The 72,089-nt window shown below is 37.6% G+C and overlaps 1 protein-coding gene, 1 pseudogene and 1 gene segment (V, D, J or C); 1 reads left to right on the forward strand and 2 right to left on the reverse strand.

The window, feature by feature from the left end:
- Positions 1-4,844: 4,844 nt before the first annotated feature.
- Positions 4,845-9,116, reverse strand: LOC120528804 (annotated as a pseudogene).
- A 22,655-nt stretch (positions 9,117-31,771) lies between these two features.
- Positions 31,772-40,433, reverse strand: LOC120528661. The gene is made up of 2 exons (XM_039752821.1): positions 40,399-40,433; positions 31,772-33,244 (listed from the first exon to the last, which is right to left on the reverse strand). Exon 2 carries the CDS (start codon positions 33,224-33,226, stop codon positions 31,985-31,987), a length of 1,242 nt encoding a protein of 413 aa, XP_039608755.1. The 5' UTR covers positions 33,227-33,244; positions 40,399-40,433; the 3' UTR covers positions 31,772-31,984.
- An 18,539-nt stretch (positions 40,434-58,972) lies between these two features.
- LOC120528662 lies at positions 58,973-59,628 on the forward strand. The segment is given in 2 exon segments: positions 58,973-59,066; positions 59,185-59,628. Coding segments are annotated over 2 exon segments (384 nt in total).
- The last annotated feature ends 12,461 nt before the right edge of the window (positions 59,629-72,089 follow it).

The following is a 72,089-nucleotide window of genomic DNA, read 5'->3' on the forward strand; positions in this document are numbered from 1 at the left end:
TAAGTTACGTTAAGGCTGCTGATTAATCACCATAAACGCGTTAAAACTTTATGGGATTAACTTTTTAAACGCAACCCCTAACTGCGTTATTTAGGATCCCTGCCCACTTACTGTCCTCTGTAGTGTTGGGGCAACGTTAAAAGTTACGTTACATTAGGGGTGCCCAAGATGTCGATCGCGGTCGACCGGTAGATCGGAAAGGTAGTGCAGATAGATTGCGTTGCATTCAACAAAATTTTTTTTTTTTAAACGTTAATCTATCATATATCCTCCCTATGGCATTTGCCACTTGATTGACATACAGGGCAGCCAGTCTGTGATTTCTTTTCTTCTAACACACTGGTCATCCCGCATGCATGATCAAACTACTGCAAAACTCCGGCTGTGATCTAGTTAGCCTTCCAATTTGTATAGTTAAAAGAAGGGATTTTTAAAAAAAATTGTTTGTGGAGGGTTTGGGCTGGATGTGGAATTGGAAGAGGATTTTTTTTCTCACAATGTCACAATCGAAGTGCGTTTGTCTGATCTGTCAATCTATCATTGCTATTCCAAAAAAAGGAAAATGTGGAAAGGCACTTTCGAACTGTTTATAAAAACTATGAAACTGACTTCCTTCCGAAAAGCGATGTGAGAAAGGGAAAGGAGAGGGAACCAAAATCGCAGTTAATCGGACAGCCGTCATTTTTCACTCGGCCGAATTCAAAAGCAAAGGCAGCATCACCAAAGCATCGTTCCGGGTGAGTCACTCGATCATTAAGCATAAGAAGTCCTTCCAAGAGCTACCTCCTTGACTGCATTATTCGGCTCCACCTATTTATGCGAGTGAGCCTTTTCCCACATGAAGATTATTAAATCCAAATACTGTAGTGACCATAAATGTATTGAATTGTTATTGTGCCATAAAGGTTATTCAGTTATGCAAGGTATGACAACATATATTTTATGCATAAAGTATACTCAGTATATATATATCATTTTTAATGTAGGAGATCATTTCGACCTGGTCATTTTAAAGGAGTTTGCAAGCCGAAAAAATGTGGGCACCCCTGCGCTACATAGTCAAATTAATTTTTAAAGTAGCGAGTAACTTAATGCGATACTTATTTTGTTGAAGGAAAATATTAATGTTACTTAAGCCGCGCAAAAATGATAATAATAATTACTGTTTTTATTATTAGGATTAGTATGGCTTTATTTCCTATAAGTACTGCCCTATTCTCAAAGTCGTTGCCTTCTGAGGCTGCCACATAGTGCCCGCGGTTCTTCAGGTCGTTTGGTGAGCTGCATTATAAATAAATGGAATTCTGTTTGTTAACATCTTGCTCAGGAATAATGGAGTTCATGAAAATAGATTTATTTTTATTATAAGTATGGTTTTTGTATCTCTTACTTTAAGAAAAAAAATGCAAAAAAAGCACGGTTTGTAATGCATTCAATTTTATAAGTAACTATATAACATATGTGGTTACTTTTTTTTTTTAAGTAATGAGGAATGTGACTAAGTTAATTTTAAAAGTAACATACCCCAACACTGGTCCCTTGTAAACATTTTTTTTTTCTTTATCTTGATATCATCTCTTGATCTATAAGTGTAAATAAACTGGTATGTCTAAGCAAATGGCAGAATTAATATGAAGTTTAACCCAGTTATTTATATAGGTCTCAGTTCTGGATGGAGTTATTTGCAGACCTCAGAGATGCAGGACACTTTAATGGAAGTCATGAACATCAGTGCTTGCTAAGATTTTGCTTCAAGGATGTCATACAGAAGGACCTGGATGAATGCATGATTCTGTGGAACAGTAACCGGATTCGCCCTTCTACAACCGCGTCATGTCCTGGATTAATGGATTATGTAACGGATTATCATTTCCCAGAAACTTTTTGTTTTCTTTGTAGCTTAAATGTAAATAAATGCTATTACTCCGATCCATTTCTCAATCTAGATTTGGCTGCAGAGACTGTTGATTTAGGATTGAATGTACAGAACTGGATACTTTCCTGAATCAAATCAGCCAATGCAATCATGTGGTGACCTGAACATGCAGGAGTACTTGGACTGTTATGGAGCACAGTCACCTACAGAAGCCAGAGAACTGGGAGCCTGCATCAGAACTGTACATACGCCTTAAAGAAATTGCTCAGTTATAATTCTGTGTACTACAGATGTAATAATGTACACATTAATGAAACAGTGTCTCAAACGTGTGAAGAGTAACTTGTGCTGTCCATGAATTTTAATTTTACTGGAAAACTTCCACATCTGCCCTAAATTATTGTAAACTAGCAGAATACCTGCGCAGGAGAAGTAGTGTGTTAAAGAAGTTATGAAAAGAAAAGGAAAAATTTTAAAAATAACGTCTCATATCTATCTATCTATATATATATATATATATATATATATATATATATATATATATATATATAGCAAAATACCCGCTTGGCAGTGAAGAAGTAAAAAGAAAAGGAAACATTTTAATAATAACGTAACATGATTGACAATGTAATTGTTTTGTCACTGTCATGAGTGTTGCTGGCATATATACATACAGTACATGTGTACATATATACACACACACATATACTATGGGGTGCCAAACAGGCAAATACATTGATTTTGTGAATATATAAAGTCGGCGTCAGAATATATAAAGTCAAAACTTGAATATATAAAGTCAGCGTCGGTATACATAAAGTCAAAACTTTTTTCTGAATATATAAAGTCAGCTGAATATATAAAGTCAAAACTTGAATGTATAAAGTCATGGCTGGAATATATAAAGTGAAAACTTGAATATATAAAGTCAGCGCCAGAATATAAAAGCGCTGACTTTATATATTCGACGCTGACTTTATATATTTAAGTTTTGACTTTATATATTCCAGCTTACTTTATATATTCAGAAATATTCCAACGCCCTTTATATACTCAGGTTTTGACTTTATATGTTTGGGAATGACTTTATATATTCAAGTTTTGACTTTATATATTCAGAAACAACTTTTGACTTTATACATACCGACGCTGACTTTATATATTCAAGTTTTGACTTTATTTACTCCGACACTGACTTTATATAATCAAGGTTTGACTTTATATATTCGGGAATGACTTTATATATAAAACTTTTGACTTTATACAGTTAAATTTAGTCATCATTGCATAACTTTTTCTTTACCATAGAAATTTAAAGACTAAATTCAACTTCCATTCCTAACAAAGATATTTCTGGCGACTAAACAGAACCTACTTATAGCCAAATTCGAGCTAATGAGCTGTCGCCTGCCTGCCTGAATAAGTCACCCTCGCTTCGCTCTTAGTTTTTTACCCTTCATTTAATCTTGTCTAGTGGCGTAAAAATTATAAAATGGAAGGAGGATTACACTGAGTATGGCTTTACCAAAACAATTAATTGATGGCAAATCGATTATTCATAAAGCTTCAATTGGTGATCTGTTTTTCTGTGTTAACCTCGTATTTTTTCATACTTCTTCTTAAACCAAGGGTGTGCGAGGGTAAAATGAAACGGGAAGCGCTGATCAATGTAATCGGTGTACCAGGAAATCATGCATTGACAGAAGCTCTCCTTTGCTTGTATTGCAAAGTGTGATTAAATGCGTGATTTTTTAACGCGTTACGGAGCACATGCATCAAAGCTTCTCAGCTGTGCTTGTGCTAAGAAAAGAAAACATTTTAAAAATAACGTAACACGATTGTCAATGTAACCTTTTGTAAGTAGTGCCTGGAGGATTCAGTGTGGAGAAACTGTAGAGACAGTGTGTGTATTAACTTGTGGATTTTTCTGTGAGTATTTGGTGGCAGCGCACAAAGTCGCTTCGTGAACACTGCATGCGTAGCTGCGGAGCTCAGAGCGAAATGAGGTGAATGGGAGGGAGATGATGACGTGACTCCCCACCCGCCTTAACTGTCAATCCCCCACAAACACAGTCTCTCGGAATTTGCATAAGCACAGCCCTTCACGTGCAATTTTAACTTAGTTACAAAGTGATCAAAACTCTCGTTTATATCCTGCATCCTCTCATTAAACTTGTATCCCGATACCCGTGGGCATGACAAACGCCAGCGGCAGCCTGTCTATGAACTTAATTTAAACTTTAGGTTTACACCTTGCTTTGTTTCCGAAGTAGCAGCACTCATGAATATGGTTGTATGTGTCACTCGCTCGCTTCTTATTGTTTTGCTGCCTTCTCAATTATATAATGCATGTTTTCTTCAGTGCTTTTGGAGGTCTTCCTGGTTTTCTACGACCGCGCTGACAGTTCACGGATTACGTGGGAGGCGTGATGATGTCACACGAAACTCCGCCCCCACGGCTTTCGAGCTCAACTCCATTACAGTAAATGGAGAAAAATAGCTTCCAGTTATGCCCATTACGTGTAGAACTTTTGTAAGGAAGCTGTAAGGAATGAGCCTGCCAAATTTCAGCCTTCTACCTACACGGGAACTTGGAGAATTAGTGATGAGTCAGTGAGTGAGTGAGTGAGTCAGTCAGTCAGTGAGGGCTTTGCCTTTTATTAGTAAGTGTGAAATTAAATAAAGTGGAGTACAAGTAAGGCAAAGTATAAAATATTTATTACACTATTTAAGTATCAAAAATAAATGTTTAATTTTAAGTACTCTTGATTTGGCTTTATTACCAGGAAATCTCTCTTTCAGAGCTCAGGATTTGATAAAACAGTCCAAATGTAACATAATATAAACAAGAACACATTAAAACATCTTCAGTTGTAGCTTAAATAAACAATAATCAAACATGTGGTTTCTTCAAAATCTCAAATATACAAATGCAGCAGTTATATTACAAAATGAAATAATAATAGTGCTAAAGTGTGTCCACCAGTGCAGATGGATGCGAGTTCTCAAGCTGTAGTGATTTATCCACATCTAGTGGACCCAATCACACCTGATTTAAAAACAGCTAAATCCTGGAGAATTCTGACCTTCTGTAAGGAAACAGAATTGTTCATGCACATCTTGGCATATTGTTAAGTATTATTTTTAACTACTTGTAAAATAAATTATTATGCAATCTATTTTGCAAACCTTCACAATCAAGGAGATAGTCAGCCCAGTAGCCTAATGTTTGTCCTTCTCTGAGTCTCCTGTTGCTCCCTGATGGACTTAGGTCAGGTTTGAAAAGTCCCTCAAGTTCAAGAGCAGTGACCTTCTTTTCTGAGTGGCACAGGACAGGGATCATCAAAGAAGGATGCTGCTGCAGTGCAGTCAAAAACTGAAGAGCTGAAAGACCATTTTTAAATCTAAAAAGTACAAAATACATTGTTACACTGCTATAAAGTGCTAATCACATAGTGTATGTGTATGGACAGTATATTAAAAACATGATTACTCCAGTAATTTTCAGCATCTAAGTTTTTAAGATTTTTCTGCTTCTGACAGAGTTAAAAATGTGTTTTAGTGTATTCAGTCATATTACAGAAACTTAATGTTGCTTTTGCATTTTTCCTTTAAACATGAGTCAATGAGGTATGTTCTTAAAGCCTTTCTGAGTTTCTGGTTTTAGATCACTTATTTTAGATGGTTTGAAGGCTCAAACAGCATGCCTGCCCCCATGTACTACTGTTGAAATGAGACGGGAATCGACTAAAACATTTTTGACCCTGACTCATCACCAGAAGCCCTTTTTGAAATAATATATGTTGAAATTTATTGGAACTGTCCTTCACTAATAATGCAGTAGTTGTAACTTGCTTGCTAACAACTGAATTGCAGACTGACATCATGTTTGCTTTGAACATGGCAATGTAACTTACAAAAATTGTAAGACTAGGATATGATGGTACCTGATAATTACGGTAGATAATATACCATCGGAGGTAGTCTGATACAATTGTTCTCTTTTCTTCAAGAGTAGCCACATATCTCAGACAACCAGCTGTCTGTAACATTGTGCTATGTTTTAAAGTACATTCTCGCAAAGCTTCGACAGAAGCAGCACGGTCAATCTAAAACACACAAAAAAATGGCATATACAGTATATACAATTTCTGTTCCATTACTTATCTAATTTAACCCTATATCTTGTACAATCCCAGAACAATAAATGCATTACTCTGTGTATGTTATCAAGGAAGTAATGATTTTCTCAAAGCATTGCAGAACCTAATAAATAAACCCTGTCCTACTATAGCATTATGCTTTTCCTACCTCTCACAAAGCTTTCTTTATTTCTTCTTCAGTCACATCATTCACTGTTGCTTTGAATGAAGGCTGGCCTGCAAGATACAGTACAAGATCTTCCGAGAGGAAATGTGGACCTGGGCTTCCATGCACAACTGATACCGCAATCATCTTTCCTGCCAAGAAGTACTCATCCTCCCTGAGAGCTATGAATGAAAATCATTAATATTTTAGAATTTTGGGTGATTTACAATTCGAACCACAATTCCAAATTGCTTTTAATGTTATTTCTACTGTTCCACACATATTTAGCAACTACTTTTGGAAACATACAAATATGTTTCATAATGCATTAAAATCAAGACAACCCTAAGCATGTTGTTGCTAAATATCTCTGGAACAGTTCAAGTAACAAAGTGTATCAGTGATGTGATATATAATTACAAGTCACAGATCTTAACACTATGTAGACATACCATTTGCATTGTAGACCAAGTAACGTTGTCCTGTTGGTCCATCAAAAATTGGTCGGCCTTTAAGATGGTTCATTAGTAGAGTTAGAAACTCTCGTCTTGGACCACCTGTATCAATTCCATCCTCAAAAACACCAGCATCATCAGTAAATCTGACCAGCCAGCATATCATAGGTTTCTGAATATGTTGCACGCTTGAAGCCTCGGACTGCTCCAACCCAGACATTTGACCTTGCAATGTTGAACCGGCTAACTCTTCCATGATCAATATGATGCGACAGCTTTGCAATGATATCAGGTAGTGTAATGTTTACCTCCTCTCTAGAATTACACAAGACTGAGTTACATTTGTGAAATGCCAGACAGTACACAGTTTTCTATTTTTTGCACAACATTGATGTGCAGTAAAGAGCTTCTTTCACATATTATCACAGAAGTAATTCAATCTTTTACCATTAAGTGCACAGAGAAAACCTATTGCTATTGTCAATAACTGCCAGCTTACATGGTGGTGTCTAATAAGTTCCCCAAATTTACAGGAACTGGCTCTTAATCCTCTTCTTCAACACATGGTGCATAAAGGTTTGTATATTTACTATAAAGAAATTACCATTCCTATGTTAAAAAACAACTACACCCATTTTACACTAAAACATTCTTCTTAAGTAATTTCCAACCTAAGTAAATCCCTGAAGTATTTTTTCTAAGTTAACCATTCTACAGATATTTTAGAATCAACTTGCCAGTTTATTTTTCATCTAATCTAAAAACGTCTACCAAGGGAATAGTGACATTTTGTCAATTTTTTTTGCTTACCTGTAGTAGGCGGACTTAGTCACATTGTATTCAGGTAGATCCAGAGTATCCTCAGTATCAGATATTACTATCTGAAAATAAAGTGACATGGGGAACTTAAATGTCCAACACAACATAAAATAAAACTGAATGAAAAAAATATTATGAGGTAACATTTGGTTCAATACTTACCTGTCCAGCTTGAATCATTGATGAATGTCTGGATGCATCTCTGAAACATGTTAAAATTGCTACTTTAGTACAACAAAGTATCATGGAGTTAAAAAAGAAATTTAAAATTAAAGTAAGTTATAATAATCTAGATAATTCTGCTAAATTTCACAATATTCTTACATTATTTACAGCTTCATATATTTAGAGCAAAAACTGTGGTCTCAACATATACTCAAGGGTCTGTCCCAAACACGTGATTTGATCATATTACCAGTTTACAGATTACTTACATTTCCAAATTGGTACTTACACTACATCTTCTAGTTTGTGTTTGGGTGTACTTTGGTTACAGTCTTCAAAAACATGAGGGAAAAAGCATAAAATTCTGAACAATATACAGCCTATATTATTCTTCTCTTACTACATAAATACTTATCAATGAAATGTTGCCTGCTGAAACATGGCAAGTTGTTAGTATTTCTGACAGATAAACCGGCTGAACAATAATCAAAATGATTCACATGTGTTACACCAAATGCCATTTAAAATGTAAATCCTACTGTTTGTCCAAGTACAATGCAGGAATGTATTTTCAAACTCAATTACAGACGTTACTAAGTAGCTAGCCTCTGTTGAACCAAAATATTGGCAAGCATTATGCACAGAACAGCTCTGGTTAAGATAATTAATACGGCCATTCAGTATATTGCTTTCCTAAATTATTTGTTTCATGTTAACTCACCACAGTGTCAGCCTGATTGAATTCAATTGTGCTCCTACTTGTAACAAAAATTTCAGAATCTGAGTCTGATTCTGAGCTAACATCCACTGCAGTTAAAGGAAACAAAATCAACACATTATTATGCATTATTAAGTACAGTATGTCACAGCACTTTGAAATATGTAAAAGTGCTAAATCATCAGATCCACTAACCTCTTCTAAAGTCTTTTTCAAGGCATATAAAAAAAGAGATCCTGCAATATGCCTTTCCTATTTCCTTTTTATATTCTGCCAATATGAATGGCCTTTCTGTCCCAGGCACATTGACCACCTCTGAGCAATCTGGATACAAAAGTATATATGGCCCTTCATCCATGTCCTTGTTAAATGTTCTCATTTTCTGGACAGCTAGTTTCAGCAGATCAGGCGCTGCTACCAGAGGGTCGGTAAATAACGGGAGTGTTTTCCCTCTTACTAATTTTAAATCACTTCCATTTGGCACCATCAATCCTATGTTTATCTGGATAAATAAAAATAAGCAGAATGAGTTTTCTGTAAATTATATATTTATAAGTTTGTTGCACAGAAAGTTAAACACCAAATGGGTCCACTGATTAAACAATAACTGACCCTGCAACCATTGTCTTGTATACATGACACAAACAGTTAAGCCACCTAACCTGAACTTGTCTCTGTTCTTGTTTTAGTCGTCTCTTTGACCCACAGCTAAAGGACTGTCTTTCTTTTGATTTGAAGTTTCTGTAGTCCATGAACTGTTTATATGATGGGCACGGTTGTTTTTCTGGAATGAACAGAATTGAATATCAACACATTATGGACAGAATAATTGTAATCATTTATGAACCATAAAATGTATTGATGTGTATTTAGTTCAGTTACTTCCACAATATTGTTTAGTATAATTACTCGTAATATGTGACCTTTAGTTTATGACCACTACAGGTAACACTGCTTGTTAAAAGATGAGATACAAAGGTGTGCTTCTATAAGTTTTTTTAACCAAAAAAAACACATACATCATGAATCTCTTTACATTTTCTTAAACTGCATAAATATACAGTACACTAGGAAAATCCAATCCTTTACCTGTTGTAAAAGCTATTTGTTAGTTAGTCAGATTATAATAAGTTGGTATTAGTATTTTGTTAGTTATGTTAAAATGTTTGTGTATATATTAGTGCATAGTCAATGGGAGGTTCTATTATAATCCCTACAAGCTAAATTGTAAATGGAATATTCTAATTATTTCTTGTCATTCTGACTACACACTATTTCATTTTATGATCTGCCTTGCAGTTGGTAAGGCATGGAGGGCAAACAGCTTCAAACCGTACTGACATATTAAAGTGAAGTCTATGTAAGTTTGCAATAGAAACGTAACAAGTATAGAAAGTAACTAATTTTTAACCAGAGAAAACTAAGACTGTAATTAGACCAAGAAGACACCTTCTTTCTGTGTTTGCCTTTTATTCTGCGTGTGTAATAACTTTTCTAAAATGTGATTTTTTCTTTTTCAAATTTTAAATAAACATTGTTGAAACAAACTTTATTGGACTGAGAAATTTCTTTTTGTACATGTTTGACTCATGCTGGATCCTACCTTGCCAACTGATGCTCAACCTTTGGAACCGAAAAGACGCAGCTATATCTGTACTTTGAAATGTGCTGACAATTGCTGAATGTTAAAAATAATATGAGACCAAATCATGTTTTATTTTATTAGGTTACAACCGTTACGAAAGTTAACAGTCCCAGTGGATGTTGCAGAAGTAATTAAAAAAAAGTAAATGACTGCATTAAGTACAACACACATATATACTGTATATCCCAACTTGCACAGAAGTTGTTTATTTGAACGGAATTCTGAATGACTCGTACTACATCAACTGAGCAATAATAATAATAATAATAATAAAAGCCTAGGATAGCTGGCTCTAGATAGCGTTAAGAGTCCACTTACCGGTACTTTGGTTAACATTGCCAGGTGGTTTAGACGTCGGCTGTGCATCTGGGTCTTCCGTGCGGGGAGCCTCTTTTAGGAAGTCTAAACATTTCCCACAAGAATAACAAAAGCGGGCTAACTGGCTAAAATGGTTTCCACAAAATGGACAAAACATTGTCGCTTGATTTATTGTCACAAACTCTGTTCAATGTTCCCTCGCAAAACAGTCTGAATGACACAAAAGGTCAGCAACAAGCACTTCCTGTGTATTGTATCTACCCTTTCCGTTTGATTTGCCGCTTGTAAATTTGTCTCGGGAGTTGTAAATTGTTCTCACTATTGTAAAATTGTTTTCTGAAATGTTAATTTGAATTTCCTTTGTAAATTTGTCTTAATGGTTATAAATTTGTTTTGTGAAATGTAAATTTGTTTTGCCCTTCTCGGCCACCGTAGGTTGGTGTAAATTCATTAACTTGTGCTGATTTTCAAGTCTACAGTATTTATTTGCCTCCAAGTAATAAAATTTTAACGTTAGGTAGTTCCATGCCACCTTCTGATATAGGTATTTGTAGAGTCACAATTTATTGCACAGACAGGTCAAATATGAGATAAACAAGGTTATCATGGGGTTTCTTGAAGATTTGTTGATGTATATAGGAATACCATTAAAATAGAAACTTAGGAAGAATGTTCATCATGAAAGTATGAATTCTCCTCAAAAAGGTGAGATGGAGGGTAGACTATTTGTTAACATCTTGTTTAATTTATTCCATGCTGTTACCAAAATTGTGTTAAAAAAGATCTTAATATTTACTTGTGTCTTTTAACCATAGATATTTGAACTGTTTTGATAGAATGATGTGCTGGAGAGTTCACTGGGAAAAGAATACTGTTATTCAAATAAATTTTGAGCCCAGATATCTTTTAAAATTTTGCAAACGCATTAAGGAATAATAGTACTCACCCACAAAATCTAACAGAGCAGAGGTCGTATTATCTTTAAATACAGAAAAGGCAATTGATAGCGTTGAATGGAACTATCCACCACATTGCTCAAATTCACTTCTGGCTTAAATATATTCTAATGGATAAAACTACTTAATACCTGCTCAGAAGCCAGTTTGTATTAACAGCATGAATTCAGACTACATGTCCCCTCTGTTACCACTGCTTTATATAATAGCGATTGAGCCATTGACTACTCATTTTGTAAATACATCAGAGATAAAGGGAATGATCAGAGGACAGAAGAAGACAGAAAATATCACTACACACAGATAATATGGTAATTTATTTATCCGACCCACAAATATCTAATATGATTGAAAAATACAGTATATACTTAAGAAATTTTCTCAGCAATTGTTTGGTAAAGTCAAAGGGGTTGGCTATAAAGGATGCCCGCTTCCTGGCTCTTTCCTTCTGCCTTCCCCTATGCCACTCAGCTCTGTACCAAGAAATCAGCTTTCTCCACAAGATGTTCCCTAGCTCAACCAATGGTTGGTATTTCTCCTTGCTGGCCTCACTGTACTGCTTCTTAAGGGACCTTACCTCCTGCCCGATTTTGTGAATCTTTCCAGCTATCTGGTTCATCACATATGGAGTCGTGGCTGTTTTATTATCAGCTATGCCAATTCTGTCCACTGCACAGCTAGCAATGAATGCTGTCATTGTCTATAGTCTTTGATCCATATCTTCCTTTGCTGTTCCTACTAGCACTCTGCCCACATCCTCATTGAACTGCTGCCAGACTGCCATCTCACAGGTCTGCAGCCACTTAGTCCTTCACCAAAGATCTGCATGGAGGCTCTGGTGGTTTTTCCTGGCAGTTTCTCCCTTCCCTAGCCAATCCAGTCTTGGTTTATCAAGCCATGGCTTCTGCTCAGGTGGTATTTATGTCTCCTCATTGGCCTCCTCTGCTGATCCAGAGACATCTTGAAGCCCCTTCTCCTGTTTTACAATTTAAAAAAGAACACCCTTGGGCATGTCGCATCTCAAAATGCCTTAATGTTTCTCGAGTCTGGGGGGCTTGTAACCAAAACTAATTAGGATATTATAAGCCACACATTTAGATTAAATTGACTGAGCTCAACAATGTTTCAATAAATAAAACACAATGTTTTTTAAAACATTTCATGCCTACAACACACAAACAGACCGTCAGGGCATGTTGCCTTCAGATGGCAATATCATAATTCTCAAGTTTTAATTGCAAAACATCACATATTAAATCATCTAATTAAACATATCCGATGCAAATAGTTTAATGAGCATTTTGATTGTCAGTATTTAGCTGTTAGGTAGCTAAACATTGAATATTTGCTTACTGGTTTAATTCCTGGTTTCAAAAATATAATATAAAAATTCCAAAAGGACATCAGCTGCATGTCACACATATTATCTCTATCAGTATACTGGCCAGGGCCCTATCTATGCTCATTTCAGTATCGGGAAATGTGTTTTTTTTCCTTTCTACCTTAAACCTGCAATACCTCCTTTTCAAAGTTCAATAAAATTTATTTTTAGCAAAGGTGTATGATTTGCTTTTTGCACTTTACCAGTATTCTACAACTCACATGGACTGACGTACTGTTGTCAGCAGATGAAGAAATCCCAGAAATGCTCACAGAAATACCTTTGTAAGTACTGTAATAACATTTTCAAAACTGTGCAAGACAACCATGTGCACAGTATGATAATTCAAGATTGTGAAACTGCATGCATTGCTGCAGTATGGTAGCGCAGTGAATAACAGAACTTTTCTATAACTGCAAAGTCCTGATTCTAAAGCTAAAGTCTTAAACTCTACCTGTTTTGAGTTTGTAGATTCTCTGCATATGTTTTCCTCCAGGTACTCACTCTTTCCACATCTCAAACATATATTGTTTAGAATAATGTGTGACCTCCATATAGGGTCATTATTTTCATATTTAAGGTGACCTAAAATGACTGGAAGTAGGTATATGAAAAGGATGGACTGGTGCACATTATGACTTCACTAGAAATTTGTTCCTGCCCTCTGTATAGTATTATTTGCACAGTTTGTATTTGTTTTCATGCTGTGTTTTGTTTGGCATTTATTACCTTTTTTGATTGAATCTTTTATTTGTAATTATTAGCTAATAATTTGTTTTTTATTGTTCAATTATTCTTTTGCATTTATTTTCTTCAGTTTTAAAAGTAGTTTCAGGGTGGACAATAATCATTTAGGTGTGCTGCTGTCTCGGCAGCCACCCGTGGACCTATTTAAGACCTCTGCAATGCCCTTAATCTAATGCCCAGAGCAATGGGTTTTCCCTTCTGTCTGTCTCTCATTCACACAACAGCCCACACACACACACCTTCTGTATAAAATCCAAATTGTAGTGAATCACAGAAATATTTAGCTTTGTGTTTATTTGCTAAGCATATAATTTCTATTTTGCTTACATTTCCGGTTTTGGGAGCTATTCTATACCTACTTACACAGTTTAAATTAGGTTTATTTTGGTAGAGTAATAGGAGTTTTAGAACATGGCTTTGCGAGTTTCCCATTTCCCCATCCTTGAAATGAAATTAGTTATTTTAAGTTTAGCTCCCTTTTCTCCTCAAGGTTGTAGGGCAACTTTACTTTTTCTGCAACAATTTTACAGAACTAAGATGTTAGCTTTGTGATTAACCGCCCAACTTTCAGGACAAGTGGGTTGCTTTAGTCTGGCATATGCCTTTGACCTACTGTATCTGCCTTTGGTGACCTTACCAACAGACTTTGTCCTGCCAGCATAGCTCTAGAAGTCACTAGGTCATGCAAGCTCCACCAGTTATGACAAGCAGGTAACTCACTGGGAAGATAAATATTTCTGCTTCAGGGAAATCATTTTCTTTTTTAACTACTTATTTCTTTTTTATATTCTTCTATAGTTTCAAAATTACTGGATGTAGTAAGTACTAATTAAAACTCACTTGCATTGTTAAAGGATAAGTTCAGTATTTTTAAAGTTATTCTCTTCACAATCATGGTATATATTAATTTAACACATGAAACTGTGTTCTAATGCAAAATATTTTGTATGAATTAAAAAAAAAAACTTTCCTGTTATTAAGCTTATTATGGTACTGGGGTTCAAATGTAAGAAACAAAGAAAGAAAGAAACCAAAAGCTTTCAACTTACTGAATATGTCTGTGTCTTGAGATTGTACACATATTGCAGAACAACACAGCAATGTCATTTTAAGAAAGAAAGATAAAACAAAAAGCAATACGTGAGATTCAGTCATTTCAATAGGAGACTAGCTGTATGCTTCACCTCACTACTTGTCTTCCTCCATGGCAATCTTCCAACCCCAATGTCGATATCCAGATGTGAATTCTGTAGACAATAGTCAGTGAAAAAACAGACACATAATCACTCATACATACCATAACAAACCATGATTTGAAAACAGGGTATGCATGTAATTTATTTCAAAGGACATATAGGATTAAACTTTATTGGCAATTAACAAGTATTACTGACACATTTCCAGAATTCAGTGTTAAAATAGGTAATCTTGAACAGTTAAACACACTGATACCAAACAATGCATATAAACAATGGGTGATCTATAAGTCCCTTGCAGACCCTGGTGCTTTGAGACAGAAATGACAGCTCTGCACTACCACTCTACCTTTGCTAAAACATCTGTGCTAAAAGTAGTTCTAAATGTCTACTTATAATGTCTGTTCAGTTCTAGACCATTGACTGCACACTACACATGTGCTTATTCTTTCCCTCACTATTTTCCACTAGACTACTGAGTCACACAAATGCACAATGTTACCAAATACAGGTGATATCTTTTCAAAAAAACATAATAATCCTTGTGAAATAATGCAATACATTTCTTTGAGTGACAGAAATAAGCGTTCTTACAATTCAGTATGTGAGTCACCATTAGGAGAGTGTCCATGGAAAATGTCAAAACTCCACCCAAGATGGCTTCTCTCCACATGCAATGTATCCTTTCTTCAAGAAAATAGTACCAAGTACAGTATTTGTGATCAAATCTGTTACTTCCAGTTTCTTTTCTTTGTCACAGGTATGCTTCAGAAACATGGATGGCATGCTATCTTAAATCAAAATATCTTAGATATTTTATTTTTAGGTAATTTTTAAAGTCTTTTGTTTTTGCATTTGAATTCCCAGTACCCTTCACTTGCTAAGTATTTTTTAATTTATGAAAAATGCTTTACTTTATAACAACATCTTATATGGAAAATTGATACATAACTGGGGCCTCATGCATAAACGGTGCGTACACACAGAAATGTTGCGTAAGAACGTTTCCACGTTCAAATCGCGACGTATAAAACCTACACTTAACGTAAAGCCACGCACTTTTCCACGGTACCTCATACCCTGTCATACGCAAGTTTTCCACTCGGTTTTGCAGACTGGCGGCACCCAGCGTCAAAGCAGTGCTACTGTTCCTGTGTGGTTAACCTTTATTTCTTAGAACCACATTTCTGACGCGGCTTTATAAATACACTGAAACTAACCGCATATTGTTTATTAGTGTAATGCATCTGATTGAATATAATGGCCCAGGGAATAGCCATAGTATTCCAAATACCATAACTGCTTTAGCGTTGTTACTCTCACTGCACCATCTTCTTCTTCTTCTTTTTCTTCTTTCAGCTGCTCCCTTTAAGGGTTGCCACAGCGGATCATCTTTTTCCATATTACTCTCACTGCACCACTCTGAGTATTTCTATCACTGTATCTGAGTTGGGAATCACAGCAGCAGCTGATCGGAAAGAGAATTATCGGTATACAGCATCAAGCACACGCTGCCAAAGCCACGGCAAAACGGTTCAAAGCCTTTCCTGTATGGACCTCGCGGTTCAGAAACAGTTTCATCCCAAGAACTATAAACGCACTCAATCAATTGCTCCTTGTAGACCTGTTTGTACTTATAAGTACAATCACCTCACTGTAAACTTGCACTACAGTTATAATATTACACAACCTGAGTCACTTTATAAAGCGCATATTTACATATGATAACGATATCATTTTTAAGATGAAATGCAGCAAAATATGTTGATTATATTATACAGATAAAACTTTAACTTCATTTAAATAATCTGTATTGTTAATAATTAAACATGTGAGGACACGGTGCCGCAGCACTAGCAAGTTCACATATTGTTCCAGCCTCGCGCTGTATATTTACTGAGGCTGAGGCTATTTATCCTTCACTGGAAGGATAGACGGAGAGAATAATTAAACACGTACTATGAAGATATTTCAATGTTCCTTAAAAGTTTTGAAGAATCATCGTTGTAAGCTTACAGACGGCTTAACGTCTATTACAAAGCTGATTGTGTGGCGATTAGGTATTTTGGGAAAGAAAAGTAATGACAGGAATTGGAGGTTAGTACGTTTGAAAGAGACAGTACTGCTACAATAAATTATTTTCTAACATCTTGTGTGAGACATGAACAATCACTGCGCCATCGTGTTCTCATGTTTAATAACATGCTTTCATTCCAGTCATCATGAAAATGATATCACGTATACATCTCAGTATTTTAATTATTCAGAGAGCTGTAATATCACAAATGTAATGGATTCTGTGTCCTGTCGGAGAAAGAGAAAGAACGGAAGCACGTAGTGATTGACACACAGAGCACATTGAAGATCAAATACAAAACAAAGCATTTATCGTGCTACTTTAGTTACAATGGGATTTGAGAAACTAGTAAATTAAATGAATTTAAGATGAAGTTTATGATGTTCTACTTTAATGACAAAATAAACTACGTGATTAAAGTGGAAATTTCGAGATTAAAGTTGACATTTCATGCTTTTTTCCCACTGTGTGCCTATTTTTTTGTCTGTAACCTAATAAGCTCAGGCAGTGGGCTACAACTCGTCTTTTCACGGCGACTTTGATATGTGACTTCTTTTTTATTTTGGCACTGTGCGACTTTGTGAACTTGAGCTTTCAAGTTTCTCCGACACGCTATGTCACTTGATCAACTTCCTTTTGTTGTTTATTCCTTTGTTTAAATCAACAAACAGTATGTTTTTCCTTTGCCTTCACTTGGTATTCTCTGAAATTCTTATATTTTCCCCCGTGCTTTTCCCATTGTCTTTTCACAGAACGCTGAGCTTAAGGGCTATTTATATTGATTTGCATATTCAAAGAGGCGTAATTCTGGGAGGAGTTTGGGCGGGACAGCACGTACGTGCACGAGCGTTACTTTTCACGCTGACCGGGATTTATGTAGCGGAAGAACGCGGAAGTTGGAATACGCACAGATTCCTGCATCTGGATTTTTCTGTGAGTAAGCATATTTCGGCTTTTGTGCTTATGTAATGTTATAGTGCGATTTCTATGCACGGCATTATGCATGAGGCCCCTGGACTGTGAAGTAATAACGTTGTCTTGAAAAATACAAAACAGATTTGGCTATTTATTACAGAGCCCTATTCAGGATTAATTTTTGCATTGGACCTAATACTGCAAGGATGGATAATGTGCCCCCCCATGAACCTGAACTGTATTAATAAAATTTTAAAAATTAAAAAAAATAATGAGTGAATCCTACTCTCCACCACACTACTTGGTAATGTATTCAACATGTCTATGCTTCTTTGCATGAAGAAAAAACTCCCTAACAGTTGTGCAAAATCTGTTTTTAACAAGATGCCAACCATGTCTCCATGATCTCTATGAAATCCCAGTCTTCTTATTGAAAAGAATTAAACCTATGCTGGAATCCTTACACAACTATGCTCACTTTGTTAACAACACATTAGCTTTAAGTGAATACTGAAGTAACAAGTGTAATACAAACACTCATTCTAACAATGCATACACAAGCCAAACAAAAAATATAGAAAAAAGACAAATGTCAAGCCATTTAAACCGTTCTGATATGATAGCACTGGCAATCAGAGATGCCCATAGAAAGCTGTACTGCTTTTGCTAAGTGCGCCATTGTCTTGTGCTACTCTCTGAAGTCCATAGTACTCTATTGTTCTTGAATGTAATGAGTTCATATTATTATAGAGACTCTTCATACCTCATTGTGTTATTCCTGCATTTCATTGTCCTTTGGGTTTGAGTTGTTGCATAGTTTAGAACGCTACAGTAGCTTACATTATCTACCACTGAGGCAGTATCATTCCCTATTAAGGGTGTTACAATCTGGACTGATACCACAGGAGTACCTGCAAGATCATAAAGGGTCAACAAAATATCCCAATGTGGATTTTGTGTCTCTAAAGTGCACAACATTTTTTCCTGTGTTTTAAAATTTCAGTTTGGGCTTTTGTAGTGAGTGTGCGTACATAATACAGGAGAGATACTATTGGTGACGGTCTAAAACCTTTGCTGACTCTCTGTCAGGTCAGGTCAGGTCGGGTTGGGGTGAACTGTACCATATTACTCCAATCTGAAAGTATTTCAGGTAGGTTGCCAGCAATGTCTGAGGTCAGTAAAAAAGTATCCTTCAAGTGCAATTGCATGGGAAACAATAGCTTTCAAGTGTCCTCCACAAATAAAGCTATTTGATATAAAACTATTGGATCATTGTCAAAGTACTCCACATTCAGGTTGCTAATATTGTCTTATTATACCACACTGTGGATATAAAATAAGCAAACACATAGTGGCCGAAGTCGTGAGTCTGGCAGCCTCCTTTATTGCATCATGCCATTTCATTTAGGTGGACTTATATTATAGAGCTAAATGTCTGTGGCCAATCCCTCTCCAAATCATCCTTAAACGAATTGGTTTTACAAAAAGCCCTACATTTTAATCCCAGACACTAAACATGTTCATTTCTTGGCTTCCCAATGTATTCATTTTAGCTTAGTGTGTCTTATGTTCTATCAAAATTGCTTGGAACTTCTTATCTGCAGTGTATACTGTAATGATTATGTTACATATCCACAAATCTTCAGTGCCATGTCTGTAATGAATATATGAGTGATAAGGTGCTATATGTGAGGTGAATATCATGTCTGGTTTTGGCTGCACAGCCATTATCAGTAAGAGCATTTGCGAGGGATGTGTGACACTACAAGGGTAAGTTGGACCCCTCAAGGATGAAGTCTTGGTGCCACAGCCCAACCTGCCAAGTTGTTTTGCCTGCCTAAGTGAAAGTCATCCCTGATGGAGGATCGCAGGAATCGTGGGAAAGAGGGGTCCTTTCATCGGATTAGTGCTATTTCAGCTGTGGAATGGCCAAATGGGGGAGGCAACTTGATGAATGAGGTCTTCAGGACTCTAAACAAATCCAAATCAAATTATGTGGCATCATCTACTGTTAAATTCTAATCCGTACTTCTAAAATGTTTATTTTTATACTGTATTGAGGATTACTTGTGTTCTGTTCTGTGTATTGTATTGTATTGTATTCACCCCCTTCTTTTTGACACCCACTGCACACCCAACCTACCTGGAAAGGTGTCTCTATTTGAACTGCCTTTCAAGAGGGTTTTTTTCATTTTTTTCCCTACAAGGGTTTTTTTTTGGGGGAATTTTTTCTTGTCTTTTAGAAAGTCAAGGCTGGGGGGGCTGTCAAGAGGCAGGGCCTTTTAAAGCTTATTGCAGCACTTCTTGTGTGATTTTGGGCTATACAAAAAATAAATTGCATTGTATTGTAAGTCTTCCTAAACTGGCACAAGATGCATAAGTACCTGCACATAACTTGATACTGTGCACTGTAAGGCATTCTTAGAAAAAGCAGTTTTACTAAAGTCTGCAACCATAGGTAAAGCATATAAAGCATATACAGTAAGTTAAAGGTATAAAGCTACTAAGGCCAGCTTATGGTATATAGAGACACAAAAATTGGCAAGATGTGTTTTCCAAGGTAAAACATTATGAACAGCAATTGTGTATAGCAACATTCAGAGATCACATGTAACACATACATACACACACACACACACACACACACACACACACACATACACACAATAATATGGTCAACTACATAACACTATGCACATTGGAATTGTATCAGATATTCTCCAGAGACTGATACAAACTCACGATGAGGTAAAAAAAAAATCACATTTTGCAATGTGAACTTCTCTATTGCACAACACAACTGTGCCAACATCTTTCATTACACCATGATGTTCAGCAATGCATTGTGTTTGCTGCCTTAAGATAACAGAGTCTATAGGAACAATAAGAAATACAATTGAATAAAATATCAGGCTGAAATTACCAACACATTCCTAAAAATACCATATCATACAAACCCACTTAAAAGCACAGCACCACCACCACACTGACAATATGACCAGCAGATACCAGAAGCAGCAGTACTCATTATTCTCATTATTGCCATGACACAAGGTAACAACAACCCCTCCACAACTGCATCATCATACTGTGCTACAGATCCACACCAAGTACTGGTGTCCATTGTAGTCTGGACTGAACTGAACGGGGGGGAGCCTCATGTTGACAGAAGTCCATTGAAAATATCAGCTATAACTGCAAGTTTAATATATTTGAAATGAAAAAATAAGTTCATATACATTTTATGAACTTGTAATACATGAAATACATTATATTTTCATGGAGCACTGAACTACCCTGGGGTCCTAGGTACTTGTCTACCCTTGCCTAATGGTTAAATCCACCCCGCTTTTGATTTGGTGGCATTGTCTGACATGAATGCCAAAATGTGGAATTCAGATTTTTCCTTTTATTTAAATAATTTAGAGGAATCACACACATTCATTTTCATAATCTTTCCTTTGGGTCCTTATTTCATTATGTCACGCGTGTATAGCTCTCCCTTTATGCTGTGTGGGAGGAAGTAAAACGTAGAGCATCAAAATATAGTTATTTAGCTGGTATCACTGTGAGTGGGACCCAAAACCAAATACTCTGAGTATCACCACTTCTTTGTTTCCACTTCAGCCACTGCTGGAGTAGCGACGACTTAATGTCCAGCATTATCTCCTCACCCATATACAGTGGATTCAGAAAGTATCCAAACCCCTTCACTTTCTTCACATTTTATTTTGTTGTAGATTTAATTTTAAATGGTAAATTTGCCATTTTGCCCATCAATCTACACTTTAATAACCTATAGTGAGAAACTAAAAACACATTTTCAGAAAGGTTTGCAAAGTTATTAAAATCAAAAACAAATCTCTCATCTACACATTTAAAATTATTCAAAACTCCAAATTCTGGTCAGATCGATCCTTCATGCTTTAATTATCTTTGAGATGTGTCTAGACTGAATTCCGCCTAAGTAAACTGAATTTAGTGGACACTGTTTAGAAAAGCGCACACCTGTCTGTGTGTACAATTCATACTGCATGTCAGGACTAAAAACAAGCCATGAAGTCCAAGGAGTTATCTGCAGACCTCCACGATTAAAAAGTGCTGAGACATAGATCAGGACAAAGGTGCAAAACCAAATTAAAGCTGACAATACCATTTATAAATCATTCACACATGGAAGCAAAAAGTATGCATGCTCTTAAGCTGGCTCACTCTCACTTAACATCCAACTGTGATAACTTGAGCTTGTGAGCAAATCCAAGAAAAAAAATCATTGCATAATATTTTTACAACTAAACAGAGGTGCTCTTATTTTAATTGATGCTACAAAGGGAGTCAGAGCAAATACAACAGGATAACTAAAGTATATTATTTTCTTTAGACTTTAATGGAGTGCTTTTATCAGTATGTAACAGTATGCAGTGCATGCGTTGACAAGAGAAGCTCAATGATTATCCAGTGCATATAATGGCTAGAACCACTGAAAGGCGCCACAGATCTGATAGTAAAAATGTTGGCCTCAAGTCTTTTTCATTTCTCCAATTGTTAACATTTAATATTACAAAAAAATGCACAGTGGCCCAAAACTTGAAATGAGAAATTAAGAAGAACATATACAGTATCTAAATAGTGCAATTCCAGGGACTGAGCTTCCTAAAAAATAGAAATTATTGCTGGTGTCACTACCATAAATAAATACAGTAACATGGATTGCTCATCATTTGTAGCAAGCTGATTAACTTATGAACTTTAAATTAAATGACAAACTTGTTCAGGTGTTTTAATGAGTGCTAATTAAAATAGATAACGTCCCAAGAGCACGTTTTCTAGCTGTTCTAAGCCATGTCAAGTAAAAAACCAAGTGGATCAAAAAACCCAAGCTAAACCCAGCACCCTACTAGATGCATGAAACAAAAACAGAATAGTTGGCCCAAGGTGAAGCACACCAACAGCACTCGCCTGTAACACCTGGGCATCTATGAACTTAAACACATAATATGACAGATACATTGAAGATGTTTTGGCACTAAACATTAAGTACTATAAATATGTTATATAAATTTGTCTCGACCGATTAAGAATGTATCCTTCACGTTTAGTAGCTTGATATGTAATTAAATCATAGGTGTTAATAATAATTTGGATGATTTTAGGGAAAAGCCTTAATATTTTAAAGAAAGTTGCTTCTTCATTTGAGTTGAAGGGGAACTTACATTTTATCCCAAAATTGCTTAGCTTAGAGAACGGGGCAACACCTAGGCTACAGACCTGTGATCTTCACGTGCAGGCTGCTTTCTATTTCACCTGTTATTTTTCAGTAGCTGCTTCCAAAAATTCTGTGATCAGAACATATTTCAGATAATATTAAAAACTGTTATACAACAAAACCAAAATAGCTGATAGCCAGCCAATAGACATCATAATTAGACTGGAATTAAAGTCAGATCTTCCATCATTGGAATCTACATTAATATCTTAAATTATTGAAGTTTAGAATGCTGCAAACAGCTCTGCACATCCCCCTTATTCTTAAAAATCGGTACCAGCACACTTCTTCTCCACGCCTCAGGAATCCTCTCACTTTCCAATATTCCATTAAACAATCCATGGCTATCTCTCCTAAACACCTCCGTGCTTCCACAGGTAAGTCATCTGGACCAACGGCCTTTCAATTCTTCGTCCTCTTCACAGCTGTCCTTACTTCCTCCTTGCTAATCCGTTGCACTTCCTGATTTACTGTCTCCACATCATCCAACCTTCTCTCTCTCTCTCATTCTCTCCATTCATCACCCTCTCAAAGTACTCTTTCCATCTTCTCCACACACCCTCCTCGCTTGTGAGTATGTTTTCATCTTTACCCTTTATAACTCAAACCTGCTGCACATCTTTCCCAGCTCAGTGCCTCTGTCTAGTCAATCGGTACAGGTCCTTTGCTCCCTCATTAGTGTCCAATCTCACATACAACTTATCAGACGCCTTTTCTTTAGCCTTTGCCACCTCTCTCTTCACCTTACTCCTTATCTCCTTGTATTCTTGTTTACTTTCTGCATCTCTCTGACTATCCCACTTCTTGTTCACCATCCTCTTCCTCTGCATACTCTCCTGTACTTTCCCATTCCACCACCAGGTTTCCTTTTCCTCCCTCTGTCCAGAAGTATCACAAAGCACCCTTCTTGCTGTCACTCTTACTACTTCTGCTGTAGTTGCCCAGCTGTCTGGTAACTCTTCACTGTCACCCAGTGCCTGTCTTACCTCCTTCCTAAACTCAACCTTGCAGTCTTCCTTTTTCAGGTTCCACCATTTGATCCTTAGCTCTGCCCTCACTCTCCTCCTCTTCTTGATCTCCAACTTCATCCTACAGACCACCATCCGATGCTGCCTAAATACACTTTCCCATGCCACCACTTTGCAGTCTTCAATCTCCTTCAGATTGACTCTTGTGCATAGGATATAAGCTACCTGTGTGCATTTTCCTCTACTCTTGTACATCACCCCATGTTCCTCCCTCTTCTTAAAATACATATTCACCACAGTCATGTCTATCCTTTTCGCAAAATCCACTATTATCTGACCTTCTTCATTCCACTCCTTGACACCATACCTACCCATCACCTCCTCATCTCTTCTGTTCCCTTCACCAACATGTCCATTGAAATCTGCTCCAATCACCACTTTCTGTCCTTAGGGTACACTGTCCATCACTTCATCCAACTCACTCCAGAAATCTTCTTTCTCATTCATGCACAACCAACTTGCAGGGCATATGCACTAACAACATTCATCATCACCCTCCAATTTCCAGCTTCATAATCATTACTCTGTCTGACACTCTTTTCACCTCCAAAACACTCATACTGTTCCTTCAGAATAACTCCTACCCCATTTCTCCTCCCATTAACCCCTTGTAGATAACTGTAACAAAATCGCTTCAAACTGCTTCTGGCCTGAATGCAGCTGAAGTGGCATATGTATCCCGCCAATGCTGGTCCATGCTATATTCGATACGTTCCAAGGATTGTAGTGGAAGCACTTGTCATGCCATCTGGCAGTCATAGTGGAAACTACGTCTGCCTGATGGAAGCGAAGTGTTGGCGTGGCCGTGCATGTGGATTTTGGCTGCTAATTTCGAGGAATTGTCCAAATTTGAGGAAAGTTGTGCTAAGATAAAAATACGTACCAGCTTACTGTTTGCTTGTGTGCTATATTCAAATTAACAATCTCCACTTAATTTAGCATCTGCTTGACAGTAAAAACATAAATAATTTCTTTTTTTATATAATTGTAAAGAAATTTAGGCAACAAGGGGTTAACAGCATGACAGAACAATCTGAATCCACCTCCGATCCACCTGGCCTTACTCCCCTTCCATTTAGTTTCTTGCACACACAATATTTTAAACTTCCTTCTCTCCATCATATCTGTTAACTCTCTCTCCCCTTACCAGTCATACTGCCAACATTCAAAGTTTGTACACTTAATTCCACTTGCTTTACCTTCCTCCTCTCCTCCTGCCTCTGAACATGTTTCCCCCTCCTCTTCTCCTTCTTCGGCCAACAGTAGCCAAATTTCTGCCAGCACCCTGTTGACTAACAGTACTAGTGGCAGCTGTTGTTAACCCGGGTCTTGACCATTCCGGTATGGAAATTGGTATTGATGTTCACATATTGATCTGGCAAAATTTTACACCGGATACCCTTCCTGACATAACCCTCCCCAAGGTTACGTGAGCATGAGCAGGAACACTCAAGAATAAAACTGAATAAAAAATATATTCAAGTGACAAGTGACAAGATACCCAGATGGCATGATTCACCAGTGTTTGTGTGTCAGCTTTTATCCCTCCACATCAGAGAATTTTCAGTTACATTGTCTCAAAACACCACTCACATCCACAGTTTTCCCAGTCCCAGTCTCGTTCATGCAAAAGATCTGACACTGTTTTTAAATAAAGAGATGGTATAACAAAACAAGTTTGTTATACCACATCTTTATTTAAAAACTAACAGTGTCAGATTTGGGGTGTGTGTATAAATAATAATAAAACTGAAAAAAAAAAAACGCTAACTTTTACAGATACCATAAATTTACATTAGCTGTTACAGATTCAATCAAATGTATGTATTTATTATACTGTATAATAGTAATAAAAATAACAGCTCACTACTCAAAATGGTATAACGCGGGAATCAAACCCACAATCTCTTGATTAGGAGACAGCGGTTGTTACCGCTGTACCAACCAAACAGACATATCTACCTTGTACCCTAAGCCAGTTTCTTTGTCTTCGGCTGATTGACACATTTGCAAAACAAAGATGCTGATGAAGAGGTTTGGAGGAGTTTAAGGTAGCCCAGCATTACAACTTTTTCTGTATTGCGAACTACTTGCTTATGGATTTGTTTTCGCTATCTTGGTAGACTTCTCTCCATGTTCATAGTAATGATGTCGCAATTTAAAGATAAGTTGTTCTGTTTATTTTGTTGTTTTTTCTTATAAAATGTTTTCTTTGCTCTGTCAAAAGCAAATAATCCTCCAAAGGGATAAATAGAAATTGACCTTAAAATTTACATTTTTTGGACTACAGAGCCCAAACAAGATGCATTTCTATTTGTGGATTTAACAATTCAAAGAACACAATTCTCCTTTCCAAGCCAGCCAGCCATCCATTTTTAACCCTGATTCAAGGTGAGGTTCTAGATCATGGTTAGCCAGTGCCTATCCCAGGCAGCGTTTAGTGCTAGTTGTGGACCAGACCAAACAATGTTTTTTTAATGGTTTTTTTAATTAATTGTAGCAGTGAGCTAAAAGAGTGGATGGATGAGAACAACTTACCTTTGAATAAAGAAAAAACAGAAATCTTATTTATTGGGGGCAACCACAACTGCATTATGTCATTTGTTAACTCAGTGTGCATCATCATTACTTTTACTGAATCGGTACACACATTACACATTATCTTTGACTCTAGCATGTCACTTAAAAAGCACATTACAAAACTATACAAAACATGTTTTTTCCATCTTAAACCTGTTGGAAAATTAAGGCATTTTCTAAATATACAGCATACTGATAAATTAATTCATGCATTCATTTTTATTAGGATTGACTATTGCAATGCGATATTCACTGGCTGCTCAAATCATTCTTTATACAGCTTTCAGTCTATTCAAAATGCTGCTGCAAGATTCATTACAAGAACAAGTAAATAAAATCATATACTGTATTTACTGTAACTAGGCTTAAGGGATTTTAGTGCTTTAAATGGACAAGACCCTGCTTACTTTTCTGAACTTGTGTTTAACAGTAGACCCTCAATTTAACAGACTAATTGGAGGAATGTATGTCTGTCATTGCCAAAAGTAAATAAAATTGAATGTGTTTTAATCGTATTAATAATTAAATTACAATATACAGGATGTATGTGTAAGTATGAATAATATATTACAGTAAGGTAAAGTTAGTATTGTACTCGTATACCTGTTGTCACATTTGTGCACCTTGGGGATAGCTTAAAGTTTTTGGTGGTGGTAATTCCTTGCTAGTCCATCAGGTGGCATTGTATTCTAACATCTCTTTTCTTCCTCCCTCTACAAACTGAATGATTGACAGTCTAACCACCATTGATGTCATGTCCAGTATCATTCCTACCTTTTTCTGTTTGGCTGGCATTTAACCTGAAGTGTTGCCATGTCAGACTCGTGTCCTTAGGGACATTCTTTTGCTGAAATGCCTCATTTATTTTGTTGTCTTTACATTATATGGGGTCACAATGTCGCCTTAAATCTTTATCTTTATTTTGTCCTCTTTTACATTGTCATCTGGCATGTCTTTCAATGGTACAGAAATAGGGGCACACAAGCAAAATGCTCACTTTGTCACAAAATACATCTTTCATTTAAAATTTATTTTCAGGTATATAGTTTTATTCAAACATATGTTTTACAATCAGCTGCAATATTTCACAATTAAGTACAATCTTTGTGCAGCACTCCAATTTCATTCCTTTATCCCCCGAGTACTTAAGGATCAACAAGTATCAAGTATTAATCGGAAAATAAAAGTCCCAATTATGTAAAAGACTCAAACAACCAAAACATAAATAATTAAATAGAACAAACTGCAAAGACAGTCTGATGTTGATGGTACTTGCCACTAATCACTCCCTGTCCATTACAGCTCCCCACCTCAATGTTTTAGTACCCTGAGCTCAACACCAAATGGGGTGCATAGCTTAACTGGAAAAAGCTTATTTATTTCTTTGTCATTTTCACATACTCTATTTGTAGTGGAAAATGTTTCGTTCAGGTCAGAAATGTATTGTCCTTTAAATTCTAACTCTATTAAATTGAAGTCAGTTAAATCAAATGTCTTCTGTACTTGTAAGCCAGAGCATGCATTAGGCCCCTAAGATACCAGCCTACTTAAGATTCCAAGAATTAGTAGTAGTAGGAAGTCAGGCTTTTAGTTACAGGATACCAAAGTTGTGAAACATTCTGGCTGAAGAATCACTACTTTAGTCTGGCGTACCCTGACTAGAGCTGCTGATTAACTGTCCATACTGCATCTCTCTCTGTTTGTTTTCATTTGTAAAAAAACATAAGCATTAATGAACCATCACTAACCTCCCTCTATTCTATTTCTCTTCTTGATATGGTGTGTCACTTGGTGCCACTTCTCTACTGACAAGCTGTGTTCCTGCCCATGAAAAGTCACCTGCGATACTGACAGCCTTAAAATCATAGGAAACAAAGATTCTGTCATCAGAGTGAATGGCCCAACACAGAGTCTATTATAGAATGACCAGGAGGACTCTGAGCCTGTCTGACTTTGTTTTTGAGTTTCTCTCTTACAATTGACCGTGAATCCCCCAGAGTTTTATTCTCTCCAGGGATATTGCTTACTGGATTTATGTTTTCCATTTTTCATTGTCAACTGGTTATGTTATTTAGTTTCAAACTAATTTCAAAATCAAATCAAAATGTATTTATAAAGCACAATTTTAAACACCATAAGTGTAAACCAATGTGCTATACAATAAAATCAAAAAATATAAATAATAAATCAGTAAACAAACAAAAGGACAAATATTATATAAATACTAAAACAAATAAGTTAAAGGAACTGATTAGAGGATAAACAATTTACAGAAAAACAATGAATATGAAAAAATAATAAATTATTAATAAAATTGATACCAGAGTTACTCATATGCATCCATCCATCCATCAATTATCCAACCCTCTATATCCTAACTACTGGGTCACGGGGGTCTGCTGGAGCCAATACCATCCAACACAGGGCGCAAGGCAGGAAACAAACCCCAGGCAGGGTGCCAGCCCACCAAAGTATTCGCATACAGTCAAAAGCAATTCAAAACATGTGAGTTTTAAGTCTTGATTTAAACATTTGAGTTGATGATGCTGACCTTATTTCAATTGGCAGAACATTCCATAACGTTGGTGCTAGGATTATAAAGGCACGATCACCCCTTGTCTTCATCTTAGACCTTCGGCACGATCAACAATGAACATGGGGAGTGGACTGGTGTATATGGGACCAGCAACTCAGACAGATAGGATGGGGCAGCACCATTTAGTGAATTTGTGTCTGTATGTACTCATTGTGTAATTAGTAAATGTTTAATTTGCATTTTATTTGAGAACTTGTCACAGAACTGTGCATGTGCACTCAGCAAAAAGTGCTTTATAAAAATAAACTGAATTGGATTGATTTGGGGCAGCACGGTGGCACAGTGGGTAGCGCTGCTGCCTGCGTGGAGTTTGCATGTTCTCCCCGTGTCTGCGTTGGTTTCCTCCGGGTGCTCTGGTTTCCTCCTGCAGTCCAAAGACATGCAGGTTAGGTTCATTGGCGATTTGAAATTGTCCCTAGTGTGTGGGTGTGTGTGTGTGTGCCTTGCGGAGGGCTGGCGCCCTGTCCAGGGTTTGTTTCCTGCCTTGCACCCTGTGTTGGCTGGGATTGGCTGCAGCAGACCCCCGTGACCCTGTAGTTGGGATTCAGTGGGTTGGATAATGGATGGATGGATGGATTGATTTGAAGCTGAAGAATCAAGAACAAACTCACATGGATACTAGGAAAATGGGAATACTGAACACGGACACCAGAGAGGCTGGGAATTGGATCTGGCTCCCTGGAGTTGTGAGGCATTGGCATCAACCACTGTCCCAATTGAAAATGGGTCAGGAGGCACGTGAATGCTAAAGAGATGGCCACATCTTCGGCGTCAAAAATGTTAACATGAAAAGATATAAAGTTGTTAGAATATATCATTCATACAAAAAGAAGCCTCCACAAACACTGATGCTGCCACCACCACGCTTCAGGGAGATACAGGGTGTTTTTGATAATGTGCATTGTTCAAACATCAGGCATTTTGTCTAGTGGCTAAACCTCACTTTTTTTTTCTCTCATTAAACCTAAGATCTGCAGTGGGCTGGCGCCCTGCCTGGGATTTGTTCCTGCCTTGCGCCCTGTGTTGGCTGGGATTGGCTCCAGCAGACCCCCGTGACCCTGTGTTAGTATATAGCGGGTTGGATAATGGATGAATGGATGGATAGACCTAAGATCTTCATCCAGCAGATTTCAGTTCCCCATGTTTCTCCAGATATCCTGTGTGTTTTGTCTCTTTGCCACTCTCCCATAAAGCTGTAATTGGTGAAGCACCTGGCCAACAGTTGCTGTCTTCACAGTCTCTCCAGTTTTATCCGCTGTACCTTGTAACTATTTCAGAGTTCACATAAGTCTCTTGATGGCCTCCCTTACTTGTCTTCTTCTTGCCCGTTCACTCAGTTTTTGTAGATGGCCTGGTATGAGCAGATTTCCAGCTTTGTGATACTCTTTTGTTTTATTAGTGACTGATTTCACTGGATATAGTACACTAATCTGGAAATTTTCTTGTCTTCATCCCCTTACTTGTCCTTTTCAATCACATTTTCACTGAGTTACTTGGAGTGTTCTTTTGTCTTCATTGTGTAAGATGGCTTATGATACTGCCTCATCACAAGATGGACCTTCCACATATTGTACAGTCTCCAGCAATCTCCAGACAGATGGTCTCTGTTGAACTAATAATGGAACTTCTAAAACCAATTGGCTACACTAATGGTGAGTTTGGTGTGTCCTATTAAAGGGGGTGATCAACTATAAAATGTTTTATATTTGTAACTCATTTAGATCACTTTGCAGAGGTCTGATTTCACTTTGACATTTAAGAGTCATTTTTGGTTGTCCAATGTCAAAATAAGTCAAATTAAATCTGAGGTGCTTCAATGTTGTATAACAAAACATGACTAATTTATGTTAACATAAAAGATGGGATGCAAGACAGAATGAACAAATACACAGGCTGCTCTTACTTTGTTTAGAAGGTTTATAAAATTTCTCAGTTAGGTTTTTAATTTGTAGTTTTAGAAAGATATCTCTTTCAGCTTGTCCTTGTTATATTACAGGACAACACATGCTTCAAGATCAAGTGAAGATATTTATGATGGAACTCTGCCTTTCCTTGTAGTTCTTTGTTTGTGTTTGCAATGTGGAGGTGTCTTCCTCAGCTTAATTTGTATGTTGGACTTTTTTTTGATTCCCCTGCAATTTCATATGGAAAAGCACAATGCTTTCTGGCTCAAAATGTTGAAGGTTTACATTCCCTGCTTGATATAAGGCTTCTTCCCAAAGATTGTGTACACTCTTTGGACCAGAGCGTGGACTTGGTTGATATTAGAGATAGTTACCCCACTCCATGATGTTCTTGGGCATTTTTAAATGTCTAGATTCAAGGGTTCTAAGGGGAGTAGAATACAGGTGCATAGACAATGCCTTGAATTTCTAAAGAAGAGATGCTTGCAACTAGTTTATATTTATCCCTGTGAGAATAAATATGTGCCTTGCAATTTACTAGTGACTGGAGTAGAGTTTGATCTTGATGGGAATGTTGTTGGCCCTCACGACTCTTCAATGGTTGTGGATACACTTTTATAGTTACCATTCTGAGCTTCATCTCCTACCACCATCCAAAGAATGTTGTCCAGAGAATTCAGTAAGTGAATGGATGAACAGAAAACAAAAGCTCAATATGTGATGGAAGGAGGTAGGAACATTACACATTTCTTTCAAGTTTAATATTCAAAGTACATTTGCTATAAATATGTTATCAAGTATGATCATTTCATGTAGGTGTAAAGAAGCTTTATTCTAATGAAAATGCAGGAGCAGTACAAAAAAGGTAAAAGTAACTTTTCAGTACCTTTACAATGCAGTGCTATATGCATACAACTAATTTCTGTAAGAATGAACACACATTGATAAATTTCAAGCACAATTTGAACAGAGAAGCTAAAGAATGATAAAGAATATGTAAGAGTAAACTTCCATGTTTCAACTGATAACGTTGTTTACTGTACCTCCATTAGTTTAACTGGGGCTTGCCTAAGAATGCTTTCAGAAAATGCTCTGCGGAAATATTTCTCAGGAATATTTTTCCCTATAGGAATTAGAATCTCGGAAATGGTAGTGCCCTGTTTAGGAACACTTTTAAAATTGACTCTAATCTGGAGGTTGTAGTAATGCACTTCACTGACAACAGATTCATGAAGATCAATGCTCAGGTTGCCTTCTTTGATTAAGTTAGTGCGGTTTTGACTTTGTAAGAGACCGTTATGCCAACGAGCAATCAAATTGATAGCAGTTTCCAGGTAGGGTGTGCCATCCAATAATTCAGTAGCAGCCTGCATCTCAAATCTAATATGTCTTGTGTTCAACCCATTACCAGTTGTACAGATAAGTTCTGTGTTCAATAAAAAATTACTTGCTGTAGTATAGACACACTCCCCCTCTACTACTGGCCCACAAGAGTTCCAACTTGTTTCAGTCCTGCACCAATAGTAGCTCTCACCATTCAGTCCACATTTGTGATCTTCGCTGCATTGTTTTTTTCTGAAGGTGACATCTGGACTTGGAGAGCAGTAGTCCCACCCTTTCAAAGTGTGACACCAATAATAACCACTATGATATGTAGAACATTCATCCTGACATACAAGTTTGTAGGAAGAGCTTACATATACTAAATCTCTTTCATGCACCTTTCCACAAATCTCCCAGTTACCATTTTCTAAATAACACTCAGTGCTTTTCTTAGATTTGTCACTGTATTCACAGGGATGTCCATAGTAACATTTGTTTCCATAAATGCTCAGACCTGGTTTAGGTGAGCAGTAGTCCCAACCTTTCCTTGTGTTACACCAATAATAAGATGTTGATCCATGTTTATCACATTTATTCTGACAGGGAATATGGTACGTTGCAGTCAAATGCTCCAAGAACTCTTTCACTTCTCCACAATAACCCCATTCATTCCATTGACCTTCGACATAACACCAGTAGTAATCTTTGTCATACTTATTACATGGTTTATCCTGCCTGCATTTCCTTCCTTGATAGTCAACTCCTTCCTGAGGAGAGCAATACATGGAAGCATAATGACCATCTTGCTGAACACCTGTGCAAACGTAATGAGTGTTGCTTAGTTTACAAGCACTAACACAATGGGATCCCAGAGAGGTATAATGGGACTTAGTCAGAACATTGTGCAGTTGAGCGATCAGAAGTAAACTGATGGCCAGTACGTGCCACATCATGAGACAGCTGATGTTCCTCTGAAATGAAAGCAAAAGTGAAATATTACTTTATACAGGTTTCCACAAAACCTATTCTGAGAAGACTAATCATTATTAAGTTAAAGAGCATTTTGTTTGAAATGTCTTCTCAAAGAGGAATTCAATCCAATGTAAATGTGTCTTTAAAGTGTACATGGCTTATTTACACTGCTTTCTTCAATATGAGTTGCAATAGGAAAGCCAGTCCCTTTCCTTTTCATTCAAATGTACCAAAATCACAGTAGTTGGTAAGTTCTAAAACCTTCTCAAAATACATGTAAGTGACATTTACAAACAAGTCATTTGACTTGTATGTTCATAGATGAATAGGTTAGAAATAGAGAGGTTGTCTTTCCTATCATTCAATTTCTGATTTGTAAAAATGAACCCAGTTATTGAAACCTAATTAAATAATGTACATACCATTTCTTTAATGACTGTTACGGAATTATTTTTGTAAACTTTTCTACTGTATCATTGGAACACCACAACTGGGGAATTTTGTTTGATGAGAGGAAACTGATCACCATGGTGGGTCAGATGAGATATTTAATGCTATTAGTCTGAAAAAATGAATTAACCGGACAAAATGGATTTCTGTGATCTGGCTTATAGGTTTAGGCATATTATCCTTTTTTTGGGTACAAGAGTTCCTGTGTTCAAATCCTGACATCTTTTAGCAGCCCTGTACAACCCCAGCATTTTGGGTTTGAATCCAGTGCCCTGTTGTTGCTCATGTTTTGTTTGCATGGGGTCTCCATTTTTCCTCGCAGGTTCTGAAGCACATGCTAGCAAGACATGAGTGGAAACTCGAAACTGAACCTGAGTTTTGGTGTTGGTGCAGGAGTTTATGATGAGATCGACTAAGGTCTGGTTAAGGACTGTTTCCTGCCTTGTATCTAGTGCATTTGGAATATGCCACCATAACCCTGAGGTAGACAAGTCTACTTTTAGAATATTATGTTATGTTATATTTCAGCACACTTTTATCTTCTTCTTTTCCTTTGAAAAGAAATTGCTCCATCATTCCCAGGAAAAGAGCTGTAATTGTAACTGAGATAACCTGTCCTTAACCTCATTGGCATTAACACTAAGTGTTTTTCAAGTTACACTGTTATGGTTCAATCTAAAGTGTTAAGACTGAATAATGCTTGGGATGTTGTTGCCATCTAGTGGTTAAAATAACATCATGCTGCAAAAAACTCTATTTCTATGTGTTTCTCCACTTCATGGTAACTTATCAATATTCATGAGTGGAACGGGAGCCTCCAGGCAAAATACAGAATGGTTTGTATACAAGAACCTAATATGCCAGTTTAAAAACAAACTGTTAATGGAACCATTTGTTGATTCGAGTGATAGTGATGACAATGTGAACAGGTCATCAGACGGCGATAGTGGAACTGATGCATTTAGCACTGTATGACTGACCCACTGCAATCCTCCAGGTGACTTCAGTTGTGCAGAGCTACAGTATGGTGCTCTATCTTTGTGTCAAAAAGGTAGAATGATTATGTTCAAGTGCAAGGACGAGAAAGGTTTTGGCAAATACGTGGCACTTACCCTGTGGTCTGACTATGGACCCCAGTGCAGTGACAGGGACACACAGTGACTGCGCTGCAAAAATGGTGCCATCCTTTTGATTGAGATGTAAACTGAGATACTGACCCTCTGTGGTCATAAATATCCCTGAGCAACTTTTGTAAAAAGTAGTGTTTTTCCCAATATATAAGCCAAATTGTCCACCATGGTCTGGTCATCCTGACCCCATAATCATTCCCAGTCCCTACATGTGAGCTATCTCTTTCACCATTTAATATCTAATGTGTGGTGAGTGTACTGGCATAATGGCTGCCATTGTATCATCCAGTTGGATGGTGCACATTGGTGGTGGTTGATGTGGCTCCCCACTCTTTATGTAAAGCGCTTTGAATAGTCAGAAAAGTGCTATATAAATTTAATTCCTTATTCTTCTTGTATAGTAGTGGGTAGCAAAAAAATCTCATTACATCTATTCCAGTGTGGGACCTGGGGCCTCATGCATAACGCCGTGCGTAGAATTCACAATAGTGCATAGTGTACGGACACAAGCAGAAATGTGCGTATGCACAAAAAAATTCACATGCATTAATCTGTGCATTCGCTAACTTCCACATTCTTCCGCTACATAAATCCCAGTCTACAGGAAAAGTAACACACCTGCTGCCACTCCCCAACTCCTCCCACAATTACGCCTCTTTGAATATGAAAACCAATATAAATAGCTCAGTGTTCTGTGAAAAGGCAATGGAAAAAAGCACGGGGGAAAATAGAAGAATTTCAGCAAATACCAAGTGTATGCAAGGAACAACATACTATTTATTGGTTTAAACAGTGGTATACACAACAAAAGGAAGTTGATCGAGTGACATACAGTGTCAGAGAAACTCAAAAGCTCAATTTCACAGTTGCACAGTGCCCCAAAATAAAAAAGAAGTTGTCAGATATCAAAGTCACTGTGAAAAGGCAAGTCGGAGCCCACCATCTGAGTGTCATAGGAAAGCTTATTAGGGTACAGAGAAAAGAAAAAAAATAGGGACACAGTATGAAAAAGGCACTTTAATCACATATTTTATTTTTTCATTAACAGAACATCATAAACTTCATCTTAAAGTCATTTAATTTACTAGTTTCTCAAATAATATCGTAACTAAAGTATCACGTTAAATGCTTTGTTTTGTATGTGTCCTTCTATGTGCTCTATGTGTGCTTCTTAAACGGGCTTTCTCTTCCTTCAACAGGACACAGAATCCATTACAATCATGATATTACAGCTCTCTGAATAATTTAAATACTGAGATGTATACTTGATATCATTTTCATGATGATAGGAATTAAAGAATGATATCAAACATGTGAACACAGTGGCGTAGTGATAGTAACAAGCTGGCGCCCTGTCTAGAGATTGTTCCTGCATCATGCAAGATGCTTGCTGTGCCATGTGCGACCTTCGTTGAAATAAATTCTTACAGTAGTACTGTCTCTCTCAAACGTACTAACCCCCAATTCCTGTCCTTCCTTTTCTTTCTCCAAGTACCCAATCTCCACACAATCAGCTCAGTAATAGATGTTAAGCCATCTGTAAGCTTATAACTCCGATTCTTCAAATCTTATAAGAAACATTGAAATATCTTCATAGTATGTGTTTAATTATTCCATCCATCTATCCATCCAGTGTCACGCCAGCCCCAGCAAGAATACAGCGCGAAGCAGGAACATTCCGTGAAGGGGGCACCAGCTCCTTGCTAGTGCTGTGACACCTGTCCTCACATGTTTAATTATTAAAAATATAGATTAATCAAATTATGTTAACATTTTATCTGTATAATGTAATAAACATATTTTGCTGCACTTCATCTTAAAAATTATATCGTCGTCATATGTAAATATGCGCTAAAGAGGTGCAGGTTGTGGAATATTATAACTGTATCGCAAGTTTACAGTGAGGTACAAACAGTTCTACAAGGAGCACTTGATGGACTGATTGAGTGCATTTAGAGTTCTTGGTATGAAACTGTTTCTGAACCGCGAGGTCAGTACAGGAAAGGCTCTGAAGCGTCTGCCGTGTGAGAGCAGTTCAAATAGGCAGCATGGCCGAGGCAGCGTGTGCTTGATGATGTATACTGATGATTCTTTTTCTGGTCAGCTGCTGTAGAGCTGTGATTCCACACTCAGATACAGTGATATAAATACTCCGAGTGGTGCAGTGAGAGTAATATGGAAAAAGATGATCCGCTGTGGCAACCCCTAACGGGAGCAGCTGAAAGAAGAAGAAGATGCAGTGAGAGTAACAACGTTAAAACAGCTATGGTATTTGGAATAGTTTGGAATAGTATTGTTGCAGTTTAATTATAATCAGATGCCTTAAACTAATAAACAATATGCAGTTAATTTCAGTGTATACGATGTGGATCTAAACAAGAAAGGGAAACCACACTGGAACAAAAGCACTGCTTTGACGCTGGGTGCTGCCAGTTTGCAAAACTGAGTGGAGAACTTGTGTATGCCAAGGATTGAGCTAGCGTGAAAATGTGTGTGGCTTAACGCCAAGTTTAGTTTTTATATATCGCGATTTGAGCATGGAAACGGGAGTATGCACCGTTTATACATGAGGCCTCTGGTGGTAAGAACTGTAGAAAAACTCTACTATTTTATTCACAAAGATCAAATGAGAAGTCCTTTCCGCCGTGTAAAGGAGGCACCATGCACATTAAGCACCTAATATGTACACATACACACTGATATCAGGCTTCCTGGCATAAATAATTTCTTACAGACCACTTTATATTTTCTTTAGCCTAAGTTTTACATGCCAAATTGCCAATGGCACTATTTAATAAAAAAATAATAACTTTTAACTATTAATTTGTTAATATGTAAATATGAATGGTGCAGTGTCGAGGTGTTAGTGCTGCAGTCTCTCAGTAAGAAGACCGGGGTTATCACCCCAGGTTCTTCCTGGCTGAAGTTTGTATGTTCTCTCCAAGTCTATGAAGGTTTCCTCCAGGTGCTAAGGTTCCCTCCCTCAGTCCCACAGGTTAAGAGGAACGTCTTGTGGGATTGTGGTGGGAGTTTGATTGTGTTTACCCTATGATGGGCTGATGCCCTGTCCAGTGATCATTTTTGCCTTGCAGCTTCTGCTTGCTGGGATAGGCCCCATTACCCAACTCAGGATTAAGTTGGTTTTAAAAATGGTATGGAATATTTAAAGGCACTATATAAAGCCCAAACCTGGGGCCTTATGTATAAACGGGGCGTATGCACAAAAATGTTACATACCCATTTCCACACTCACATAGCAATGTATAAAAACTAATCTTGGAGTAGGGCCTCACACATTCTCACACCAGCTCGAACCATTGCATATACAAGTTTTCAGCTCAGTTTTGTAAACTGGCGGCACCCAGCATCAATGCACACAGTCTATTTGAACTTATCCCTTAAGGCAAACGCTTCAGAGCCTTTCCTGGACCTCATGGTTCAAAAGCAATTTTATCACAAGAGCTCTTAGTGCACTCAATCATTCCATCAAGTGCTCCTGGTAGAACTGTTTGTACTTATAAGTACAATTATCTCACTGTAAACTTGCACTACAGTTGTAATATTAACTAAGCCACTTCATGAAACATTGCACTATACGTACATATATATTGTGCTTATGTTTTTGTATATTTCTCATTTTTTTATCATATTATTATTATTATTACAGCTATGTTATCATTTTATAGGAAAATATGTTTATGGAGGATTGGCATATTGAATCTCATTGTACCTTACAATAACAATAAAGGAATTCAATTAAATAGAAGAGAGCATGTATTTACAGATGATGACAACTGGCTTCTAAGTCGATTTAGATTTCCAAATGCCATCTTCTTGGTGCTCTTGATATCATTTTAAGAAGAAATGCAGTAAAGTATGTATATTACATTATACAGATAAACTTTTAACTTCATTTAAATAATTTATACTATTAATAATTAAACTTCAGTGCGCAGTGGCACAGCGGTACAGATGAGCTGGTACTCTGTTCAAGGATTGTTCCTGCCTCATGCTTTATTCTTGCTGGGACTGGCTCGACCCTGGATGGACAGAATAATTAAACACGTACTATGAATATATTTCAGTGTTCCTTAAAAGTTTTGAAGAAATGGCATTCTAAGCTTACAGATGGCTTGACATTTATTGCAGAGGTTGTGTGGCGATTGGTTATTTGGAGAAAGAAAAGGAAGGACAGGAATTGGGTGTTAATACGTTTCAAAGAGACAGTACTGCTGCCATAAATTATTTCATTGAGAGTCGCACAGCAAGCATGTCACGGGAGGCAGGAACAATCACTGGATCGTGCCCCCATGTTTAACAAATGCTTTATTTCCTATCACCATGAAAATGATATCAAGTATGCATCTTAGTATTTAAATTGATTAGGGAGCTGTAATATCATGAATGTAATGCATTCTTTGTCCTGTGGGCGTAAGAGAAAGCCCTTCATAGTGATTCATAAACAGAGTACATAGAAGAACTCAGAATACAAAGCATTTAACGTGCTACTTTAGTTATGACGGGATTTGAGAAGCTAGTAAATGAAACGATTTTAAGATGAAGTTTATGACGTTCTAGTTTAATGACAAAAAAAAAACTACGTGATTAAACTGGTAATTTCAAAATTAAAGTTAACATTTTGACCTTTATATCCACTGTGTTCCCATTTCTTTTTCTTTTCTTTGTACCCTAATACACTTCTACATGATACTCAGACAGTGGGCTATGACTTACCTTTTCACAATGACTTTGATATCTGACCACTTCTTTTTTATTGTAGGCAGTGTCTGACATTCTATGTCACTCGATCACCTTCCTTTTGTTGTTTGTACCACTGCGTAAACCAACAAATAGTACATTTTTCCTTGCCTTCACTTTGTGTTCTCTGAAATTCTTCTTTCCCTGTGATTTTGCCATTATCTTTTCACAGAATACAAAACATAAGGGGCTATTTATATTGATTTGCATATTCAGAGCGGTGTAATTCTGGAAGGAGCCGGGGAGGGGCGGAAGGCACGTTCAGTTGTGTTACATTTCACTCTGACTGGGATTTATGGAGCAGCAGAACGTGGAAGTTTGCGTACGCACAGATTTTAGTGTGAATTTTAAGCATGGAGTTATACATGAGGCCCCAGGTGTTTACATATGCAGTATACTTTCAGTTTCATTTTAAAATCCTAGATAAAATGTGTGTATTTGTGTTTTCAACATTTTTATCAAGTATGTGAGTTCCATCTGTTTTTTTTTTGGGTCATCAAACATTAATGAGTTCATCTGATGAATCAATTATAATATTTACCAGCTCTATTAAAACAATTATAATTGCAATTATTATAATTAATGATCACTAATGTTATAGCACTTAAAAAATAACAAATGTGATAAATATTTAAAATCTATGCAATCATTTATGCTGTTGCTCTACATTTAATGCTGATGACTAAAGAGATTACAAAATTACTAATAACAAATCTATAGAAAACAGAATATTGCCTGCATCACACTTTTTCTGATATGTCTAATTTCATATTGGTATACGGATGTATTTATATATTGAGAATAATCATCTTTACCTGAATGCCGTCCTGTTATTGCCAGAGTTATAAAGATGGATGTCAAAGCACCAACTGCCTGCTTCATTGTCCTTTTTATAGCTGCAAGTCGCAAATGTCGTAACACTTTCTGGCTACTTTACTCATCCTAACAATTTATTCTGAGTCACTTCATTTTGGGTTCCCCACCTAAAGTCTACACATCATCTTGAAAGCTACCCCTTTGGTGAAACAAGGGTAGGTCATTTGAGTTTTGAAATTTAAAAGAATTATTTTGAGAGAGTAATTAATATACATGGAGCAAGACTTCAAAAGAAAAGATTTGTCCTTTTTAACATTCAATGGCCACATAAAAAAACTAAAAGATAAATGCATGCTCTTGCCAAAATGTTTCAAGGGAACATTACACTTCACCCGACATGATAGAAAATATCTGTATAACATTTAAACTACTTATTACTTTCTCTGTAAAAGCCATTCAAGCAACTACTTTATCTGAGATATTGTAATCCTCTTGAAAATCAGAACTCAGGAGGTGACTAAATTAAATTTTACTAATGGAGCTAACTTTGTAAGTGGCCAAAGTTTACCTTCTCTTCTTGTTAAAATATGTGAATATTCTATTCAAGTTTCTAGGATTTGTGGGGTATAATGTAGTAGTATCTGTACTAGTAGTAGCATTATCACGTGAGAAACACAGAGAGACAACCTAGGAGGTACGTGTACAGCAAAAAAAAACACTCCTAGAGCATATCATCCCTGTGCCAAGCACATACCTTTGCTTGGACCCCATCATCCGGTGTTCTTTTCTCCCAGACTACCTTGTCATTCCCTGAATCAACTTAGTTGCCGATGACAACATCATGCGCCTGACTCCTTGCTGTTTTCCTGATCTGCCTTCCTGATCTGTTAGGCAAGGTTTGAAGCCATCCCTCACAAATATATAAACTCTTTGTAAGCTGAAAACACTCACCTGGGAGAAGTGAGGAAGGGAAGTGTCATATTATTGGAGCTGCAAAGTGTTTGTGGCAATAAATCTACAGTATATATTAGCATTAGGAATTGTGCTGTTGTGTCTGAGGTTTGGGGTGCTGCAATACCTCCTAGTGGTTCACAATATATGTAAAGGATGAATTTCAATTACATAAAAGTAAAATAAAATTTATTCTGCATCTACATGTTTTGAATGTTACTTCATATTTCATTTATACAAGTTTGAATCGTTTGCCACAATTTCTTAAATTAAAAGTGGAATATTTCATGGTTACCCTGAATTTCATTAATATTACTCTAAAATGACTTTCAGCAGAATAAACTTACACACAGATTTTATAATCTAACTTTCACCTTCCTTTGATGTATAGCAAAAGGCCTATTCACCAGATGTCCTACATTTTCTTAAAGAGTCACATTTAGTACTCTTTATCATGAATAAGGGCAAAGCTCCTGGCATTGATGGACATTAAACCTATTTCAGAGCATTTACTATTACCTTTAATTTAAATGCTTCACTCATTCATTTCTTGCTGTCTTTTCCATCTTACTCTGAGTGTCACACTTAATACTCCACTACTAAAACGCACCCTGTACACTATATTGTGTCAGAATTGTAGACCCTTCTCTCTCATGAATGCAGACATAAAGTTTTTTGTAACAGTTTTAGTGCTTCATCTTCACAAGGTTATTAATAAAACTGTCAGCCCAAATCAAAATAACATTATTACACTGCAAAAAAATGCATATGCACAAATTAGACAAAACAATCTTTAAATGGGAATTGTTTTGCTTTTATTTAGTAAACATTAAATAGACTAAATAATCATAAATACAAATAAGAAAAACAAGATTTAATGTCACGATGTAAATCCTTTTCACTTGCTTAGTTTTTGTTTTTTGCAGTGGTTCTAGCATATCCTCATATGATTTATACAGGTCCCCATTGGTGCTTGCCTTTTTTGTCTCTTCCTATTCAAATTACATCAATCAAAATTAATGTTTTACCCCACTTGAGCCTCTCTCCAATCATATTACTGATGTAATGTGAAGGTCCAACTCTTTACATTATCCGGGTAGGCAACTATAGTTAAAAAGTATGTGGACACCTGATCACATGTGTTTCTTGGACAACCAATTATAGAAGTATGACCATTGAAACTGAGTTATCTGAGGCTATAACAGCCTTCAGTGTTCTGGGAAGACTTTCCAAAATGTTTTGGAAAGTGTATATACTGTAGGTATTTGTACTCATTTATCCAAAAGAGCATTTTTGACACTCGGTACTGATGTTGGAAGAAATTACCTGGCTTGCAATAGGCATTCCAATTCATCCCAGACATGTTCAGTAGATTTGGGGCCAGGGTTCTGTGCAGGCCAGTCAAGTTCCTCCATGTCTTTATGGACCTGACGGAGTATTGCTGGAACTGAAAAGAGTCCTCCACAAAATGTTACCACAACATTTTAAGTGCACAGTCAACTTTAATGTCTGTTTATGCTGTAGTATTAACAGTGCCCTTCTCTGAACATAAAAGCCTAGCCAAAACATTTAAAAACAAACCCACATCATTATCCATCTTCCACTAAAATTTACAGTAGGCATTATTCAGTCTAGAAGGTAGTGTTCTATTGGCATCAACCAAACCCAGGTTGGTCCAATAGACTTCCAGATAGTGAAGCGTGATTAATCACCCCAGAGAACATGTCTATACTGCTTCTGAGTCCAATGGCATCATGCTTTACACCACTTCAGGTGTCACTTGGCATTACACATACTGCTTGGGCATCGAAAACCCATTTTCTGAAGCTCCTAACACACAGTTCTAGAGCTGATGTTATTTCCAGAGGTAGTAGCGTTGAGCCCTGTTGTGAGTGTAGCAACAGAGAATTGAAGATTTTTACGAGCTTTGAGCTTCAGCACTCTTTGGCCCAACTCTCTGAGTCTACCATTTCATGGCTGAGCTATTTTTGCTATTCAATGTTTGCACTTCTCAATTATAGCACATATAGTTAACTGGGGTAAATATAGCACAGCAGAAATTTCCAGACAAAGGTACCATCCTAAAGACAGTGCCATGTTTAAAGTCACAGAGCTCTTTAAGTGTGACCCATTCTACTTCCAATGTCTGTCAATAGAAATTGCACGGCTATGTGCTAATCTGATGCACCTGTTAATAATAAGTGTGGTTGAAACACCTGAAAACAGTTTTTTGGGAAAGGCTCAAATACTTTTGGTCATATAATGTTTACTACTCTTGCAAAATATTGTTAACTTTTCTTCGCCCAACTTAGAATTAGATCATTGGGGTTTTGCCAATTGTCCTGTGCTAGCTGTTATAAATGTGGGTATTAGATCATACTTTATACCATTCCCACTCTACATATTTTGTACAACTATTTTTTGTGTGTTTATGCATGGCCACAGCCATATTGTTTAGAACTGCTATGCCCTTTTCCCTCTGGTCACTCCCTGCCTATACAGGATGGCAGTTTGATATATTCTCTATGCAGCTTTCTGGATTATAAAAACAAGGAATCACTTCTTTACACAAAGAAACTTCTGAGACATGGAGTAGAAAGCAGGAACTTTGACAACTTCTAAGTGGTATCTAGATGAGATATTGGGAAAGTGTACATAGCTATCAGCTATACAGACAAGCAACAAATGGACTGAATGGTTTCCTGTCATTTGTCAGATTTCTAATGTTATTAGGTTCTAATAATCTTTTCAGTAAATTTGAGTATTACAAAACCTTTTTTAGGGAGACCTGAACTTTTTGCATGGTTCTTTTGAGAATGAGTTTGGTTTACATGCTGGTTTTGGCCGTATGGTTTATCTTTTTGCTCAAAACCAGCTAGTTATTTAAACAACATATTTTTCTCATCTCCTGGGGCCTCATGTTTAAATGGTGTGCACACACAAAAATGTTGCGTACGCCTGCTTCCATTTTCACATTATAGATGCATAAAAACTAAACTTTGCGTGAATTAGAATTAGAATTAGAATTAGAACAATCTAGACGAGAACAGGCCATTCAGCCCAACAAAGCTCGCCAGTCCTATCCACTTGCTTCCTCCAAGAAAACATCAAGTCGAGTTTTGAAAGTCCCTAACGTCTTACTGTCTACCACACTACTTGGTAGCTTATTCCAAGTGTCTATCGTTCTTTGTGTAAAGAAAAACTTCCTAATGTTTGTGCGAAATTTACCCTTAACAAGTTTCCAACTGTGTCCCCGTGTTCTTGATGAGCTCATTTTAAAATACAAGTCTCGATCCACTGGACTAATTCCCTTCATAATTTTAAACACTTCAATCATGTCACCTCTTAATCTTCTTTTGCTTAAACTGTAAAGGCTCAGCTCTTTTAATCTTTCCTCATAATTCAACCCCTGTAGACCTGGAATCAGCCTAGTCGCTCTTCTCTGGACCTTTTCTAGTGCTGCTATGTCCTTTTTGTAGCCTGGAGACCAAAACTGCACACAGTACTCAAGATGAGGCCTCACCAGTGCATTATAAAGGTTGAGCATAACCTCCTTGGACTTGTACTCCACAGATCGTGCTATATAACCTAACATTCTGTTAGCCTTCTTAATGGCTTCTGAACACTGTTTGGAAGTTGATAGCTTGGAGTCCACTATGACTCCTAAATCCTTCTCATAAGGTGTACTCTCGATTTTCGACCCCATTGTGTATTCAAACCTAATATTTTTACTTCCTATGTGTAATACTTTACATTTACTGACATTAAATTTCATCTGCCACAAATCTGCCCAAGCCTGTATGCTATCCAAGTCCTTCTGTAATGATATAACGGATTCCAAATTATCTGCTAATCCACCTATCTTGGTATCATCTGCAAACTTAACCAGCTTGTTACTTATATTCCTATCTAAATCATTTATATATATTAAAAATAGCAGCGCCCTAGCACTGACCCCTGTGGAACACCACTCTTAACATCGCCAGTTCTGATGAGGTTCCTCGCACCATCACCCTCTGCTTCCTGTGTCTGAGCCAATTCTGCACCCATCTAAAAACATCACCCTGAATTCCCACTTCTTTTAACTTGATGCCCAACCTCTCATGTGGCACCTTATCAAATGCTTTCTGAAAGTCCAGATAAATAATATCATAAGCTCCACTTTGATCGTATCCTTTTGTTGCCTCCTCATAGAATTCCAACATGTTAGTAAAACACGACCTCCCTCTTCTGAACCCATGCTGACTGTTCAGAATAACTCCTGTCCTTGTCATGTGTTGCTCAATCTTATCCTTAATAATTCCTTCCATTAATTTTCCTGTGATGCTTGTTAAGCTTACTGGCCTATAGTTGCTTGGATCTGCCCTGTCACCCTTTTTATATAATGGGATGATATTTGCCATTTTCCAGTCCTTTGGAATCTCTCCAGTGCACAGTGACTTCCTAAAAATATGTGTCAAGGGTTTATATATGTACTCACTAGCCTCCTTAAGAACACGAGGATAAATATTATCTGGGCCTGGTGATTTGTTTGATTTCATCTTATTTAATCTGAGCAGCACTTCTCCCTCTACAATTTCCAAATCCCTCAGTACCTCCTTAGTAGTTGTTTACCTCTGGCAGGTTATCCACTTGCTCACTTGTAAACACCTCAGAAAAATGTAAGTTTAGGGCATCTGCTATTTCATTGTCTGTATCTTTTAATTCCCTTTTACTATTCCTGATGAACTTGACCTCCTCCTTAACTGTTCTTTTACTACTAAAATACTGAAAGAATCTCTTGGGGTCTTCTTTCGCCTTATCTGCTATATTCCTCTCCAACTGTCTTTTAGCCTCTCTGATATCCTTCTTAATGGTTGCCCTCATTTCTCATACGCGCTACGGTTCTCTTTGCAGTCATTAGTCTTATATGCCTTATACAGCAGTTTTTTCCTTTGCAACTTCTTTTTTAAATCTTTATTAATCCATCGTGGAGTTTTTTAGTTTCCTATTACTTCCAAATTTAGGTATGTATCTGTCCTGCATTACATGTAAAACATTTTTAAACCTGTTCCACTGCTCCTCGACTGTCTCCACATTTAAAAGCTTATCCCAGTCTATCCTACTTAGACTTTGTCGCATCTGCTCAAAATTAGCCCTACTAAAGTTCAACTTAACAATTTTAGTCTTTGCATCTGTACTCTTACAAAATACTGAGAATTGTATTACATTATGGTCACTTGACCCTAGTGGTTCAATCACCTCTACACCCTCAATTCTATCCTGATTATTACAGAATACTAAATCCAGATAGGCTTCACCCCTTGTTAGTGCTTTAACATGCTGTGTTAAAAACAGTCGCGATTACTTCTAAAACTCCTGCTCTTGTGCTCCTCCATCTGTAAGGTTATCCCAGTTAATATTTGGATAATTAAAGTCCCCATGACTATAATATCCCCTGTAAACTTGCCTTTTGATATTACTAAAAGATGTGTGTTGAAATTACTGTCTGAATTGGGTGGTCTATAACACACTCCTAAAATGAGACCCTTTTCCCTAATATTTTCCAGGCGAAGCCACATGTCCTCACTAAGATGGGGCTCATCATCCAACTGAAGATGACTTACATTTAATTCCTGTTTGGCATAAACAGCAACCCCACCTCCTTTTCTGTTCTGTCTATCCTTCCTAAAAATGTGTATCCCTCTATGTTACACTCATCCCCATCTTTGTTATTTAGCCAGGTTTCCGTTATTGCTATAATATCATAATTGTGCTCTGCTACATACAACTCCAACTCACTTACCTTATTTTTGATACTTCTAGCATTAAGGCATATTTTTAATGTGTTAATCCTTCTATCTTTACGTGTTTGCTTAAAATTTACATTACTATGCATTCTTATTTCTACACCATTGTTTGTTCTTCCATGTATAGATCTAAACATGGCCTGTCCTAAACTCCCTGCCCCCCCATTCCCTAGTTTAAACAATCCTCGACTAGCCTACACATAGGCCTCCCCAATACATTGGTGCCCCTCCGGTTCAGATGTAACCCGTCACGGCGGAACAGGTCCCATCTGTTCCAAAAGGAGTCCCAATGCCCCATAAACCTATACCCTTCTACCCTGCACCAAGATTTGAGCCACGCGTTAAGCCTTCTAATCTCCTCAATCTTACCTGGACTGGCGCGTGGCACAGGCAGAACTTCGGAGAAGACTACCTTGTCAGTTCTGCTCCTCAAGCCATGCACATTTTATATGCCAGCCTCACAGCAAAGCATTCGCACATTTTCTGCTCGGTTTTGCAAATTGGCAGCACCCAGTGTCAAAACAGTGCGACTGTTTCTTTGTCATTTACCTTTCTTTTTTAGATTTGCATCCATGACATGGATTTTATCAAATACAATGAAACTAATTGCATATTGTTTACAAATATAAGACACTTGATTTTAATCATTCTGTAACAATAAAATGGTGCATAGAATGACCAGACTATTCCAACTACTATAGCTGCTTTAGCATTGTTAGTAGACATCACAATGGAAGAATTAAAAGAGAGCATGCATTTAGAGATGATGATGACTGGCTTCAAAATCGATTTAGATTTCCAAGAGCTATCCCCTTGGACCTGTGCGCTGTTAGAAAAGTAGGATACTTGATGTCATTTTTATGATGAAATGCATTAATGTATATTACATTTTACAGATAAATTGTTAACTTCATTTAAATACTGTATACTGTTAATAATTAAACATGTCAGGACAAGGTGGTGCAGTAGTAGCGATGAGCTGGGACCCCATCCAGGGACTGTACCTGCCTTGCGCTTTGGACTTGCTGGGACTGCCATGACCCAGGATGGTTGAAATAATTTAACATGTATAACAAAGATTTTTCAATGTTCCTTGAATGTTTTGAAGAATCAGCATTCTAAGCCTATAGCTGGTTTTACATTTATTACAGACGCTTATGGTGTGGCAATTGGTTATCTGGAGAAAGGAACTGAGAAAAGAATTGAGGGTTGGTACGTTTGACAGAAATGGTGCTGCTGCTGCAATAAATTATTCCATCCAACTAGGAACAATAGGACAGATACAACATTGGAAAACCTTTAAGTGAGACATCTTAAATGTAAAAAATGAATAGACCTCCTCAGGCTAAGATTCATCTAGCAAGAGAGGAGAACAATGTATGGTCAAGATCTTTGGATAAGATAACTGTCCAACAAAATCTTTTGAAGTTTCTGACAAATTTTTCAATACAATGTGGGTCTGTAGACAGGTTGTCTGTGTCAGTCCGAGAGATGCAAACAATCCTCATATCTGGCCATAAAACTCTTGTCTCTATTTAAACCATGTTGTAATGTGTTAAAATTTAGCATGAGTTTAATTTTCCATTGTTTTATCTCTTGCTGTGATCTGAAGTTGCCCATAGGCACTATGACTTTAACTCTTTTAGGGCTGATGTTGACTTTTGTCAAAATTCAGGAGTAGAGGACGATAATCAGCTATAAACTGCAACAAAACTCACCCTTATGTTTTAGTTTGACTCTCTTTGCTAGAAGGAAAGTTACATAGCCTTGATGATTGAATCTCGATTACCTACACATGCACGAGTAGCGAAGAGTATACAACCTCTAAAATGGCACCGACATCTGGCGAGAGACCAAAGCGAATGTGCAAAGCAAAATACTCCATGGACGTTTTACAAAATTTTGTTGAATAGGACTCTGACCTGTTGGACTCAGAGTTTGATGCAAGTGATCTGGAGATGGATATCAAAAATGAAAGTGAGGTACCAGCATCATCTCGATCGGTCCCCAGCTGATCGTGGTGCTGAACACTTTTGTGTAGCTGATGCACCTACAGCAGTGTTTTCCTGGGAGGACCACCACTTATGATGACAAGAGGTAAAAACCATATTGCGCCAGACTGCAACCGTCACCACCACGCACCTGCTGTGTGAAGACAGCCAGGCAGCCGGCTCACTGTGCATTCCTGTTGACCAACGAGGTGCCCCCACGCAGCCACTGCCGCCAGAGATGCTGAACATGCACCAACAGCAGCCACAGCACATAGCAGCTGACGTTTTATCTTGACTTATGTGTGAGACCATTGCTTTGTGTGCTTTCCAGAAAACTGAGTTTTTTGGAAAAAATTTTCAGCCCTCAAAGAGTTAAAGTCACTCTCACAGAGTCCATGGCTGTTGAAGTGGGCTGCTACAGGAATAGCTGTGTTGCCATGCTTGATGTGGAACCTGTGTAAATTCATTCTTTAGTGGAGTGTTTGTTCAGTTTCTCCCGCATAGAGTACAGTGTCAGGACATTTCTTAGAGAGAATTAGGTAGACAACATTAGATGATCTGCAGGAAAATTATTCCTTTATGCAATGTTCAAGTCAGCAGTGTGGTATAACTACACACTCGGTATTATAAAAGTGAGCACTCATTTTACATATTTTATGTGGGCAGGGAGATGTGTCATTTTCTGTTGGTTCACTTAGGGAACTTCGGACAATTAGTTGTTGCAGGTTTGGTGGTTATCTGTATGCCAGGAAGGAAGGTTCAGGAAATACATTTTTCAGTGTTTCATTATTGTTTAGCATTGGCTGAAGTTCTTTTATAATTTTTCAAAGTGCTTTAAGATGTGGGTTGTTGGTGACAACAAGGGGGTTGCGGTTCTTGTCTTTGTTTTTATATTGCAGAAGGTTGTCTCTGGGTATGGCAGTAGCTCTTCCTACTTAGTGTCTGTTGTTTTGGTGGTATAGCCTTGTCTGAAGAAATCTTGTCTGAGCAGTTGTTTATCCCAGTCTGTCGGGTCTGATCAAATATGGTTGTGTCGTATTGCTTGGCTGAAAATAATTGAGCTCCTTATATGCTTGGGGTAGAAGCTATCACTTCTCAGGTGGGTCCGTTTGTCTGACGGTTTGTGAAATACAGAAGTTACAAGGGTGTTGTCTTTCAGTTGAATGGTGGTGTCAAGGAAGCTGACTTCTGTTTTTGAGTAATTCAGCTTCAGCTTTATGTTGGGGTGAAAAGAATTATATTCATTATTAAAATAGAGGAGGTCCTTCTCACTGGCAGTCCAGATTAGGAAGATGTCATCCATGTAACGGAGATACAACATTGGTTTTAAGATGCACATTGACATGAAATCTTCCTTCAATTTTGCCATAAACAGGTTTGCAAAGTGAGGTGCAAACCAACAGCCCATTGCAGTCCCCATTTATTGCAAGCAGAAGTCTTGTCCAAATGATAATAAGTTATGTGTCAGAGTGAATTTTATCATTTCTATTACTGACTATGTGGGTGAATCATGTTGTTTGAGGTACGTTTCACATGCCAATATGTCAAATCATGGGGGATGTTTTTGTAAAGTGCCTCAATATCCATTGTGCCCAGTAAGGTTCCCTCAGGTAAGGGGCCTGTACCAGACTGTTTTTTAAGAAGTTAGTGGTGTCCTGGATGTGGCAGGTTGTATTGTGAGCGAGGGGTTTAAGGATGTGCTCCACCCAACCTGAAATATGTTCTGTAAGGGAGCCAATTCCTGAGATGATAGGCCTTCCTGGGTTCCCTTCATTGTGGATTTTAGCAAGCATGTAGAAGTAACCCATTTTGGGATTCTCTGGAATTAAACTGTTTACATGATCCCTGATATCAAGAGGAAAGCTACTTATGATATATTTTTGTTCCTTCTTGTAGAGATCTGTGGGGTCTTCCTTTAGTTTGTAATAATGCATAGTATTAGACAATTGTCTTTGTGCCTCCTGTATATAGTCTGATGTATTCATGATAACTAAGGCACCTCATTTGTCTGCTGGTTTGATAATGATTTCTGTATTGTCCCTTAGTGAATGTATGGCTTTCCGCTCATCAATAGTAACGTATTCTATCCAATTTTGCTGCCTGTTTAAGATCCCTTTTTTCACTCTCTGTTGGAAGCAGTCTATGTAATTGTCCATGGTGGAGTTTCTGCCAGCTTCTGGTGTCCATGTGGATTTACTGGTTGGGTTGTTGTAACTGCTTATTGTTGGTTCCTGTGTGTCTCCATTTTCATTCTTGTGGAAAAATTCTTTAAGTCTGAGTTTTCTGAAGAATTCTTCCCTATCACTGCAGAGTCTGATGATGTCAATGGGTTTTGCAGGACAATATGAGAGTCCCTTTGTAAGTACTGAGATCTCTGAGTTGGTGTGTATGAGGAGAGATTAACAATGCAGGTCTGTTGCTCTTTGTGTTTTGCTATTAAGTGTCCAGCTTTCTCTCGTAATCTATGCAGCTTTTTCTTTTTGTTGACAATAAGGAGTTTCTGGAGTCTTTTGTAATAGCGATGGAGCTCCTTTACCATCTCCTGCCTGTCATTTCCAAGGACCAGAATGAAGTCTTGGATCTTTCCTTGCGTGTTCTTCTTAAATTCAGCCAACATAGGGCGCAAGGCAGGAAACAAACCCCGGGTAGGGTGCCAGCCCACTGCAGGGTGCGCACACACACACACACCACGCACACACTAGTGATAATTTAGAATCGCCAATGCATGTAACCTGAATGCCTTTGGGAGGAAACCGGAGTACCCGGATGAAATCCACGCAGACACGGGGAGAACATGCAAATTCCACACAGAGAGGACCCTGGTCTTCTAACCGGCAGGCAGCGCAATACCCACCACACCAACCCGTGTTCCGGGTCTCCTAACTGCAATGTGGAAGTTTTGAGATTAAAGTCAACATTTCAACTTTAAGCAGCGCTACCCACTACGCCATTGTGCCACCCGTGTTCTTCTTAATGTTATAGAAAATTTTGATTAAGTGGTTTATTATCCTTGTAGCTGTCAGATTAAAATATGCAAATTTCATGGCGGAGTCAGGGTGGGACTGTAGGTGCATGCATGTGCATTGAAATTCACGCTCATTGGAAGAGAGGAAAGAGGAAGAGCGTGAAACTTTGCTTATGCACAGTTTGATGCATCTAAATTTTTCTGTGAGTATGCACATTTTTAGTTTTATCCATACGCCAAGTTTTAGTGTGAATTCTACGCAAGGTGTTATACCTGAGGCCCCTGGTCTTGTGCATGTATTTAGTTTTTATTTTTCTGTCCTTTTTGGATGCTTCCTAGTGCTGGGAGAAAATTATCTTCATAAAATGCTTTTAATTTAATCATAATAAAAGTGTTGTGAATTTGAAATGAAAGAAAATATTCGAATGGGTGGAAGATGTGAATTAACTAGGAAGTAATAACAATATAAAACTGAGAAGTATTAGTCTTTCAGCAGACAAATAAAAAAAAATAGTTATTTGTCAGATAGAGATCAGAGCATATTTATGAATACACCAATCTCCAAAAACAAATCTCTAAAGAGAAATGAAAGAATACAGTATGTCAAATTTGTAAATGTAAAAATCTTATCCTTTCCATCATGAATACTAGTCTTTGTTTGTGTTTTAGGTTTTTCAGACCAAAGATTAGCCACAAGATAATGTGCTGCTGCCATCTTTTAAAATGGTGATGTGTAGACATTTCACATTGCTGTCATGTTATGTTATTAGTAACAGTTGTCATTGTCAACAACTCAAAAATGCTGATGTACATGAAGGAAAAAAAACATGGGAACATAAAGTTAGCAATAAAAATAGCATCATTAAAATCAATCATTAGTGTTTCCTCCAGGTCTCCAAAATTCTGCAACTTCTGAAATGGCAAAGGTTCTGGCACATAAGCTTAATTTTAAGCTTTTTGTGAAATTAAAAATATGTACAATTCACACAAATGAAGAGAAGATTTCCATATGTCACATGCAACAAAAAAAAGGAAAAAGATTTATTGGTCTATGACATTTATGTTTCAGGCTTCTTTATTTTTATTACACTTCTACATTAAACTATATACCATTCCTACAAATATCACTATCCACAAGCATGATACCATTTTCCCTTATAGCCTGCCATTTTTATATAAATACTGAATCTTAATTTCTTTTGCTTTTATATCAGATCTATAGCAAAGTAGAAGTGGTATTCCTAATACATATTAGTTTATAGGTAAATAAACCAGAATCTTTCATTATCTATTTATTTATTCTATACATCAATGCAAAGTATTTTTTTCTTAACTAAACAAATATTTATGTTAATTTAGCAATAGCATTTATTACCAAAGATGAATCTTACAACATACGAAAATATTAACATGACAAATAGACATCTTTGGGATAAAATCCATCACATTTCTATCCTCATTCGACAGGCTTTTTGTTTCTAATATTGCAGTATTTTTTTCTTCTGTGCCAGTGTATCATATTGTGGCCTAACCTACACGATGAAGACAAAACAATACTTCAAGCAACTCCATAAAAATGGTGATTGAAAAGGAAAGTCATGGGGCATCCAATTAAATCAATCACTAAGAAATAGAAGAAGTGTGGCACAGCTCTAAATCTACCAATAGCAGGCCATATATAAAATTGGAGTGACCATGCAAGAACAAGTCTAGTGAGTGAAGCCACCAAGTGACCTATGAGGACACCAAAGGAGTTACAAGTTAGATCAGATGAGATTCACTGTGCAGATTTACGGGAGTCGACAAAGGCACAAAATGCATATATTACCTCAGCTAGTGTTTGTCTGAAGACACGTGGGAGACGATTCCCACCCTGAATCACAGGGGTGGCATCGTCAGGCTGTGGGGATGCTTCTGTTCAGCAGGCCCTGAAAGACTTGGGAGAGTAGAGGGTAAGATAAATGCAGCAAAATACAGGAACATCCAAAAGGAAAGCCTGATGCAGTCTGCAAGAAACCTGCGCCTTGTGAGAAGATTTGTTTTCCAGCAAGATAACGACTTCAAACATAATGTCAATACTACAGAGGAAAGGCTTAAAAAAACAATGTTAATGTTCTGAAATGATTAAGTCCAGATCTCAGTCTAACTGATACATTGCAGCTGAAAAAGGCTATTCACTCACAATCCCTATGCAACCTGACAGAGCTTGAGCAGTTTTACAAGGAAGAATGCAGAAAACTGTGCAGATGTGTGAAGCTGATAGAGACCTGAGCACACTGTCTCAAGACTGTCATGGCTACCAAAGATACATCTACGGCCTTGAAAGGGTTGAATACTTGTGCAATCAACTATTTTGTGTTTTATATTTGTAATTAATTTAGATTATTTTGTGATCTGTTTTTACTTTGACATTAAATAATCCTTTCTGTTGATCAGTGTCCATATAGCCAAATACAATCCACTGTGATTCAGTGTTGTATAATATTAAAATTTGAGATGTCGAAGGGGTTGAATAGTTTTAATAGGCACTGTACATAAAATATCCACGTTTTTCCTTAGAGTGTTACATTGTGATGTGTTTTTAGACAAATTACATTTCTTTCTTCCAAAGTATGAAATTTGTGTCTTGCATTTGTTTGGATTTTAACTTTATCCATTCAGTACTTTGCTTTCCTGGATGGTATTAACACTCACATACATTTTCCTGTTTTATTAATCTTAAAAAATGTTTTTCTTCTTTTTGTTTATTTAGTTTTGCACTTACTCTATGTTCATTATTTTATATGTGCTTGATAAAGCATATCAGTGAAATCGAGCAACTCCCTACAGGGTGAACTCCCTTGGACCTTAGCAGTTTGGGTGCGGGAGCTTTGTCCGTTTATTTTCTTCCTTAAATTGACTGTTTAGGTAATAAAGATTTGGGCAGATAACTTAAAGGTTGAGTAATAAAGATTTGGGCAGATAACTTAAAGGCTGGGTAATAAGAATTAGGGCAGATAACTTAACATTCAAGGGAACAGCCTTTGCATATCTGTAGGAAGAAACAGCTTTGATGAAGGGGAAGAGAGCATCATCTTGCAATTCACTATAGCGAATTATGTTTCAAAATCATATTTTGGGATGACAAGCATTGAGGGGGTGGGGGGGGGACTATTATGTTAAGTAAGTTAAGTGCAATAGTAGCATAAACACAAGAATAATTTAAAAAGCTGCTGACCAACAGTTCACAGTAACACTCTAACCCATACTGTAATATAATAGTGACTGCAGAAACAAAAAAGTTTAAAAAAAAAGGTTTTGAGTTTGAATAGCATACCTGTACATGATATTTACAGTACCCTTTCAAACTGTAAACAGATTACATAGAAAGATATATTTAAACTGAGTAAGTCATTATTTTTTAAAACTGACTATGGATTTTATTTTAGTCATATCAACATTACTGCACTATGTAGTATACTGACAGTGCTCGTGAGGTGCTATACAAAGTACCTCTTAGTCAAGAAACATGGGGATATTTGTCCTCCTATACATGCCTTGTTGGCATAACCAGCTCTAAGAAGTGAAAGTCCACATAGAAAGAAATAATGTTCATCATGTTAGTGGAGGTTTGTGCTTTAAGTTTTAAGGGGCTCACATCACTGATTATCTCTCGCAGTCCTTCAGTTTTATGTTAAATTAGTTGAGCAGCATATTCAATTTTTCTGATGGCTGATAAAAAGCAATGTCTCCCTTTATCCTTACCTACAGATGCACAGTGGAAAGCCTATAGGTACAGAATAAGTATGGCCCAGCATATCATAGAATGGCAAGGTAGCTGCACTGTGTAAGCCCACAATGTTCTGCAGCAGGTGGTTACAATGGCCCAGATCATCACATGGGCCACACTGTCTTACATATTGACTTAGTTAATAGCAGATGCCTTCAGCAACCAACCCAAAGGGAGGCACAAACCAGTTTGGATGGTGGTCAGTAGGATGAGATTGGAGATCAAGAAGAGGAGGAAAGTGAGGGCAGGATCAATTGGTGGGAGCTGGAAAAGGAAAACTGCAAAGGTTGAGTTTAGGGAGGAGGTAAGACAGACAGTGGGTGGCAATGAAGAGTTACCAGACAGCTGGACAACTACAGCAGAAGTAGGAAGCAAGGAGAGTGCTTGACATGACATTTGGACAGAGGAAGGAGGAAATGGAAACCTGGTGGTGGAATGGGGAAATACAGAAGAGTGTATAGGAAGAGGATGGCGAACAAGAAGTGGGATAGTCAGAGAAATGCAGAAAGTAGACAAGAGTACAAGGAGATAAGGCTCAAGGTGAAGAGAGAGCTGGCGAAGGCTAAAGAAAAGGTGTATGATGAGTTGCATGAGAGGCTGGACACTAATGAGGGAGAAAAGGACCTGTACCGATTGGCTAGAAAGAGGGACTGAGCTGGGAAAGATGTGCAGCAGGTTAGGGTGATAAAGGATAAAGATGGAAACATACTCACAAGTGAGGAGAGTGTGTTGAGCAGATGGAAAGAGTACTTTGTGAGGCTGATGAATAAAGAGAATGAGAGAGAGAGAGAGAAGGTTGGATGATGTGGAGATAGTGAATCAGGAAGTGCAACAGATTAGCAAGGAGGAAGTAAGGACAGCTATGAAGAGGATGAAGAATTGAAGGTCTAGGTGACATACCTGTGGAAGCATGGAGGTGTTCAGAAGAGATGGCAGTGGAGTTTTTAACCAGATTTTTTAATGGAATCTTGAAAAGTGAGACGATGCCTAAGGAGTGGAAAAGAAGTGTACAGGTAGCGATTTTTAAGAATAAGGGGGATGTGCAGAGTGCAGTAATTCCAGGAGGATAATACTGATGAGCCGCAGCACGAAGTTAGGGGAAAGAGTAGTTGAAGCTAGGTTAAGAAGGGAGATAATAATTAGTGAGCAGCAGTATGGTTTCAAGCCAAGAAAGAGCACCACAAATACAATGTTTCCTCTGAAGGTGTTGATGGAGCAGTATAGAGAAGGCCAGAGGGTGTTGCATTGCGTCTTTGTGGGCCTGGAGAAAGCATATGACAGGGTGCCTCGAGCGGAGTTGTGGTGTTATATGAGGAATTCAGGAGTGGCAGAGAAGGATGTAAGAGTTGTACAGGATATGTACGAGGGAAGTGTGACAGTGGTGAGGTCTGCGGTAGGAGTGACTGAAGCATTCAATGTGGAGGTGGGATTACTTCAGAGATTGGCTATGAACCCTGTGAAAGAAAATTTTACTGCTTGCATGCTACTAAGGGTTAAAAGCTAACAAAGCTTTTTTGCTATAACGGAAGGTTATTCATACAGGCGTCTAACGTAAGACAGGTTGCTGCAAGGTGACGTAGCACAACTTCCTCTTTAAGGAATGCGTCTGTCCACCACTTTATGCTACAATGTCACTAGGGCTCTATTATGTAAGCATCCACATTGATGATTTGGTTTTATCATTTATTGGTATAAATCTAAACTCTTCCTCCCCTATCCTCATCTGTATCCTCAGCCTTTTATCCATTACCCTCTTCCATATTTTCATTGTAAATAACATCATGTGGTATGGTAGGTACACAGCTTGATAATCGGATCCCATTTTTAATAAATGAACAATGGAACGGCTGGCTCATTCTCCTTGGATGCGTGCTTTTCAGCTGCAGGAGGTTAGTGATTAGTAAGGCACACATGCACATGGGGGGTGCAGTCTGTCCCATTTGCCTCATTGGTTTTCTGCAGTGCATGAAAGATATTAGTTTAACCAAACTGCGTGAATTATTGTGAAGTTATGAGTAAATATTATTGTGAAGTTATGAGTAAACTAGTTGTGCTAGCTGTGTCAAAGATCGATTGAAATCTAAGTAACTAACACAAAGCTCAACATATTCTGCATTCATGTTTGTAGTACGCCATCTATTAGAATGGATTTTACAATATGTTTAGTAACAAAATGTATCACAATTTAAATTCCAACAGGTGGCACATCACAAACATTAGCACTGCTTTTACGACTCCTGCAGCGTTTACCTTGGAGCTCCAAGGAGGTGGCATTGTCTCCAATGGGCACCAATAGAGTCTAGCTGCTGACCTCCATAACTCCACCTAGCTACATTAGGATTAAGATTAGGGTTATGAGAGGGACCGTGCTGCAGAGATACCAGACTCCAAGAAATGGCATATAACAGAAGACATAACAACCACACAGACACATAGATTGGTAGACGCACTCATAGACACTTTTCCTTTTATTAAGGTGGATAAGCTGATTTCTGTTCATCTTCCAGTTACCCTCAGTTGGACACATTCAGAGTTAACTTTTGCAGTGCATCTTCTATTGGAGTATATTTTGTAATGCAGTGATAAAATGCATTACAGTTTATATTCTAAAAAAATGGCACTTCTCAAAATTTAGCACTGCTTTCATGAATCCCATACCAAATACCAGATACATAGACATGCTTGGTTTTTTTTATTTGTCCACGTAACTTCAACCCCACCCCACTATAATCTCACTTTATAGTTGACAGTTGTAAACTGTTTCTACATCCTTCTTTCACTCAACTTCATTTTGGCTTGTAAAACATTTTGTTGAAACAATGTGAATAAAGGCTAGCCAAATTTCTTACTTAATATAAAGTTTTAAATTACATTTACATGGCCACCTACTGTACATCCTATCAAATCAAATACAGCAGTCAATAATACAAGCACTGATCGATACCCATGTCTATCAGAGATCATATCCAAAAACACCCAGCAGGGTGGTCCATTTGCAGAAGTTCAAAATGTTTTATAAATTTACTAGAGCTCATGGGAGGAAGTTACTTTGCATACTTAACACACTTTGTGTCTTCAGGCGGCATTTTAGAGCTCTGCCATGATTTTTAACTTCATCTCAAATAAATGTTAGCAGAAATCAAGGCAGCTATGACTTCCCTACTGCTCCTTTTCCTTATCTTTCTCGCATTATGCAATCAAGGTAAGATGGTGTTTAATTATGGATTTAATAATACATAAGAAAAATGTGCTTTAAATGTAACATAGTAATAAAGTACAAAGTAATAAATACTATATGACTTTGTCTTTCTCTTTTTCAGACTCCTTCTGTCAGATTTCAGTAATCCAGACTCCAAGAACCATGTCAGTTATTGCTGGAGACTGTGTCACATTCACCTGTACAGCAATCTGCGATATGAGTAATGGAATATCCTGGTACCATCAGAGACCTGGAGAAGCCCCTAAGCTCCTGATCTATGAGACAGAATTCCTCGCAGATGATACTCCTAGTCGCTTCAGTGGCAGCAGATCAGATACTGAATACACATTGACGATCAATGGAGTTGAGCCAGAAGACGCAGGGAATTACTACTGCATGCAGTATTTGGAATATTCTCTCACAGAGTGACAGAGAGCTGAGCAAATAACCTCTCCTTTCTTGAAGGACATGCAGGTGCAGAGGCACCAGTGCAAGACCCGTTTGAAGCTAGATGCTGATCAAGTGATCAGGCTATTTATACAACTTATGTTGAGTGACTTTTTAATGATGGGGTGGTGCTTTTATAAACCTATATATATATATATATATATATATATATATATATATGAACGCTGGCCCCGGCACAGACAGACGGACATCATTTTTGCACCCACACACCGTTTATTTACACTATTTACAACAATGTCCATAATCACGTGCACTCACGAACCCCAGTGCCTCTTGCACCGAATCCCCCAAAGTCCAGGGCCCACAGTCTCTGTGCCTTTGTCCTGGCCGCCTCCTGTCCGCTCTCCAGCTCAGTCCTTCTGCCTCCCGACTTCCACCAATGACTGGAGGGAGGCGGCCCCTTAAATAATGCCCCGGATGAGCCCCAGGTGCTTCCGCCATCCTTGGCCACGCCCCAGCGTGGCGGAAGTGTCGGCTGCCTTCCTGGCAGCTCTCCGGCGCCACACAATCTTCCCCGGCACTTCCTGGTGTGGCGGAAGTGTCGGGTTCCCGGGATAATCAGGCACCGGGGCGACGCCTGGCGGTGGCCACGGGTCCCTACAGGGCTGGGCTTCAAAGCCCTGTACCTGAGGCCCGTGCCTAACCAGGACGGACGCCCCACTCCGTCTGGAGGAGGCACTCGCCCTCCTCCGGTCCTCCAAGGCGTCCCGGCCGGGCTCCAGCCCCAACCGGCAACCGCACGGGATAAACCGGCATCGGGCGCCGCCTGGCGGTGACCACGGGCCCCTACAGGGAAGGGCTTCCATGCCCTCAACCCGTGGCCCCCAACAGAACCAGGACGGACGCCCCCTCGCGGTCTGGAGGAGGCACAAGCCCTCCTCACGTCCTCCTGGGCGTCCCGGCCGGGCTCCAGCCCGGCAGAGCCTATATATATATATATATATATATATATATATATATATATATACACTCTGTTCATTTAATACTTTGAGATCATAGTGGCAGAGTATTTTCCATTAATACATTAAAGCTTTAGCATTAAAGCTTTAGTAGAGTGTTGTACCGTGTTAGCCATAGATTGATACAGGAGAATGTAGGGTGAAATGACACCTTTTATTGGCTAACTAAATAGATTACAAATACAAGCTTTCGAGGCAGCTAAGGCCCCTCATAGGTTACACCTTTCTTCTAAATTAAAGCTTACACTATTGGGTTCTGTTTCTGGCCTGTCTGTGTGGAGGTGACACATTTTTCCTGAAGTATATTCAAGTTTTTCTCCAGATCCTTGATTTTTCCTTCCACATGCCACAGACCTGTCAATTAGGTTATTCAGAAGCCCCAACTGGACCTGTTTGGTTGATTCTGCCACCTACCAGACTTCAGCTTCCTTCACTCCAAAATGGATTAAGCATGTTTTAAAGTTCATGGGTAGACATTTACATTTAAAAAAGTAGCACAATCAAGTAGTCATGCTAGGTTGCCATTTTTTAAAAATCTCTGTATGTAAATTAAATGAAATAACAGATTGCTTCAAACTGTCTAGTTTTACAATTTCAGTTTCTCTATGTATGTCACTTTTTCATTTTCAACGTTATTTTTGACAATTCCTTAATTTACATATGTGGTCTTAATCCATTTATTGTGAACTTGATACTGTTCCACATATTGTGATATTTGTTCCTATTGTTTGTCACTGCTTTGCTTAGTAGATTGTTCTATTTTGTCACTTCCTCTTTTTAAGCTGCTGCAGAAGCAGCAAACATCTTAATTTTACTGAAAGAAATAATAACAATAAAGTAAACTGAATCAAATTGACTAATACAAGTCTTCAAATATTCGATGACGTTTGACTCCACGGTTGTTTTATTCTAAACTAGAAAACATGCAGATTTATGGTCATCCATTTAATTTCAAGCCGGAGTTCATCATTTTCTTCTTCCTATCAAATAATTGGCTTCTGTGATTTGCTTCACGTTGAGATTTTGCTGCACTTCTTTTGTCTCACTGTCATATCTTCTGAATCAGTCTTCTTATGCAGTTTGTTGTAACAAAGACGCAAACTCCGATAATTTTATGGGTGTTGCCAGCAGCCATACTTTTTTGCTTTCTAACACAAATCATGTCATAAGTTTTTAATTAAAACCAAGATCAAGATTCTTGCCCCAGTGGTTTGCTAGAAATGGCGTGAATATCACGTGACAAACAGGCACAGTCTTTTGCATTTTATATTGTGGTATGGAGTGAAAAGTGTCCCAAAAACAGCTGGGGTCCCAGCCAGGTGACCCAGTTTAATCAAATCTCTTTCAATAGCAAACGGAAAGCAAGAAGATTAATGGATGCACAAAGGCGTGAAAGTAGAAGCTAAGCGTTTAAGCAGTGTTTCTCTATCATCTCTGATCGGGACAACTGTCCTGTTAAAAATTCTGTTCATGAATGACATGCCTTCTTCTGAGGATGGGAGCTTTTATATGCTTCAGCCTAGAAGATATGGGACTTATAGGCTATTAAGGGGATGTTGTTAGTTGGTCTCCTGGGCCGTCTTCTCTGAACTGTGAAAGTAAGAGACAAGACAGTTAATGACATTACTCCCTCTCGCCCTGAATTGGTACTGCATACCTGATCAGAGTCAACAAGGTGATCCTCAGATGCACATTCGTGGCTATATATGTATATATATATATATATATATATATATATATATATCCATGGTCCATGGCCATTTATCCCGGCCAATACCCCCAGGCCGCCAGAGGGAGCCCTCCCTGCGACATGGAGATGCCCCAAATTCCAGCAGGGCATCATAGACTATGGAGGTTTCCTGTAAAGTCCTGCTGGATAACGTCGGGACCACCAGGGGTCACTCCAGGGAGAACCAGGGACTACTATGTGCCCTACACCCTGGAAGTATGTCCGAGTCACATGGACAGGAGGAATGACATACTTCCGGGGTGAAGAAAAGGACTTTGTATCTGACCCGGAAGTGATAAGGAATCACTGACTGAAGGATGGGAAACACTTCCGGGTCAGGAACTATAAGAGGACTCTGGGAACTCCCAGAAGACGAGCTGAGCTGGGTGGAATGGTGGCAACACGTCTGGGAGTGGTGGATTGGTTATTGTATTGATGATTGATTGTGAAGAATTTATGAGTATTGTGGAGAGGAGGGAGCTTGTGCACTGTATTATAGTTCAAATAAATAATTATTGGACTTTTACCTGGTGTCTGACTTATAGTCTGAGGGTTCAAGGGGACGACAAAGCCCTAAACTGTCACTATATATATATATATATATATATAGTATATATACATATATATATATATATATATATATATATATATATATATATATATATATATACAAGCATTACCTGGTAGGTGACCACGCAAATAATCAGTTTGCAATTTAGACCTATAGATACATATATAAAGTAAGGACAAAACAGTGTGAACAAAGAGACAGAACACAAATGGCATGTTATGATGAGTATGAGAGACAGAAAAGAGAAGTTAGTGGAGTAGTGGAGATTGACTGCAGCTAAACTGACATAGGTGATTTCATTTAGATAATTGTTCAAAACACATCTATTTTGATATTTGTTCAGATGGGCATATGATGTATAAAACATGGCCACAAGGAAAGAAGAAAAGTTTTGCACCATGGAAACATAAGAAGGATTTGTTTGTCTGATGTCTTGGATTTGTTATAACATGACAGAATGGATAAACGGTGAAGAGAAGCCAAAACTGTGGCTGAACTCACTACATCTAAAAAACACTTCTACAGCCATCAGGGCTGAAAGACTAGGCAAACTAGAAATAATGGAGTTAAAATATCAGAAAACTAACAAAAGTGTTGATGTTCTATCTTTCCTCTAAACCAAATTGCTACACAAAAAACCATGGCTAAAAAAGTGTTTCTTTAATTATGAAATGTTTTCTGAAATGGCAGAGCAGTCAAGAAGAATAAATATGCAAATCTCTGTCTTTACCTCTACAGACATGAACTTTGCTGAGAGAGGCAGGTTTATTTACTGCACTGAGAGCTTAGTTCTGCATACAAGCTTATGTCTTTTGAGGTTTGCTTCAGCCTTTTTAAGGTCAAGGTCCATACTGATGTTTTCTATTTTCATACTCGATTTCTTTATCATAATCTCCCCTTTTCATCTCTAAAATTCCCTCCAACCTGTTTTATAATTAAAATGTATGTGCAGTGCTGTTGATTACGTAGTCTTAATTGCTGACCAGTGACTTTAATGAAGAGTGACTAAACAAAATGAGGAGGAATTTGGAATGTACAGCTTTGTTTCTCAATATTTTTAGAAAATAAATTACATTTTTTGTTTGAGTTTTCTGTATAGTTTTTCCTGCAAACCTGTGGAAACATGGTGTGTTTGCAGTCACTGTGGTAAACTTTTCACCTTGATCAGTCAGTTTCTCTTGTATTCTAGGAGCAGACATGACTGTTCCATTCTCTGTTGACAACAAAAAGAGCAGCGAGCAGTGATCCAATTTTTAAGGGTTTAAGGTGTACCGGGGCTAAAATTCATGCACAGCATTCTACACAATATGGAGATTTTTTTTTTTTTTTTACCACAGCAGAGACTTTACAAATGGATTGAGAAGTTCTGGACTCCCCTGGAGGTAGCAGTAAGGTAGAGAATTAAAACAAAACATTATGAGCAATGCTGCACATACCCCCCATGACACACTAACACTGAGGACTTTCAGTCAACGAATCATTCAGCAGAAGTGTGTGAATTAACACTACTGGGGCTCCTTTACACCAACAACAATATGCCAGTATAATGCTTCACTGGGATTTGGACCACCAAGTGAGAAGTTTTCTTTCTTTTTAAATTATCTTCCTTTTTAGTCGTACTGGTGTGTGTTCAGAGCATTGTGGGTATTTGCATATATTTTTATTGATGTGTTTTTATTGAATGAGTTTCTGATCTATCTATCTATCTATCTATCTATCTATCTATCTATCTATCTATCTATCTATCTATCTATCTATCTATCTATCTATCTATCTATCATATGGTGTCTTTTCTATCTATCTATCTATCTATCTATCTATCTATCTATCTATCTATCTATCTATCTATCTATCTATCTATCTATCTATCTATCTATCTAATCCCAGCCTCAGAATATCTTTAGCCCATAAAAGGCAGATCACTGAAGGAGCAGAGAGAGACCCCGTGTTTACTCTAAGAAAACAGGAAGAGAAACTGACTGATGAAGGTCAAAATGTTACCATTGTGACCACAGACACAAACAATTTCCACACAAGTGGGGAAGAGTTGCACAACCAACCCAAACAAAATTATCACAAAAGTGCAGATAACTATTGACTTATCTTCATATTATACGTATGATAAAAATAAACCATCTCTTTTTAGTCGTATAAATCATATATTTATTACAGATAACACAGCTAAACTGAGACAACCAAAATACCTTTATGATGTATTTTTTCCTACTGGGAACTATTTTTGTGATACATATGATATGTTATCAACCTCATTTAGATCCTAAAGTATAATTGTTTCACTTTTTTGTGAATTTTGTTATTTTCCCCTTGTTTCATGTTGTTAGTTTTTTGTATTACTCATTGTTGTGGCCCACTTTATTTCCTGTATTTATATGTTTAGGGCCTTCAGACACAAATAAATCCCTATATGCTCTCTGTTGCAAAGAGTTCTACACTGAGGCAATGGCAGCTTTCCTGCCTACTGTTAATTGGCTCCTTCCTTGTGGTTTCATGGTCACATGATTATTTTTGTATTGTCTTCATTTTGCTTGTGACTTTTGCTTTTATTCTTGATGTGCCGCTTGGACCTTGCAGAAGAGATTTTTTGTTAATGAATTGCCTTTTTTGGTTTATTTACTGTTTGTTTTGGTTATTTTATTCTTTTTTCCTAAATTTTTACATTAATTTGGAGTTTTGTCATTTTCACATTTTCTGATGCCTTAGTTTGTTTTAAACATTATTTGGTTTAATAAAATTAATATATGAGCCAGTGGTTTTAATTGTTGCCCTTCTTGATATCTAAATGATTATTTTCTGTATGGTCCATTTTAGTCTTTGTAGGCTGTAAAACCTGCTTCTTGACTTTGAGGCCAGGCTCATTTTTATTTCTAACTCATATTTGGAACTTTGTTGCCTAGATTTTGAACCTAAGCCTTTTTAAGTTCTTTGGCTAGGAGGTCATTACAATTTTGGTCTGTGCTGAAAACAAGCTGCCTCAGATCCCTGACAGTGATGCCAAGAATAACTTCAACAGATTTTGCTGAGCCCTGACTGTCTGAGGGAATAATTATTGTGAAGAGCCATTGCCACATTTGCTGTATTGCCATGAATAGAAGTTTTTACAGCCCTCCCAACTATTTCAGATCATGTGTGAAACAGGAATTATATAAATTTCATCCTTTCTGAAATCTTTTAGGCACCAAAAAGCCAAAAGAGCAATAATAATATTGCATATACTTATCTGCACATAGAAGTTGATTCAGTATTTTTATGAAGCTGTAGGTCTTTGTTTTTTTTTTTTTTCAGGTTTCAAGTTTTACTAATATCAGTAAGTTTCATAATATCTTAAATGTATTTCTTACACCATGCTTTTGGTTTAATTTTGGCACAGCTGATATTTTTCACATTTTATTTTTTGCAACATGAAGCCATTTTGATTATTGCAGGTGCCACCATTTCAAGGGTTTTATTGTCAGCAATAGAGATCCATTTCTACCACATAACCTCTGGACGTTGCATTACTGGCACATCACCTTCTGGAGTGCACTTAAGATGGAGGCTTAGCTCTTGATTTTGGTTTACTTTGACTATAAGTTCCTATTAATAGTTTGCCTTTTAATATTTTCAGTCTTTCTGTTTTTGACCTTGGCCTGTTTAAGGTTTTGCTATTGCATTTCTCCTTTTGATTTCCCTTCCTGGTCCTCCTTTCTAAAATTGTCCTTCAGGATGAGATACAATCCATCAAATCACAATATGCATATTCTTCTACACTCCACCAAGGTAAAATGACACCATAAAAGCTAACACCAAAGATGGGTGGGAAAAATGGGCAATATCAAATAGAAAGTATACTGTACATTATTTCCTGCGGTGGGTTGGCACCCTGCCCGGGATTGGTTCCTGCCTTGTGCCCTGTGTTGGCTGGGATTGGCTACAGCAGACCCACCGTGACCCTGTGTTCGGATTCAGCGGGTTGGAAAATGGATGGATGGATGTACATTATTGAAAGGTTAAGGGTGACTCAAGTCCTTACACAGGCTTCCAGTTAAGCTTTAGGCTTATTTAGAAATCCACTTTTAAACTATTAAAGCCTTTTAATAGCATTTTATTTAACAGCAGACCCTCGATTTAACAGACTAATTGGAGGAAGGTATGTTTGACTTTGCCAAAAGTCATTTAAGTTGAAGGTATTATTATTATTGTATTAATACTTAAATTACAATGTACAAGATGTATATATAAGTATGAATAATATATCATTACAAAGTACAGTTACTTGTGTATACCTGTTGTCATATTCATGCACCTTGGGGATAGCGTAAAGGATCTGGTGGTGGTAATTCCTTGACAATCCACAAGGTGGAACTGTATTCTAACATCTCTTCTCTACCTCAGTCTACAGCCTGAATGACTGACAATCTCACCACCTCTGACGTCATGTCCGGTGCTTCCCACCTATTCCTGCTTGGCTGACATTTAACCTGATTTGTTGCCATCTCAGACTCATGTCCTTAGGGATATTCTTTTGCTGAAAAGCCACATTTATTTTGCTTTCTTTACAATATATGGGGTTGCAGTGTCACCTCAAATCTTTATCTTAGTTTTGTCCTCTTTTACACTGTCATTGGACAAATCTTTCAATGGGACAGAAACGGGGGGCACACATTCAAAATGCTCACTTTGTCACAATATGTATCTTTAAATTAACATTTCTTTTCAGGTATGTAGTTGCATTCAAATGTATTTTTACAGTTACTAAACAACTGCAGTATTTCTCAATTAAGTACAATTTTTGTGCAAACCCAAATTTTACTCCTTTAAATGTCCTAATTATGAAAAAGATTCAGACAACCAAAAAATGCACTTTGGGGACACTAATAGGGCCACTAATCACTCCCTGTTCATTACAGCTCCCCAGCTCAATGATATACAGTAGTACCCTGAGCTCAACTCTGGATGGAGTGTATAGCTAAACTGGAAAACATTGATTTATTTCCTCATCATTTTCAAATGCTCTATTCGCAGTGGAGAAGGTTTCGTTCAGGGCAGATTTTTTTCTTTAAATTCTAAGTCTGTTAAATTGGAGTTAGTTAAATCAAGGGTTTTCTATACTTGTAAGCCAGAGCATGCATTAGACACCAAAGATGCCAGCCTGTTTAAGATTCCATTTCAAAAATAAGGTAAGTGAGTTGGAGTTATATGTAGCGGAGCATAATTATGGTATTATAGCAATAACGGAAACTTGGCTAAATAACAAAGATGGGGATGAGTGTAACATAGAGGGATACGCATTTTTTAGGAAGAACAGACAGAACAGAAAAGGAGGTGGGGTTGCTCTTTATGCAAAAACAGAAAGTAAATGCAAGTCCAATTCAGTTGGATGATGAGCCCCAACTTAGTGAGGACATGTGGCACCGCCTGGAAAATATTAGGGAAAAAGGTCTCATTTTAGGAGTGTGTTATAGACCACCCAATACAGACAGTAATTTCAACACACATCTTTTTAGTAATATCAAAAGGCAAATTTACAGGGGGATATTATAGTCATGGGGGACTTTAATTATCCAAATATTAACTGGGATCACCTTACAGATGGAGGAGCACAAGAGCAGGAGTTTTTAGAAGTAATCGGCGACTGTTTTTAACACAGCATGTTAAAGCACCAACAAGGGGTGAAGCCTATCTGGATTTAGTATTCTGTAATAATCAGGATAGAATTGAGGGTGTAGAGGTGATAGAAACACTAGGGTCAAGTGACCATAATGTAATACAATTCTCAGTATTTTGTAAGAGTACAGATGCAAAGACTAAAATTGTTAAGTTGAACTTTAGTAGGGCTAATTTTGAGCAGATGCAACAAAGTCTAAGTAGGATAGACTGGGATAAGCTTTTAAATGTGGAGACAGTCGAGGAGCAGTGGAACAGGTTTAAAAATGTTTTACATGTAATGCAGGACAGATACATACCTAAATTTGGAATTAATAGGAAATTAAAAAATGTAAAAAAGAAGCTGCAAAGGAAAAACTTCTTTATAAGGCATATAAGACTAATGACTGCAAAGTGAATCATAGAGCGTATGAGAACATGAGAGCAACCATTAAGAAGGATATCAGGGAGGCTAAAAGACAGTTGGAGAGGAATAGAGCAGATAAGGCGAAAGAAGACCCTATAAGATTCCTTCAGTATTTTAGTAGTAAAAGAACAGTCAAGGAGGAGATCAAGTGCATCAGAAAAAATAAAGGGGAATTAAAAGATACAAACTGAAATAGCCGATGCTCTAAACTTACATTTTTCTGAGGTGTTTACAAGTGAGCAAGTGGATAACCTGCCAGCGGGCCTACTAGATAGATAGATAGATAGATAGATAGATAGATAGATAGATAGATAGATAGATAGATAGATAGATAGAAATGAACGATACCAAGATAGATAGATAGATAGATAGATAGATAGATAGATAGATAGATAGATAGATAGATAGATAGATAGATAGATAGATAGATAGATAGATAGATAGATATTAATCCCAAGGGGAAATTCACTTTATTAATCCCCACAGCAGCATACTGATAAAAAACAATATTAAATTTAAAGAGTGATAAAAATGCAAGTACAACAGACAATAACTTTGTATAATGTTAACGTTTACCAATCCCATCGCTGAAGCTGCTCCTCTGTCTGGAGATGATCCTTTTAGTGGATACAGTGTATTCCCCATGATTGACAGGAGCCTGCTTAGTGCCCATCACTCTGCCACAGATGTCAAACTGTCCAGCTCCATGCCTACAATAGAGCCTGCCTTCCTCACTGGTTTGACCAGGCGTGAGGTGTCCCTCTTTTTTATGCTGCCTCCCCAGCACACACACCGTGTAGAAGAGGGCGCTCGCCACAACCGTCTGATAGAAAATCTGCAGCATCTTATTGCAGATATTGAAGGACGCCAGCCTTCTAAGGAAGTGTAGTCAGCTCTGTCTTCTTTTGCACAGAGTTTCAGTTTTGGCATCATACTAAGCAGGTACTGAGGGATTTGGAGCTCAAAATAAATCACCAGGACCAGATAATATTTTTCCTCAAGTTCTTAAGGAGGCTTGGGAGTACATACTGTATATAAACCCTTGACACATATTTTTAGGAAATCACTGCACACTGGAAAAATTCCAAAGGACTGGAAAATAGCAAATGTCATCCCATTATATAAAAGGGTGACAGGGCAGATCAAAGCAACTACAGGCCAGTAAACTTAACATGCATCACAGGAAAATTAATGGAAGGAATTATTAAGGATAAGATTGAACAACATCTGGCAAGGACAGGAAGTATTTAGAGCAGTCAGCATGGGTTCAGAAGAGGGAGGTCATGTTTTACTATGCTGGAATTCTATGAGGAGGCAACAAAAGGATACGATCAAAGTGGAGCTTATGATATTATTTATCTGGACTTTCAGAAAGCATTTGATAAGGGGCCACATGAGAGGTTGGGCATCAAATTAAAATAAGTGGGAGTTTGGGGTGATGTTTTTAGATGAGTACAGAATTGGCTCAGACACAGGAAGTAGAGGTTGATGGTGTAGGAACCTCATCAGAACTGGCCGATGTTAAGAGTAGTGACCACAGGGGTCAGTGCTAGTGCCACTGCTATTTTTAATATATATAAATGATTTAGATAGGAATATAAGTAACAAGCTGGTTAAGTTTGCAGATGATTAGACTTGTTAAAGTAGTAAATGACTTGAGGGTAAATGCAGACAGAGGCCATTTATCTGTTCTCATCCTCTTAGATCTGAGTGCTGCATTTGACACCATTGATCATAATATTCTTAGAAATCGCCTTAGTCAATGGGTGGGCCTCTCTGGCAGTGTCTTAAATTGGTTTGAATCCTACCTGGCAGGGAGAAAATTCTTTGTGAGTTGTGGTAATCAAATCTCAAAGACACATGATATCCGATATGGTGTTCCACAAGGCTCTATCCTGGGTCCGCTGCTCTTCTCAATCTATATGCTTCCGTTAGGTCAGATTATCTCAGGTTACAACGTGAGTTACCACAGCTATGCTGATGACACACAGCTGTACTTATCTATAGCACCTGATGACTCTGACTCTTTCGATTCACTAACACAATGTCTTACTGGTATTTCTGAATGGATGAATAGTAATTTTCTCAAACTAAATAAAGAGAAAACTGAAATTTTGGTAATTGGCAATAATGGATTCAGCGAGGTTATCAGAAATAAACTTAATGCACTAGGATTAAAAGTTAAGACGGAAGTAAAAAACGTGACTGTAATCTGAATTTTAAATCGCATATTCATCAGACCACTAGGACAGCATTTTTTCACTTAAGAAACATAGCAAAAGTTAGACCTCTTATATCATTGAAAGATGCTGAGAAATTAATTCACGCTTTTGTTTTCAGTAGACTAGATTACTGTAACGCACTCCTCTCAGGACTACCCAAAAAAGACATAAATCATTTGCAACGAGTGCAGAATGCAGCTGCTAGAATCCTAACTAGGAAAAGAAAATCCGAACACATTTCTCCAGTTTTGATGTCACTACACTGGTTGCCTGTGTCATTCAGGATTGACTTTAAAATACTGCTTATGGTTTATAAAGCCTTAAATAATCTCGCTCCATCTTATATATCGGAATGCCTGACACGTTATATTCCAAATCGTAACCTTAGATCTTCAAATGAGTGTCTCCTTATAATTCCAAAAGCTAAACTTAAAAGAAGTGGTGAGGCGGCCTTCTGCTGTTATGCACCTAAAATCTGGAATAGCCTGCCAATAGGAATTCGCCAGGCAAATACAGTGGAGCAATTTAAAACACTGCTGAAAACACATTACTTTAACATGGCCTTTTATAACTTTACTTTAACTTAATACTGATACTCTGTATGTTCAATTCTTCATAATAACTATTCATGGTGGCTCTAAAATCCGTACTGACCCCTACTCTCTCTTCTGTTTCTTTTTCCGGTTTTTGTGGTGGCGGCCTGCGCCACCACCACCTACTCAAAGCATCATGATGCACCAACATTGATGGACTGAAAGCCAGAAGTCTACGTGACCATCATCATCAGGTCCTTCCATGAAAACCCTAAATACAAAGAGGAGTGTTGGACTAATGTTAGGTAGACTGCCCAGAGGGGACTGGGCGGTCTCTTGGTCTGGAACCCCTACAGATTTTATTTTTTTCTCCAGCCTTTGGAGTTTTTTTGTTTTTCTGTCCACCCTGGCCATCGGACCTTACTCTTATTCTATGTTAATTAATGTTGACTTATGTTTATCTTTTATTGTGTC

This window comes from Polypterus senegalus, chromosome 4, assembly GCF_016835505.1.
Source record: "Polypterus senegalus isolate Bchr_013 chromosome 4, ASM1683550v1, whole genome shotgun sequence".
NCBI lineage: Eukaryota > Metazoa > Chordata > Cladistia > Polypteriformes > Polypteridae > Polypterus > Polypterus senegalus.

What these genes read in the sequence shown, in the direction of transcription:
- LOC120528661 (XM_039752821.1), bottom strand. Translation starts at nt 33,226, where the DNA reads ATGATGTGGCACGTACTGGCCATCAGTTTACTTCTGATCGCTCAACTG.